Source organism: Halichoerus grypus, chromosome 5, assembly GCF_964656455.1.
Source record: "Halichoerus grypus chromosome 5, mHalGry1.hap1.1, whole genome shotgun sequence".
NCBI lineage: Eukaryota > Metazoa > Chordata > Mammalia > Carnivora > Phocidae > Halichoerus > Halichoerus grypus.
In genome coordinates this window covers 27552790-27624878 of record NC_135716.1, presented here as the reverse complement: position 1 = coordinate 27624878, position 72089 = coordinate 27552790, and positions in this window count along the sequence as shown.

Sequence of the window (72089 nt, the reverse complement as noted above, 5' to 3'; positions counted from 1 at the left end):
TATGTGAGGATCATTTCATTAAGTATTGAATCAAAAATATTTATAATAGACTTTCAAAACAGTTTAAATTATAATTGGATTACTACTTAAGATTCAATCAATATTGAACAAGTATTATTAAGCACAATGGCAATAAAACAAAAAATATAAAGTGTTATTCTAGACAGAAGCATAGTCTAAACTTGCATTTTTTTAAAAACTTGCATTTTTTTATGAAAAAAAGTTCATATAATTGAGTATTTGTGGTATGTATTCTTTTTGTGTATCTATTCTAATTTTAGAAGGCTTTTAATTTAGTTCTGAGATTACCACAAATTTTTTTTTCCTTTATTGTGTTATATACTTTTTATTCTCTACATTTTTTATGATTATAAATCTTATGGAAAAAACAATGTTTATCTTATTTTAAAGTGGGTTAGTATTGCATTTAGGGGAAATACAGTTGAGAAATTGCTATCAGCCATAGCTCGTTTGACAACAAAAGCTCTTCAACAACTGAAGGGATAATTAATTAATTTCTTCTTAAGCAGAAAGAAATATGAGGAATAGACTACAGTAACTAAAATTGAACACCCTATATCCTTATATTGTATTCAGCGCATCCTGACTGTTAAAATTAAGTCAATTCATCAGACAAGGCAAATAGGTAATACTAATCCTTAATCTTAGAGACACTTAACTGATTTTTTAAAAAATTACTTTTCCCTATTTGAAGCACATTTAGATTTTATGCCTTAAACTGTTATAAAGTAGAGAATACGATGCTAATTATGAGCTATGAGAGTTATCTCAGAAATGAATGATTTTCTTTCAATTAGTATTCTAACTTAGTAAGAAAATTATTTAGTTGAGGACTTGATTATGGATTCAATCATAGAACTTTTGAGAACTGTGAGAATGTGTCAGAAAACTTTCAATAACTGTGGAAGTTGTTAGATTTCACCTTACAGGCGAGCTAACAGGTAATCCTGCCACAGTTTCAGAGACGTTGACAGAAGACATGGGACTTTTGGGTCAGACAAAGGACTTTATCACTCACGTCACAGCAAGTAACGTGCACTTCATGTTTGTGCTTCCTTCTCTTCTCCTTCAAGATGGGTGGTGACACAGAGTGGCCCAGTTAAATGTTGTACACACAGTGGGTTTGTGTCCCAGATAAGGAAACTTAGTTTTTTATAACAGGTGTAAGCAAAATGACTCAAAGGGTGGCATTATTTTTATTAAACTGGAGAACGAACAAACATGTCTTCTGCTTTAGCAGGAGACACTATCTCTACCATCCAAAACGTTTCACTATATAAACAAATTTGAAAAGACAGTTCAGAAAAAAACCTGTCAGTCTCTCTGCTTGTAAGATATGCAGAAACACCAGAGACCTATAGAACATTGTTTCTCAACAAAACTGTGGTATCAAAGCATAAAAGATTCTTATCAATACTTCTGATAAACAAAAACAATAGTGTTCAATTTGAGCTATAGTATAAATCTGGCAGTATGCATTAATAAATTGAGATTAAGAATTTAGATATTTAATTGATTTTTATTGGCTCTTAGGTATTCATGACTAATTAACCCAAGCTCCCAATGTAACAGATAATAAGTTATATAATTTTTCTCTTTAATATCTAAAGATAGTTTTAACCTTAGCTACTTTCACAGGAATAAGTGTCAAGAACTTTAAATGTTCTGAGATTTTACCTCATTTACAAGTTAAAAATTTATACTGACTCCTATCCATGGATGCTGTTAGACAACACAGACTACTAGCTCAAAGATAAAGGGCAGTTTATTACTTACAGCAATAGCAGTAGGCAGAGTAACAATATTTTTTAATTGATTTCCCAAGTTTCAATCCCTACACAGTGATGTCAAAAGACCAAGTGATACCTGAACACATAATGGGTTACATAAGAGAGGAACCCTCAGCTTAGGAACCCCAATTATTTGGTAATGACTTGTAAGTATGCCTATCCTTTGCCTCTGAAGTAGATATTATCTCTCTTTGGAGGTTATCCAATATATAAACATTCTTGAAAAGCATCCAGAAGATAGGGCAATTAGATTCTTACTTAAAAGATATGCAAATATGTGAAAGACCCATAGAAATTGTCTTCCAACAATGAGTTGTTACAAATCATGAGGAGATTCAAAGAATAGAAGATATATATATATATTTTTTTAAAAAAAGATTTTAATTTATTTGAGAGAAAGAGAGTGGGTGAGAGAGAGAGTGAGAACACGTGGGGAGAGGGGCAGAGGAAGTGGGAGAAGCAGACTCCTTGCTAAGAAGGGAGCCCAAAGCAGGACTTGATCCTAGGCCCCTGGGATCATGACTTGAGCCAAAGGCAGACGCTTAACTGACTGAGCCACCCAGGCACCCCCAGAAGATATATTTTTACAGAAATAAATACAGGTGCTAACATGAAGACATGCAGTTATTTATAACTTCAACAGCAAAGTATTGTATTGAAAAACATTGTTTGTTTGGTTTTGCTTGGAATTCAAGAGGTTTGGAGGGACATGTCCTCCAAACCTTCGGTTGCACATCTGAAACAAGAATTTATCTATTACAAGCCAGTAACCTAGTAGAGAATGACACATTTTTCTGGCAGAATATTCTACCTCTTTTCTTCCTATTTACTCTGAATTTTATAATTCTATAGAGATAGTTAATAGAATTTGAAGCTTAGAGAGGATTTTCACTGATATATATAATATACAAATGTAATGTCTTATAATTGTTCTGGCAATTCCTATAATCTTCCTATAATCTTATATTATGAAAGATTACAAGGCAGAGAAACAGAAAGTTGCCTGCATATTAAAGTAAATAATTTCTTTCAGTACTAGAAAGAAACATATCATGTAAAGAGCATAGTCTTCAAATTAGTAACTTAAAACCCTAATGAGATGGTGCATTTCTGAAACTAGGATGTATCTAGGTTATGTAAGTAGCCACCCCCCAAATAAATAGGCCATATTATCGGAATCACAAAGTCCTCTCTAAGTAAACATTTGCCAGTAGGGATACAGGTTTCTACGCCTAAAAATGCTCACTCAGCTTTATGAGTGAGAAATAGTCCCTTTTTCTTGTTTTCATCTTGAGTGGACCTAACACAACTCTTTTCCTATAATGCTCACAATTTCTTTATAGTTTTCAAATGGCTGCTACTTTATACACTCTATTTGACTTTGGGATAGTACTGTAGGTATCATCTACTGCATATGGTAAGCCGACTGTCCTATAATTAAAAAGAAATACATCTCCTTGTTTTTTCCATTCTGTCACCACACTGCAAGTAGCAAGATACTCTAGGTTGGTTCTTTCTATCAGGCACTATTCCAGCCCTCTCTTTTTACTTCATCTTATTCAGTAAAATGGAAATAAATTAATCACTTGATTAGTTATTGTTTAATAACATTGAGGTCTGTGAGATAAGTGATTTTTTTCTCTACTCTGTCTAAAACACTTACAGCACAAGCAGACAATAAAGAAAAATAGTTCTGAATGGATGAATGAATCTTTGATACTCTACCTAAAGTCCTCCATTTATTTAAAGATTTACCTTCAAAGATTCCCTTCGGGACTCTATTCATGCCCAAGTTATTCATATTTGTTCCACTATATCATTGACTAGTTTCTTCTACTCCATCTTTCAATCTTCCTATTGCTCACAGGCAATTTTTATTGCTCTTCTTGTTCAGATGTTGTCTGAGTTAGCCCAGAAGACAAATTTCCCAAGATCTCCTTTCAGGGTCTTTTACTTAGCCATCTGCTTATATTATCTTTTCTCCCCTGAGGCCTAAAGCAGAGCTGTCTAAATTTACCCACCTTCAGGATTTTCTATGGCCTAAAAGGAGATACCTACAGGCTGGCATCAATCTTAGGTCAGTATCAATAGGTTAGTTTCATGAAAGTGAGCTATTCAAATTCAAGACCTTCCAAAGTGGTGAATACAAATGCAACACACTATATAATTACAAGAGTGTTTGTCCTTTTTCTTGAGTTTTCAGCAGTCATAGAATAATTGTTTACGTTTAGGAAAAATATCTCTACAATTTTTCTTTTTGATGTCCATCATATCTTTCCTAGTGATTCGACATATTAATTTCCTTTGCACAGATCCTGGAAAAACAGATGTATGTTATTCACCTTTCTAGATAAAATTTTTATCTGGTATGTGATGACATAAGAATAAATATAAATTATATTGATAGGTGAATTTATGCTAGTGCAAATAAATACATTCTTTAGCACTGAATGTATTCTTTTACTTGAGGATTTTCCCTAGGTGTTTATTTATTTATTTGTTTACACTAAGTCGTGGAATTTTTTTTCTCATCCTTTGGTTTTTTATCTTCCAAACGGCTATGAGACTCATTTCTTGTGAAACATTATATATATGGTTGATTATTCAGGCAGAAGCAACAGTCTATAAAATATCATGAACACGCAGTTTTATTAAGTGTCATCTTTATTGCTTTTCTAAGCTAGATGATAGCTTCCAAATCATCCAAAACTCTTCTCTTAAACCTGCCCATGGAATATGGACTTCTCAGATTCAATTTCTGGGAAATATATGGTTATTTGTTATCTCTTAGTTTCACATTGACTTTCAAGTTGTTTGTTATGGTAATAAAGAAAAAAAAAAAGAAACAGGTCTAATCCTTGATAACATGGACTTAAAAGATGAAAAAGTGCCAGATGATTACTCTACCATGTACATACTCGAATCTATCCATATTAGCTGAAAAAATAGAAATTAGCCTCAACTCTATAAAAATTAGAAATATATTGTGGATGTATTAATTGTTTTTATTGGAGCATTGCATGAAATTTAAACCTTCGACTTGTATTCATCCAGTTACCCCCTTTGTGTATGAAAGAAACCCATTGTAAGAAAAAAAATGAAAACATAAAAGACTAGTAAGTTCCAAAACAATAGTGCTTCAGAAGGTTTCTACTCTATATAAAAACAAGCAACTATATAATTATTTAAAATACTTAGTATTTTAATATAACCATTCTACTGATGTTTGTTACTTTTTGATCAGGCCAGTGCTAGGTCTGCCTCTCTCTACTCTTTAATGACATCCACATCTAAAAGCACCACAGCAAATCCAGTGACCACAAGTAATTCAAAGGTTTATTACTCACTCAGGCATAAGCAGAGTAAAGGAGTTCATCAGTGAGGGGTCCCACCAGGTCATGTGGACTCCTGGACTCTTTGATGTCCTGGAGGAGGGAGGAGAAAGGAGAGGGAGAGAGAGAGAGAGGGAAAATAGGAGGGAGCAGGATGGAGAAGGAGTAAGGAGTAAGGAGGGAGTGGGAGGGAGGAAGGGGGGAGAAATATCTATTCAATAAAATATTACAAGAACACAATCACGAGAAGAATCAAAAACACAAATCACAAGAAGACAGCAGGCAGGATTTTTGAATACTGTTAAACTTAATTTTGGGTAGCCAGTTGCATTTTGGGGAAAGGGAGAGGATGCTGGAAGAACAGAGGGGCAGGGCTGGCTGCCTCTCATACAACTTGTTCTCTGTCCAACATAGCAGAAGTTGAATAGGTGCTGGGAAGTCTGATGATGTCTGCCCCAGTACATATTAATGGTATAGCCAGATTTCATTTTGCTATGTGTGGTTGACTTACTGCTTCCAATTTACATATACATATGTGCACACATATATGAGCATACGCAATATTGTATTTCTGATTGCTACCTTCATTTTTATTAGTTAATTTTTAAACACCAAGGTTTTAATATGGTAGATTTGCGTGCTAATTTGTTTTTGTTTTTGTTTTTCCATCACAGAAGCAATTTTGAACTCATTATTTTTCTGCAGGGTATGGGTCATCAACAAAGTATTAAAGTGTTTAGATACATTTTCTGTTGGGCCTTAGAAATATCATTAACCAATTTCAAATTATATTTTGTGTTTTATCAGTTGTGATTTCTTTTGATAATTTCGTAAACGACTAGAGTTCGGAAGTATTGTACATAATTTTGGAATGTAGGATTGCCTTGAGCATCAAAACATTTGTATATTTATTCACACTTTCACCTGAAAGGCTGTGTTTCACTTGGATCAGTGTATGAGAATGAGAATAATGCAAGGGTATTGCTCATAAGTTATGAACTCTGGAGGCTGCTGATTCCATTACAATGAAAAATTTCATAAATATTGTTTGTCCTCCTTAATTAAGATACATATTTGACACATACATGTAGAATAATTCAATATTCTATTTTCAGTGTTCATCTTATATGATAATTTTTGTGCTGTTTGTGATTATTGACCATTTTTTCTTTATTCAAACTCTCCTCTCCATTGGCTTCTCTCCTTCCTGGCTCTCAGAACCTTTTCAATATGGGTTATCTTTCTCTGTCCCTTAAAAATTGATATTGACTAATGTTCTATTTTTGACTCTTTTCTTCCACTCGACATTCTTGCTAGGTTTATTCACATTCTCCCATGATCTCAAATAGTACATACATTCTCAAAACTTACAAAGCTATATCTCCATCTCTGTTTTTAACTAAACACTATAGTATATGTATGTATATTCTCTAGGCATCTAAATTCGAAATACTTGAGATCACATTAATTATTTCTCACCTAAAATACCTTTCTTTATTGTCTTTTATCATTTTATTGTTTCCTGCCTCTCCCAACAGTGGTGTCACTAATTAATCAGTAAATGTACATTTAAGAATGCAGAGTCTTCCCTGACTCTTCCCACTCCAATCCCTCTTCTCAAAAAAATTAGCAGGTCCTTTGACTGTTATGTCATAAATAACTTCCATATCTGGGCACTTTTTTCAATCCTACAACAACTCCTAAGAGTTCAGCCTTCTTCTTAATTTTCCAGACTGTCAGTATCTCCCTTTCTCTAATGTATAGTTTCCATGATACTTAGGTTTTTTTTTCCTGCAGTTTCGGTATGACTCTTTTCCTAAGATACAAACATGGACAAGTCATTTGACGGCTCTGAGGATTTGATATTTTCTCATCACCTAATTCCTTAGCATAGCACCCAGGGCCTTCAGATTCTAGCTCCAGGAACCTCTTCTGGGACATCTTTTGCACACAACCTTGCCCTTCCGGCCATGCAGGACACATTCCCATTTTCTATAAATACACATCCTTCTGCAATTCAATACTTGTTTAATCTGGAATGGCCTCCTTTTTTCTCCACCTTCCATTGCCCAGTTCATTCTTACTCATTCTTAAAGACTTAGCGTCGTACATGCCAGGAACATTTTACGTGCTCCTTTGATTTATACAGTCTATGTCACTGAATTCTCAAAATAACCTCTTGTGTTAGGAATTACTACTGTCCTTATTTCCAGGTGATGGGGCTTTGAGGGGTTAAATAATTTTGACACTTCCATTTGGCAAACAAATCTTTGACTATGTGATCTTAATCATTATGTAACATTGACTATCCTATGAGCTCCTCAAGAGAAACAGCCTTGAAAATTTTACTGCATCCTTGTTTAATTCCTAGCACAGAGAGCCTCACAAATTAAAGTTGTTTAGTGAAATTTTGATTTAATTAGCCAGGTTAAGCTATGTGAATACTCTACAGTGAAGGAGATCTTTCTCCAATGGAGTGATGCCTCTTAACTAAAGTCCCCAAACATGGTTTAGTCATGTGTAAGTTAATAATAACAATAATAGTAATAACATATTGTTACTGAAATACATAATACATTTCATAATGCATTTCATTTGAAAGAATCAAATACTATAATTTATATCAAGTTCTTAGAATTGATTTCTAGCATATAATGGGCACTCAAAATAATTATTATTTTTATATTTTAGTATTATTATACTTGTTGTGTCCAAGGATATCAGTGTATATGCCAATACAGTCTGACTGTAGATGACCTTTATCAATGTGGCATATTTAGCACTCTGGTTAATAAATTCCAAGATGGGTAAATACCAAGAGCACCCCTTATTTCAATCTGTTTTTAAACACTTGCTTATAAAGTGTTTTATGAGAGCCCACATAGCAGGTTCCCATATTGATAGCTTTGAGAACAAATTTCCAGTATTCCAAAGTCTTCAGAGGACATAATACATATTTCCAAAATATAATAAACATTAAATAAAGAAGACTCAAGATGCCAAATTTTACATGAAGTTTTTTAGTTTGTTTCTTTGCTTGCTTGGATTTTCTTTGTATAGGATAGAAGTGAAATTTAAGATAATCTATAAGGAAAGGTGAAAGACAATCAAATAGATGTAAAGACAAGTTGACAGATACAAGCACTAGTATCATGAAACCAAGGAGTATGTTTTATCACTTCTAATAAATAGACAAATTATGTGGAAAACAAAAATCTTATTTTGAGCATTCACAATTGTGATGAGGAATCTGAGGGAAAAGAGCATAAGAGTAAATTGATAATAGTCAGTAACACTTAAAAAGCATTGGCTAAATACCAGGTGTTTCTCTATGTACTTTAAAATTATTGACTCCTTACTGTTCATGGTAATTCTATTGGATAGGTATCAGTTAAAAAATTAATAAACAACCTAACTCTATACCTAAGGGAGCTAGAAAAAGGTGAACAACAACAGCAAAAAACAAAACAAAACAAAACAAACCAAAAAACACCAGTAGAAAGAAGGAAATAATAAAGATTAGAGCAGAAATGAAATAGAAACTAAAAAAAAACAATAGAAAATATCAATGAAACTAGGAGCTGGTTATTTGAAAAGATAATAAAAGATAAACCTTTAGCCAGACTCATCAAAAGAGAGAGAGAGAGAGGACTCAAATAAACAAAATCAGAAATGAAAGAGGAGAAATAACAACCAACAACACAGAAATACAAAGGATTATAAGAGGATATTATGAACAATTATATGCCAACAAATTGGACAACCTTGAAGAAATGGATAAATTCTCAGAAACATGTAATCTTCCAAAACTGAATCAGGAAGATACAGAAAATCTGAACAGATTGATTACCAGCAATGGAATTGAATCAGTAATCAAAAGCTCCCAAACAAACACAAATCCAGGACCAGACAGGTGAATTCTACCAGACATTTAAAGGAGAGTTAACACCTATTCTTCTCAAACTCTTCCCAAAAAATGAAGAGGAAGGAAAATATCCAAATTCATTATATGTTGCCAGCATTACCCTGATACCAAAATCAGATAAAGGCATTACAAAAAAAGAGACCCATAGTCAATATTTCTGATGAACATAGATGCAAAAATCCTCAATAAAATATTAGCAAACTGAATCCAACAATACATTAAAAAAATCATTCACCACAGTCAAGTGGGATTCATTCCTGGGATACAAGGGTGGTTCAATATTTGCAAATCAATCAACGTATCACATCAACAAGAAAAAGGATAGGGATGCCTGGGTTAAGCATCTGACTCTTGATTTCAGCTCAGGTCATGATCTCAGGGTCATGATCTCAAGGTCCTGTTATCAAACCCCATCTCAGATTCTGCACTTAGCATGGAGTCTGCTTGTCCCTCTCCCTCCTCCTCTACCCCTCCTCCTGCTCATGCTCTCTTTTTATCTCTCTGTAGCTCTCTCTCTAAAATAAATAAATAAATAAATAAATAAATAAATAAATAAATAAAATAATAAATAAATAAATAGAATAAAAACCATATTATCATTTCAATAGATGCAAAAAAGCATTCAACAAAGTACAACATCCATTCATGATAGAAACCCTCAATACAGTAGGTTTGAGCATACCTCAACATAATAAATGTTATATAGGGAAACCCACAGCTAACATCATACTGAATGGTGAAAAATTGAGAGCTTTTCCATTGAGATCAGGAACAAGACAAGGATGTCCACTCTCACCACTTTTATTCAACATGGTACTAGTCACAGGAATCAGACAAGAAATAGAAATAAAAGGCATCCAAATTGGTAAGGAAAAATAAAACTTTCACTATATGCAGATGACATGATACTCTCTATATAAAAACCTAAAGACTCCACCAAAAACTACTAGAAATGGTAAATGAATTCAGTAAGGTCATAGGATAAAAAATCAATATACAGAAATCCATTGCATCTCCATACACTAATAATGAAGTAGCAGAAAGAGAAATTAAGAAAAATTTCCCATTTACAATTGCTCCAGAATAATAAAATACCTAGGAATAAACTTAACCAAGGAGGTGAAAAACTGTACTCTGAAAACTATAAAACACTGCTGAAAGAAATTGAAGACAACACAAACAAATAGAAAGATACTCCATGCTCATGGATTGGAAGAACAAATATTGTTAAAATGTCCATACTATCCAAAGCAATCTACAGATGTAATGCAATCCTTATCAAAATACCAACAGTATTTTTTACAGAACTAGAACAAATAAACCTAAAATCTGTATGGAACCACAGAAGACTCTGAATAGCTAAAGCAATCTTGAAAAAGAAGAACAAAACTGAAGGTATCACAATCCTAGATTTCAAGATATACTACAAAGTTGTAGTAATCAAAACAGTATGGGACCAGACACATAGATCAATGGAACAGAATAGAGAGCCCAGAAATAAACCCTTTCACAAAGGAGGGAATAATATGCAATGGGAAAAAACATAGTCTCTTCAACAAATGGTGTTGAGAAAATGACAGTTATATGCAAAAGAATAAAACTGGACCACTTTCTTACACCACACACAAAAATAAACTCAAAATAGATAAATGGAGACCTGAAACCATAAAAATCCTAGAAGAGAGCACAGGCAGTAATTTCTCTGACATTGTCCATAGCAACATTTTTCTAGATATGTTTCCTGAGGCAAGGGAAACAAAAGCAAAAATGAACTATTGAGATTACATCAAAATACAAAGTTTCTACACAGCAAAGGAAACCATCAAAAAACTAAAAGACAACCTACTGAATGGGAGAAGACATTTATAAATGACATATCCAATAAAGAGTTAGTATCTGAAGTATATAAAAAGCTTATACAACTCAACACCAATAAATAAATAAATAAATAAATAAATAAAAAAAATAATAACAAATCGCAAATAATCCAACTAAAAACGGGCAGAAGACAGAAACAGACATTTCCTCAAAGAAGATTTACAGATGTCAAACAGACACATGAAAAAGATGCTCAAGGTCACTCATCATCAGGGAAATGCAAATCAAAACCACAATGAGATATCATCTTGCACCTTAGTCAGAATGGGTAAAACCAAGAAGATAAGAAAGAACAAGTGTTGGGGAGGATATGGAGGAAAAAGGAACTCTAGAGCACTGTTGGTGGGAACGCAAATCGGTACAGACAGTACGAGTTTCCTGAAAAAATTAAAAAAGAATTACACTGTGATCCACCACAAGATATTTATGCAAAGAATATTAAAACACTAATTTGAAAAGATATATGCATCCCTATGTCTATTGCAGCATTATTTACAATAACCAAATTATAGAAGCAGCCCAAGTATCCATAGATAGATGAATGGATAAAGATGTGGTATATATATACAACGGAATATTACTTACACATAAAAAAGAATGAAATCTTGCTATTTGCAACAACATAGATGAATCTAGAGACCATTATGCCAAGTGAAACAAGTCAGTGAAAGAAATACAAATACCGTATGATTTCACTCATATGTGCAATTTAAGAAATAAAACAAACAAAGGAAAAAGCCCCAACAAACTAAAAAACAGGCTCTTAATTATAGAGAAGAAACTGAAAGTTACCAGAGAAGAGGTGGGTGGGAAGAGGGACATAACAGGTGAGGGGGATTGAGAATATACTTATGAACACTGAAGAATCTACAGAATTGTTGAATCACTATATTGTACACTTGAAACTAATAATAACAATATATGTTAACTATACATTAAAAGTTAAAAAATAAAGTTCAACCTATAAAAAATAAAATTTAATTAAAAAATAAAAGTAAATATTATAATAAATTAAACAATAATAAAGCAGAGCCTGAGACAAGTTCTAACTATAAGTAGTTTGTGTTATCAAGCAGGCTACCCCTGTGGACAACAGGAACTTACTTTCACAGAGTGGCCAGTTCAACTAAGCAAAGAGAGTGGACCATTTTTACTTCAACTTCTATCATCTCCAGGGCTTATTAATTCCATGAACTTCTGGTAAATTAATAATTTGTCAGTGACCAGAGAAAGACCTTAAGCAAATGAGACCTCTCTGAAGTGATCAAGCCCAACGATATAGGTGAGGCATTGAAAGTCTCTGCTCAAATGATGTTATTATTATACATCATATAGCAATTCATTTATTTATTTGCATTTGTGTCTATACCAATAGATTACAATTTGTGGAGGGCATAAATTTTTTTTTATTTATCTCTGGATCTACTACTTCTTATTATGTTGCCATACTCAACAAGTGTCTACTGAATTAATTAAAATAAAATAATAAGAAAATAACATGCCATTGCAGTCCCTATTATTTTCCTAACATTGTAGAAGAGCCCATCAGCTAAAACTTTCTTTTTTTTCATGATAAGCACCTAGAATAAGAACCGTAATATAAGACACATTTGATTTTAGTTCCTCCTTTAAAGTTGGAGTGAGAAAAAGGATGTATGGTAAATTTGTAGATCTAGTTTTGAGTTGTGCTAAAACTATCGTGCTCTGCACTTTTCAGTGCTGCACTGAACAGATAGTGGGTCATCAGGCAGAGACTGAATTACCTGTCTACAGGTTCAATAGACACGTTAGTTCAATTACTTAAACTGGTAGTGACCACTCTGTGCTTTTTTGTGGCAGAAAATCACTAGCTGAGAGGGAATCTATGACCCAGGAGGCATTTTACTGAAGCTTTCATTTATAAATAAGAGTAACTTTAGGCCAGAGGGAAAATAATAGCAAAGGAAAGGAACTTACAAAAAATAAAAGTATGCTAGTTTCCCCTTTAAAAAATGGATGCTTAACTTTCTAACTTTCAACTAATCAGGTCCATATATAGTCTGAATGTTGTAAATCATAAAATGTACCCTTTCATAAATTGCTTCTGTTATATGTATATGGCTATGAGAAAAAAAACTACATGCAAAAACCAGTTAATAATTTAGGGAGTTTTGTTAGAGTATACACATGAAAAAGGAGGCGTCCTTTCTAATCACTTACGAAGTCAATTCTGTCCTCCCTTTCTCTCTCTGACATGTATTAATAATTCCTCAGATTGCATTTCTTTCCATCACTAGAGACTATCCCAACAAATTAAAAACATACAAGGGAGGGAGAAAGAAGCATACCCTAAACAATTTGGGGCTAAAGAAAATTAAGGTCTTACTGTGACATTAAGTGCCAATACAATTCTGCGACCTTGTCACATGAATGGTTTGAATCTCACAAGTAGACGCAAACCCATGGCAGCACCTGAGAAGCTTCAAGGCCTGATACTCAGATGTGGAAAAAAAATTATGAAGGAAGTAAAGGAGGATCCTAAATTAGATTATTTTACCTGAATACACAAATTGGTTTATTTTTATGTCTGTAATACTTAAATTTGATTTGGTCATCTTCTTTTTCAGAAAAGATTCAAAGATCGAAGATTCCTTTTAATCCTAGCAGCAACCCTTTTGGATAAATAAATCAGTAATGGTTTATGACCTTTAAAGAAAGCAGTGTATGGTTACATGATTTTTTTGTATTAACTCACAAACCTTTTGGTTTTGCATAAGCCTCACTAAAACCAGAATCTTTACTGACCTTTGGCAGTTTAAGAGCTAAAATTTATCATCCTTTCCCTCACACCTGTATCCAGTTGAAAGGCAGTGGGGCCGAGGAGGTAAAGATTGAAATACATGCTTTATGTGATAAAAGCTGGACTGAGGGTCTGACTTAGCCGTGCTGCCACCTTGCCTTGCTAAAACCGCAATCCTGAATTAGATTTACACATCCAGCCCATATTCTAACTGAATGACCACGGGCCTTTGCCATCTACAAGGCTCACTACTTGGAGAACACAGACTGTGTGCTGCATATGAGGTGGCTCCAAAATCAGCTGATATTTAAGCTGAACAAAGCTATTCCCTTTAGCAATTAGCACTTGGGGGAGAGGCCAGGATTATTACTCTAGTTCAGCATTTCGAAAAACAGGAGTGCTATTTAGCATTATGGGAAGAACAATTTCAGTATTGCTCAAGACTGGCTTAAACATTGCTGGAGAGTTTCTTCTTGGCCCCCCTCATATAAATGAAAATGGTGCCCCACCCTGTCATTGTGACACGACCACCACGCATGTGTGTGCTTGCGCACACACACAAAGCCACCAACATTTCTGAATATCTCCTGATTTAGTTGTAGTCAGGCTGAGGTGTATCCCAATGAAACATAAAATCAAGAAAATTTAAACCCCATCCCTAATAAGTATAATCATTCATCAATAACTAATCATATATTAATTTTGTGCAACTTTGTTGTCTTAAAGATAAATAAATAAGGGATCATATATTGCTTCTATTCTACTAACCTAACATTAGCTGTTTAATTCTTAATTAGAAATACATTTAAATTCAAGATATTTTAAGAAAAACTTTAATTCTAATACAGGTATGAATTAATTACTTTATGAAAATTTAATTTCATAGTAAGCACAAAGATCAATTTATTCTATTGTAGAAAACTATACAGATTTACAAATCTGACAAAGCAGGAATTGGTTTTAGATCGATAGATATAGACACAGTATGAACTAAGAATGAGATCAAGAATCGTTGAACACTACATCAAAAACTAATGATGTACTATATGTTGGCTACCTGAACATAATAAAAAAATTAAAAAAAAGAAAGAGATAAAAAAAGGAAAAACAGAAGAAAAATCATGATTATTCTCTCTGGTCAAAAAATCAAAGATAATGCCGAGTACCTGTTTCTACATATAGCATTCTGGTCAAAAGGCCATAAATCACTCCTTTGGGCCCAAACAACTCTAGCCAATACCGCTTCCAATCTGTGATCATCCACATCCAACTTTTCAGGTTCAGTTCCTCTAAAATCCTTCATCAATCGACAAAACAGTTTTGTCAGTCCCAACACCAAGTGGAAGTTTTGTACTAGCTGTTACATAAGGAGAAGTATTGGTGGCCAGGAATGAGTATCATTGTCAGTTACGGTACTCATAATAATGATGATGCTATTGATACTAATATTAATATTAATAATATTAATATCTAACATATATGTAAGTTCCAGATTTATTTTAAAGTGCTTTTCCAGTATATTTTACCTATTACTGTCATGTTGGCTTATAGCTTCTTTGGGGCTATAGCTTGATATTCATTGCCTGAGGTATAATTCCCTGTTGGGACTGGAAAACTGATCTTTACCCTCCCTAATAGTATGAGCTTTAAACATCTTGCCTTGTCCTTGAGCCCTGTGGCAAGGGAAAGGGCATTGCTCCCTATTTTCTCAGGCTGTTCTTCAGATTTCAGTTGTGAGAGGGAAAAAAATGCCCTGAACAAAATCATTTATAGCCACATGACTTTAAATGGTGTCCTTTACATTGACTTTATTTTTATTGCACTCATATATGTTATATGCACTATTCTTAGCTCTGAGTTTTCACATGTAACCCAGACCAACAAGAACATTTACATTATAAATTTCTGCCATTTTATGAGAATGTACCTGATAGTGATATTTGTTAAAACCAAGCATGTATGCTTTGGACTACATGCTTCAATTTTCCCAACTGCTTTTATTTTTTAAGATTTATTTATTTTAGATTTATTTATTTATTAATATTTTTAAATATTTATTTATTATTGGGCAGAGGGAGAGGGAGAGAGACAATATCCAGCAGACTCTGTGCTGAGCCCCAGTGACACAGGGCCCGATCTCACAGCACTGAGATCATGACTCCTTCTGAAACCGAGAGCTGGACACTCAACCAAGAGCCACCTAGATGCCCCCCAACTGCTTTTAAAGATCTAATAGATTAAATTTATTTATTTTTCCTCAGGTTCTTTTCTCCTCCTTATGCCTTCTTAGGTTATGAAATATATGTTAAGTGCAAATTACAAAGCAGTGTACCCTGGCGTATGCCTAGTGATACAAAAATATACTTTCCATTCAAAACCCTGAGGTACTAAAATACCTCTTACCCAAAAGAACGACTCCTCAATTAAGATACTTACCTCATTCCTCAAGCCTGTTAAACTACTGTCATTTCAGTGAGTAGTAGCCTTATTACCATGAATAAATATTGCATTTCTATATTTATAACTGTTCTTATAGGTTTCATTTTCAGGATTTCATAAAAATGATGTGAAAATTCTATTTATCTATCTATCTATCAATCTATCTATCTACTATCAATCACCATCTAAACTTTCCTTTGTGTCAATATAGTCTTCTTAATTAAAAGCTGCATAAAAATACTGATATTCAAAACTCTGACATTTATGTTTGAACAGAATTAGTAGATAACTTCTCTGTTTGTCATGTCTTATTTCAAGCTGTTAAACAATTCATTATTCATTGTAATTGAAACTTTAAATGTGATAGAAACCAGTTGTAATAGCAAATATGGCCAGCATTTTTGGTACATTTGATTCAGGAATGTTGACTTAAAGTGAAGGCAAATTGTATACCTTTTTATATTAGGTCTATTTCACATTCATTATAGAGTTATCCTGTAAGCTTGGGCATATTGGCCACTGAATGACTCTAACAGGTTTATTTAGCAATAGGAAGCTCAACTGCTTGCAGTTTTCTGATGATTTTATACACTTTCTGGCTCCAATCTTTGCAGTTTTCATTCTTGTATCTGGAATGACTGTCCAATGTTCTTCCCTTGGTTATCTTGTGCCATCTTTATGGCTAGGCTATAGTTTTTCTCCTCTGAAAAGCCTTCAGTGAACACCCCTACCATGCTCCTCTCCAAGTGATGAACACACATTCAGACGTACAATTAAAGTCAGAAATATGTCCCCTTCTTTATACTCCAGTAACACCTATATTTTGATGGCATCTTTCATAATTCATGAAAATTTCTTGTTTGTCTTTCTTTCATAGTCTTCAAATTCCTTGAGGACAATGATTATCCAATTTGTCTCCAGTGCCCATAGCAGGACTCAATTTGATGTATATGTTAAATGAATTGATAAGTTAATAACTGGATCTCACCCAGTCTCCAAAATAAACTATATTTTCATGGTTAATTATAATTTTATTGATGTCAGTTACATTCCAAAGACATTTCAAAGAATGCCTTTGCCTTGGCTTTTATTTTAAATTTCTTTGAAAAAATTATTTTATTTAAAACATTTACAAACTCCAATATTATTTATAGTTGAAGATCTTACTTATTTAGAGGCCCACAGGGATAGTGATGTGTGTGGCAGGGTACTCTCTTGCAGATTAATTGTAATTCTGAACATCCACTAAAAGTGGAAAACGTATTCTTTATAAATATATAAAAAATTACATACCCTTCAGGTTACACAGAAAATCATGTGCACCTTAAAGGGATTGCGAATTAGTGGATTTTTTTTTTAAAGATTTTATTTATTCATTTGAGACACAGAGATACGGAGAGAGAGAGAGCATGAGCAGGGGGGAGACAGAGGGAGAGGGAGAAGCAGGCTCCCTGCTGAGCAGAAAGCCCGATGCGGGGCTTGATCCCAGGACCCTGGAATCATGACCTGAGCTGAAGGCAGATGCCTAACCATCTGAGCCACCCAGGCGCCCCGAATTAGTGGATTTTATAGAAAGAAAATGTAATTAGGAGTTCAAAGGTCTATTTGTTCTATCTTTTCCACTATGAAATTCCATATTATTAAAAAAATCATTAGCAGTTTTATGACCTAGTTGTTTTTTAAAATCCCTTTGTAAAGAGTGTTAGAATATAGAATATAGTATTAGAATAACAATATAGTCTTAAATTTCTATGAGATAAATGACAAAACTCCCCTCCAATATACAGGTAACTATTCAAAACCAATCAATATAAACAGTTCTTGTATCTTACAATGTGAAAGGATGTGTATTAGCTTCTGTCAGAAAGAAAAAAATACTACATAGATGATTTTTTTTCACTCAAGTTACTTATTGTTTTGTTGCAAAAATTAGTTTAGAAATACATAAATAATTAGCACTTAATATAATTTGAGAGCAGATGCCACACATGATGCTAGCAATATAGAAAGTACTAAAAAATACATTTGAAATATGAAGGAAATGTTTTTAAGAATCCATAATACAAACAAAGTTGGGATGAGGGGCCTAAGTTATTTGAGTAAGTTACTCATTTACACTGTTTAATTTTGTAGTTGTAAACATAATCTACTTCTTTATAGAAGTGTTGATTTTTGTCAGAATAGGAAGCTCTGATCATTGAAAATATTCCCTAACTTGATGTGTCCAGAATATGTTTTTCAGTCATTCATAGGTTGCATGATGCCCAAGTCACACATGTTCAGTACATACAACCATTCCCAACTAAACAAGTTGGTTTAACTTCAAATCCAAATACTTATCACGAGTTCAGACATCTCTCCTGACTTAGAGATGTAAATACCCAACACCCTATTAGAAATCTTCACATGAGGGTCTAAAGTTCAGTTCTCAAAAACGAAACTATAATGAACTTGTCATCTTCCCAACCCAGCTCTCAAACAACCAACCAAAATAAGCAAAATAAAATAAAAACTATTTATTTCAAGTATTTCTATTTTAGTAAATACAACCAGACTTGGATCAATAACTCATTTCTACTTGAAATAAAAATCATCTAAAAATTACATATATTTAAAATTACATTTATGCTTTATATATAAAATAAAAATCATCTAAATATATATACTTATGTATATATACTTATACATATATTTAGTATATATAAGTTTATACATATAAAATATATATTTAGTATAAAATATATATATAGTATAAAATGCTATAAACATTTGTGAGTATGTTTTTGTGTGGCCGTAAGTTTTCAAATCAGTTGAGCTTATATCTAGGAACACAATTGCTGGATTATATGGTAATACCATATTTAGCTTTGTAGGAAACCACCGCAATGTCATCTAAGTGGTGTAGCATTTTGTACTGCCACCAGCAAAGAATAAGAATTCTTGCTGTTCCACACTCTTGCTAGCAATGGGTATTGTCTGTTCTTTTGTTTTAATTTTAACAATTCTAATAGGTTTGTAGTAGCATCTCATCATTGTTTAAATTTAAAATCCCTTAATAAGAAATTATGTTGAGCAACTTTTCATATATCTGTATATCTTCTTTGGTGAAATGTTTGTTCAGATATTTTGCACTTTTTAAACTGCATTGTTTGTTTGTTTGGTATTATTAATTTTTAAATTGGAATGTTTTGGATAAAGGTCCTTGATCAGATGTGTGTTTTTTTAAATTAACTTTTTAATTTTATTTTATTTTATTTATATCTTATTAAGACTTTGTTTTTCAGAGCAGTTTTAGGTTTATAGAAAAATAGAGGAAAGGTTAAGAGATGTCCCATTTACTTTCTGCCCCCACACATTCATGGCTTCCCCCACCAACATCCCCCACCAGAGTGGCACATTTGTCACAATTGATGAACCAACAATGACACATCATAATCACCCAAAGTCCATGGTTTACATTATGGTTCACTCTTGGTGTTGTACATTCTATAGCTTTGGACAAATGTTTAATGACATATGTCCATCATTATAGTATCACACAGAGTATTATCACTGCCCTAAAAATCTTCTCTGTTCAGCCTATTCATCCCTTTCCTACTATACTCCTGGCAATCTCTGATCTTTTAGCAGTCTCTATAATTTTGCTTTCTCCAGGATATCATATACTTGGTATCATACAGTATGTAGCCTTTTCAGATCTTTTCAGATTGGTTTCTTCTGGGCGCCTCAGTATTTTAGTGTGTTAAGCATCTGACTCTTGATTTCAGCTCAGGTCATGATCTCAGGGTCATGAGATCGAGCTTCCTGTTGGGCTCCATACTGGGTGTGGAGCCTGCTTAAGATTCTCTCTCTCTCTTTGCCCCTTCCCTACTCTCTCTCTCTAAAAAAAAAAAAAAAATGGTTTCTTTCACTTAGTAATATGCATTTATGGTTCCTCCATATCTTTTCATGGCTTGATAGCTCATTTCATCTTAGTGTTGAATAATATCCCATTGTCTAAATGTACCACAGTTTATTTATCCTTTCACCTACTGAAGGATATGTTGGTTGCAGGTTAAGTTTTAGCAGTTATAAAAAAAGCTCCTATAAACATCAAGAGCAAGTCTCTGTCAGGGCAGGTTTTCAAATATTTTTGGTAAATACTGAGGATCACGATTGCTGGATCCCATGGTAAGAGTATGTTTAGTTTTAAAAGAAACCACCAAACTGTCTTCTAAAGTGGCTGCCCATTTTGCATTCCAAGCAGCAATGAGTAAGAGTTCCTGATGCTCCACATCCCTGCCAGCACTTGGCATTGTTGGTGATTTGGATTTTGGACATTCTGATAGGTGTGTTGTGGCATTTCATTTTTGTTTTAGCTTGCATTTCTCTGATGACATATGATGTGAAGCATCTTTTCATATGCTTATTTTGTCATTTAGCTATCTTCTTTGGTGAGGTGTCAGTTAAGGTATTTAATGTGTGGTTCTTGGTTTCCCTATTGTTGAGTTTTAAGAGATTTTGTATATTTTGGACAAAAATCCTTTATCAGAACTGTCTTTTGCAAATATTTTCTTTGTCTGTGTCTTATTTTTTTCATTCTTTTGACATGGTCTTTCACATATCACAAGTTTTTTTATTTATTTTTAAGATTTTATTTATTTATTTGACAGAGAGAGACACAGCGAGAGAGGGACACAAGCAGGGGGAGTAGGAGAGGGAGAAGCAGGCTTCCCGCAGAGCAGGGAGCGGGATGCAAGGCTCGATCCCAGGACATCAGGATCATGACCTGAGCCAAAGGCAGACGCTTAATGACTGAGCCACCAAGACACCCCACAAGTTTTTTATTTTAATAAAGTCCCGCTTATCAATACTTTCTTTTATGGATTGTGCTTTTGGTGTCTTTTCTTCCAAAGGATATGGATAACGAGGAAAAATAGTGACTTTAGGTGTTGGGAAACGTGACAAATTTTATACCTCAAATGGAAGATCAAAGTTAACATCAGTGATTATAACTCTTGTTGATATTATGTGCCCTTGAAATAATGAGATGGAAATCACATTTTATATCTGTTTTCTTCTTACTCAAAACATATAAACCTATCTAATTATGAGAAAAACATCAGACAAATCCCAATTGAGGTATATTCTACAAAATACCTGGCAAGTTCTTTTCAAAACTGTGAAAAAGGAAAGCCTAAGAAACTGTCATAGCCAGGAGGCAGCTGAGGGGACATGACTACTAAGTGTAATGTGATATACTGGATGGGATCTTGGAACAGCAAAAGGATATTAAGTAAAAAATTATGGAAATCTGAATAAAGCACAGAATTTTATTGATAATAACATAGTAATAATTGCCATAAAGGTAGCTTATAAGATGTTAATAATAGGGTAACTGGGAATTCTTTATATCTTCTCAAATATTTTCCAAATCTAAATTGTTCTAAAATAAAAAGTTCACTTGAAAACCAGTAGAGTCCCATATGAATGATAAATTCTTTTTATAATGATGAACAACATGAAAATACTACATAACTTAGAAAACAAATTTATTAAAAAGATATGGCATTCCTTACAGAATTGCTGGAAATACTAGTTAATGTACCATCTATATTTGCATATTGTAAGATATATTTTATGGCCTAAAAATGATCAATTGCTCTAAGTCACGTATGGATGCTTGAGAATATCATGGGCTCACCAATAGTTGGATGCATATTAGATTAAAGTTGGTTATTTTATTTTCAAAACTTCTATGCCATCATTGATGTCTTTAAAGCCAGTTTGACCTAATAATAATTTATAGTGTCATGTTGAAACTTCCCAATATGATGGATTGATCTATTTTTTCTTGTAGTTTGTTTTTTTGCTTTATTTATCTTGATTTGACTTTATTAGGTGGATACGTGATATTTTATTATATCTTCCAGTTCACACATTTAAAAGTAGGACTAATCTGTCATTTACTCATTTCTAATTAGGCTTTTCATTTCACCATTTTTATAGTTAGGTTGTATTCTCTGTGTGACAATATAAACTTGTTGAACTATGACAAGGGCATTGATGCTAACCGATATGCTATTAGATTCCATACAACTCTTAGTATCTTTGAATTTATATGGGATCCTATGAATAGTTTTGGGTCAATGAAATATAAGCAGAAGTGTCATAAATTATGTCTGGACTGAGATACTGCAGATCCCATATACAATTTTTTTTTTAAGATTTTATTTGTTTATTGGACAGAGAGAGACACAGCGAGAGAGGGAACACAAGGAGGGGGAGCGGGAGAGGAAGAAGCAGGCTTCCCACGGAGCAGGGAGCCCGATGCGGGGCTCGATCCCAGGACCCCGAGATCATGACCTCAGCCGAAAGCAGATGCTTAACGACTGAGCCACCCAGGCGCCGCCCCCTCATATACAATTTTCAAGACTCCATCTTCTCCCGTTGCAACAACCTACAGGGCTACAACATAGGAAAAAAGATAACTCGGGTACCTATGTGGAACAGGGCTTTCTGATGATTTATGTATGACAGATGACAAGAACAGAGCAAATAATAAGTTGATGTTTAAACTGCAACTGTACCATAGCTTATCCTACTCTATAGGTCTTAACATTCCAGAACTGTGGTTTATTTTTCTTACCTGACTTTCAAAGAGCCTTGGTTTCTTTTATTTTTAGTAATATTTGCCATTGGGGTGAGGCTTGATTTTATTTTATTTTTTTTAAGATTTTATTTATTATTTGAGAGAGAGAGAGAGAGAGCAGGAGCAGGGGGAGCGGCAGGCAGTGGGAGAGGGAGAAGCAGGCTCCCCGCTGAGCAGGGAGCCCCATGCCGGGCTCGATTCCAGGACCCTGGGATCATGACCTGAGCCGAAGGCAGACGCCCAATGACTGAGCCACCTAGGCACCCTGAGGCTTGATTTTAGTCTGTGGAAATCCTGTAGGACGATGTTGAGAAATCTCCCATTCAAAGATGTTGTATTTCTGCTTTAGTTGAAAGATAGTTTGGTTGTTCCCATTCCAGGCTTCCTTAAGTTTTACCTCAAATAATATGTACTAAGATTTGGCTTTCTTTCCTCATTTCACTTCCAGTGAAAAATACCCCATAACTACTCTGAGGACTGCCCTATGTCTTATGATGATTGTGATCCATTTAGCTGATTCCTCATTGCTCGTGCCTGGCTCCCTTCCGCAGGCCTGGCCACTGACCTTTGTACTTCAGGCTCAAGTATGTGTTCTGGCCTCTTGGTACAGAGGTACTATTCCTGGCTATCCTAATGTCCATCTGCCTCCAGGGCCTGACTGAGCTGTTGTTTGGTTGTGTGCCCCCTTCTTTGTTTCTATATGTATTTTGCAAGGAGGAATTCATGAAAATACCTCCTATCTCTTTTGAATGAGCAATTAATCAAAGAATCTATAGTATTGAGCAACAAAAGGGTGTCCCATAACTCCTAGTTACTTGAGAGATTATGTCTAGTACTTTTTAAATGCTTCAGGTCCATTCCACCTTTGTTTCCAAATTTTCTGTGTCATATTTTAGCTCAATTTCTATTGAACAAGATATAGGTATATTTGGTTTTGGTTTTTGTTTTTTAATAACCCAGTCTCACAATCTTTGTTTTGTAATTGGAGAGTTTTAGTACATTTACATTGATTGAGATTGTTGATAGATTTTGATTCATTTCTGCTCTCTTGGTTGGCCTTATCTAAACCTACTTTTTCCATTTTTTTCTCCTTTCCATTAACTTTTTCGATTGATTAAAAAAAAAAGGTGTTTCATTTTTTTCTTTAAGAATATTCTCAAAATAAAACATTTGTCTCAAGCAATTTAGAGGAATATTCAAATTATCCATTTCAACATTAACTATTAGAATAATTTTGTTCAACCTCATTTTATTATCATAATAGTAAAAAATAGATGTATTGCTCACTTATTATGAATTATAGTACCATTACTTCCTTTTCTATCCTTTCTAATATTACACAGGCAATATAACTTTCAGTGTCCAGCATTTTGTTAAACCTTGTCTAAAAAAGCATGTGATTTATATCATCTGTACTCTTTGGATCATACCATTAAGTTAAAGGAGAGCAAGACATATGCACAGATAAAAGAATAATACTACATAGGGTATAGAGCAAGAGCTAATTTAGTCCACATTTAGTCAGCAATGAATGTTTCATATTAATAAATTTCTAAAATAAATTTACAGTATTAAGAGTACACAATTCTTCATATTTTTGACTAAACTCTATCTAAAATGTATTATTCACAATGTTTCTTTTTTAAACAGAAAGCCATCAAACATAATTTAACATTTTCTCAGTACCACAGAGTCATTAGTTTCATTAATTAAAGTACATTAGTTTTACTATGGCTTCCTAATGCTTTCAGTTTCAATTCTGCTTCTCAGGGTATCTGAACTTTCAATTTGCTGCTTATTCTCTGCTATGATTTGAGAAAGTCAGTAAGTTACTCTGAATGTACTGTGGCTAAATAAAAAAAGCATCAAGAATTGTAGGAGTCCAAGGACGATGCAGTGTGAATGAAAGACCAGAGTCCTCTCCCAATGTTTCATTGAAAAAAAAAAAAAAACTAAAATAACTGATATGGGGAATAATATTTAAGCAAATTTCTGATTTAAGCAGAAATTTCTGTAATCCTCCATTGGGCTAAGAAGCAGATGTAATCTTATGTCTTTCATTCAAGGTTTTACAGTTGGACAAATAGAGGAACACTACTCTTTGTATTCTTGTCTCAGTCTTAGCCTTGAACTTTTCTTGGAACAGAAGTAAAGAGAGACTGCATCTCTGACCTCATTTCTAGCCTGAAGCTTGAGACGACACAAGTGGTATGAGTCCTGGGAATTGCTTAATAAACTTACAAACACTCTACCCCAGGAACTGCCCAACAAAAAAGGGAGAAAGAGGTAAACCCGGCCTAACCAAGCTCCAATCTTTAATTCCATTAAGAAGCAGTCAAATATTGAGCTTTCAATACCACCACTGACATGTCTGAATCCAACTATAGAAATCCAGGGAACATCTGCTACTAAAAAATATAGAATTCAAATCAGCCATCTTGCTAAATACAGGGATTCCAAGAAACTACCAAACACATGTAATTCTAAGGGAAAGATAGTAACCTGAATTCAATAAGAAAGTTGTACAGTTCAGAGAAAAATTTAAAAAAGAAAAATAAGGCAGAATATGAATCCCATCTAAAATCAATTTCCCATAGAAAAAATTTAGGAGAAAAATGTTTTATATATCTTCCAAGGGGATGGACACATGTCATGAATGCTAAAGAACTATTCCAGTCTTTATCAAAATTTGTCTATACTGTAGAAAATTGTCCTTATGGAATAATTTTCAAATTAACAGAAAACACCTATTTTCTCAAGTTTTACCTTTTTCCAAATAGTTCATGAACATTGGTATTTATTCACATCAAAGTGATGAATTCTGGCTACTAAGTATCTGACAGGGTGATAAGTATAGTATCTCTTCCAACCATTAGTATTTTGTTGTGGTTGTAGCCATTGATACCATTGTTGTTAAAATATTATCTCCCAAGGATACTTATATTGTCTGCTTGAAATATCTCTCAGTTGTGTTCAATGTTTCAACTCTAGCTTACACTTATATCATCTAAAATTTTTCAGGATGAGTAGGTGAGCATGGGGAAGCAGGTGGGAGTGGCCTGCTTCCAGGTACACCTGTATGTTAGGTTAGAACCAATTATCATCCACGGTCATACAGGTCCTAGAGTTGAAATCAAGTTATCCAAATTTCGACTTTGATGTAATAGATAAGAGCTCAGACCCTGGGGGCAGGTTGCTTAAGCTACTGAGTCTTTCCCTTGCTAACTGTGTGATCTTGGGCAAGTTACTTAACCTCTTTCTGTCTCATTTTTCTTAGCTCTAAAATGAGGATGATGACAACCCTCACACTGTCATTATAAAGACGAAACAAGTTTATAAAATTAAAAAAAATAGAACAGTGCCTTGTACATAGGAGGTGCCATGTAAATATTAGAGTTTAACCACTGAGTTCTCCTTAGGGGGATCTTGGTGTGTTTCTCAATTTATTTAAAAAGTTCAGCATCTAAATTCCTTTCCTCCCAGGAAGATCCTTGTTCCTTATGATGCTCAACTTTCCTGAGCTCTGCATTCCAAGGTATTTTTGATGGTAACTTCTGTCTAGACACTGAGATCCAATTTCCTTTTTTCCAGACCAATTGGGAAGGTTCTGAGATCTGCCTTTAAATGAATCTTCTGAAAATAAAACTTGCTGACTCCAAGTTGACAATCTCAAAGGACTAGCATCTCAAGCAAATGTTCATCATAACAGGGCACACAGCTACCTGAGAAATTTTACAATATGACCACATTTCAATACATGTTCTTAGTCAATTATTTGCGAAGCTCAAGGTAAAACGTTAGTGAAAACACTGAGCTGTGAACAAAGACAGAGTTAAGCCATCTTTCAGTGGTGGATCCAAAAAATGCCAGAATTTCTATATAAAGCATTTCAACCCTGCTGAAGAACTTGGGCAAGTCCTCTGTTGAGACTGGAGAAAATGATATATTTATAATTACTGATCGCCAGAGCTATAAATGTCCAATGTTGAGGTTAGAAGAGTTAACACTAAACGCTGTCAATTTTTCTGTTAGAAGTGACTGTTTAGTACTGTTAATTTAATATTAGAACTATAAACCAGATGTAGCATATCTTACTGTTTTTTCTTTATTAAAAATGGCAAAAAAATTAGTGATTTCTTATACTAGATATTGTTATTAAAATTATATCAGCATGATACTTGTTTTCCTTTTTGCGAGTTAATTATTACATGCTTTACAATTAAATTTATGTCAAGAAAAATGGGTATTTATATATAATTCTTTGCCAAATGTATGTGACTTTTCTACCGCCTCCCAGCACACAGACTCTCCTACGCAGGTAATTTTACAGTATTTGTCCATTTAAACACAATCCATCTTTCCTTTCATATAAACATGTCACCAGTACCCATGGGCAGTTCTACAAAATTAGAGCTGTAAAAATTACTATGCAAAATTAAATAATGTATTTAAACATTATTCATGATCATTTATGTTCATTTTTATTTTCTTTAATGTTCCTCTTTAATAAAATGCTAACTTTTTCTAAAAGAACAAACTCAACATTCATGGACTGATAGTAGTTCAGCTATTTCATTTCATAGACTCCTAAAGCAAACAACCAAAAACTGGGACTTAAAGGGGACTGGAAGTGCAGGCATGTGAAAGAATGTACGCCAGATAACCACAATTAGAATCAGAATTGGGATTCATCTCCACATTTGTCTGACTTACATCTGTATAATTTTCTTAGCATTGCACAGCTCCCCTAAATGCATTTAAAATACCCAATGTCTTTAAATACCTGGATAAATGATGGGATCTTTCACTTTATATCTGGACAATTAGTCTTACGCAGACACAGTCTGATTTCTAACTTCTCTATTGATGATATAAAGGGGATAAATACATTTTCAATGTAGATAACATACGTATTATTTTAAAAAGTCACATCTCCTCTCAGTATGAAGAGCTGTTAAATAGCCGTGCCCAGAATGTCTTTGCCATCATCAACTATCAGTTACTGAGATCCATTGGCACTGTGCTAGACACAAACCAGGCATTTTAAATGCTTCCTGAGCTTCAGTTAATCTGCACAGATTTATTCCAGTGACATGTATACTAAAACACTTCTTTGGAAAAAAATGCAATGTACCATCTGTCAGTGCTTATTCCAACAAAGAAAATGTCTTTTTTTTTTTTTTTTCCAAATCATTCGTAATATTGAAGAGAGCTAGAAACACAATTGCATTCCCTAGTTCCTCCTTCATGCTTCTGTCACTTTCTAAATGAATTTGGCAGAACCAAATTAATAGCTGAGAAAGACTGGGAAGAGAAAACAATGGAGGAAAAAAACATTAATGTTTTCAAATATTTACATTCCACAGTGAATCCACCATCTTTTGTTCTTATTGCTAGATTGAAAATGGCCATTATCAAACCATGGAAATATTTTGACTTTCAGTAAATTAAGAATGAATTACGCCTAATCTTCTAAAGAATATACGAATATATGGAATTTAGATAAGTGAACTCACAAATCATTCTTAAGTTTTTTCAAAGTGTATCTTCTTGGTTAATATGAATTTTAATGTGTCCACTTTGCCCTACCAAGCAGTTTAGCAACAGATTTCAGGAAACACAGAAAAATCTTTTCAAGACCATGGCTTTGAACTATATTGCCATCACTTTGAAAAAATAATCAATTGGGTTGAATATTTAGAGATTTGTTATAAATCCCTTAGTCATAGGAAACCAAGAATAAAAGAACTACCTCAGTGATATTGAGTTGGTCATATCTACAGGTCACCACTATCTGTTCTCTGTTTCTAAGAAGACAAGAAACTTGAATTCCCTCACCCTCTTAAAGTTAGATATGGTCATTTGACCTCCACTGGACAGTGATATATAGTCAGAAGACATGTGTTTAATTTCCAGTTGGAAGCATTTAAGTATTGGTGCTCAGACTTCCAGCCTTGCTCCCTTCCTCCTGTAGTAATTGTGGAAGCATCTGGTGATACGGAAACACAATACTTAGCTGCCCTTGAGAAGTTGCTTAGACCTGCAGTGGACTTTGCTTGTTTTAAGCCACTGAGATTTTGAAGTTTGTCTATATGGCATAATTGAGCCATTCTGATGAATATGAGTACATGTAATCATTATAGATTAAAATGCATATATTAACATGAAATATATATAATTTATGGTTTGTTTTTGACTTCATAATGATAATGTAAATGTAGGATGTCAAAATTAATTGTTTTAATTTATAGTAATATTTCTGTGTTTACCTTATTTTCTTTGACAAAATTTTTAACAAAATCAGGCCTGAGTTGTACTCTGTTTGGCTTAGCAGAGAATGATACCTCCATATCTGTATATGTATCTATCTATGTATCTATCTGTCTAGATTATTATATATCTATTTGGTCTTATTTGCCTATTAGCATTGTTCTATCCTTTTTAAAGCCCAACTCAAATTACACCTCCCCCACTATTCTTCCACTCCACAAGTAATTTTATTTTATGCTTTACTCTCATAGCACATCATTACATCTTTAATTTTTTAGTTCTTAAAGATGTTTGAATTGGCTTGGTCATATTGATACCTCCAAATTTGCCTATGGGTTTTCAAAAAGATGAAAATTCCAGTCCTTCATATTTTTACTTTGTGAATCTCTCCTGTTCCATCTTCTCAATCTACATGTTTTGTCCTGAGCTTTTTAAATGCCTCCTTGGTTCTCATTTTTCTCTTGTGCTTACTGAAACTTGAAGTGAAGGTCTGTATCTTTTTGCCTAAGGACTTTCCTCGTGGAACTTGAAACTGAGTTCATTTTGTCTAGCAAGCTCTACAATATCATTATTATTATGATCTCTCTTCATTACTCCCTTGCACAACTCACAGTTTCAGTTTCTCTGTGTCTCTCTTGGTTTTGCTTTTTTTTTTTTTACCCACTTGGCAAAATAAAATCATTATTATATTAAACTATCTGCCTCCTGTATACCTTTACCAGCACAGCTAACATGGCTGAGAATAACGCGTAAGGCTGCTGACTTGTCTGAAGCTAAATCAGCATCATTTGGTCCATCTTGTTTCCTTTTATTATTCATGGGCCTTCCCTGGTCCTAGATAAGCCAACCCCTGTGCCGGTGTACTAGACCTGGTTTCCTAGTCTTACCTAACTGAAGAACAAGACTCTAACAATTGCCCTATCTCTCATTTATATGATCAAATATTCCCTTTACTGGATCATTCCGCAAAATACATGAACATGTTATTATTTCTCCCATTTTATTAAACAAACTTACAAACAAAAAGCTTTGTTGTTCTCAGTGCCCCTCCAACATTAACCAACTTATCTCCTTATCTTTAGAGCCAATCTTCCTGAAAGAGTTTTTTTTTTATTATGTTATGTTAGTTACCATACATTACATCAGTAGTTTTTGACGTAGTGTTCCATGATTCATTGTTTGCGCATAACACCCAGTGCTCCATGCAGTACATGCCCTCTTTAATACCCATCACCAGGCTAACCCATCTCCCCGCCCCCTCCCCTCCAGAACCCTCAGTTTGTTTCTCAGAGTCCATCGTCTCTCATGGTTCATCTCCCCCTCTGATTTCCCACCCTTCATTCTTCCCTTCCTGCTATCTTCTTCTTCTTCTTTTTTTAACATATAATGTATTACTTGTTTCAGAGGCACAGGTCTGTGATTCAACAGTCTTACACAATTCACAGCGCTCACCATAGCACATACCCTCCCCAATGTCTATCACCCAGCCACCCCATCCCTCCCACCCCCCCCACTCCAGCAACCCTCAGTTTGTTTCCTGAGATTTAGAATTCCTCATATCAGTGAGGTCATATGATACATGTCTTTCTCTGATTGACTTATTTCACTCAGCAAAATACCCTCTAGTTCCATCCACGTCATTGCAAATGGCAAGATGAAATAGTTTTCTGTACTTCTGTACTTACTCCAAATTCTGTCCCCCCACTTCTTTTTTTTTAAAGATTGATTGATTGATTGATTTTTGAGAGAGAGAGAGAGCACAAGGAGCAGAGAGGAGGGGCAGAGGGAGTGGGAGAAGCAGGTTCCCTGCTGAGCAGGGACACAATGACAGGCTGGATCCCAGGACCCTGAGATCATGACCTGAGCTGAAGGCAGCTGCTTAACTGCCTGAGCTACCCAGGTGTCCCTCCCCACTTCTGTCTTGAATCAACTCAAACCAGGTTTCAATTTCTCCCATCTACTAAAGTGCTCTTTAAAAGATCACAGAAGACCCACACTTTGTTACATGAAATGGTCATTTCTGAGTTCTTATCTTATTTGATGTGGCAGCATCATTTGAAGTATTTATTTTTCTCCTCAAAACAAGTTCTTCACTTAGCTTCCAAGACACCATTCTCTCATGGATTTCCTCCGTTCTTTCTGCCCATTTTTTTTTAGACTTTCTTATCATTTTACCAACCTGGAAATGGTGAAGAGCCCCAAGGTTCCATCCTTTAACTTGAATGGGTTTCTAATCTCCACTCTCTCCTTAGAGCTTCTCTAGTCTCATGGCTTTAAATATCATGTCCATGATGATGACTGCCAAATTTTTAACTCCTGCTTAGATCTTTTCTTTGGATACTCAAGTATGCAAGTGGTTTCTTGCCATATTCTCTTCACTGTCTAATAGGCATTTTATAATCAATATGCACTAAACAAACGTTTTGATATTTGTCCAATGCTATCCAACCTAATGTGCTCTTCTTGAAGTACTTCTATTGAAAATCAAAGATGATTCCATTCTTTTGGTTGCTTGGGGAAAAACAGCATCATCCTTTTACTCCTCTCCTTCTCTTATGCCACACATTGAGGCTGACAGCAAATATTTTTTGCCTGACCACTCTTTACCACACTCACTGCCACTACCCTAATCCACATCGTCCTCTCTCATCAGGGATTTTGTAATAGTTTCTATAATAGGCAGAATTTTAACATGACCACTGAATGACCCATGACTTTGTAAGGTATCTTCTTGTTTGGGGAACAACCTGTAATTTGCTTCTAAACAGTAGAACATCCTCAATAATGAAATAGCTCAGCTTGCTGATAAATCGTAAAATCTCCCTGTGCTTATGTTACATCATAAGGCAGAGGTGAAGGGACTTGGGAGATGTGATTAAAGTCCCAATTAATTGAACTATTCAAAAGGAGATCATCCTGGTGGGCCTGACTTAATCAGTCAAACCTATAAAAAGAGGTCCCAGAGGTCAGAAACAGAAATCAGATTCCCCCGCTGACCTTGAAGTAAGCTGCTGTGTTGTGAGAGGACCATGTAGCAAGGAACTCTGGGAGTCTTAACCCAGCAGACAGGCACCTCCATCCTATAATCAGAAGAAACTGGATTTTGCTAGTAACCTCCAAAGCTTAGAAGAGAATCATGAGCTTCAGATAAGAACAAAACCTGGCTAAAACTTTGATTGAAGCCTTGTGAGACCCTGAAGAGAAAGAAAATTAAGCCATGGTTGGATTTCTAACTCATGGAAACTGTGAGATAACAAATGTGACTTGTTTTTTTGTTAACTAGCTATATTTGGGTAATTTATTAGCAATAAAAATAATGCAAGTCCCTAACTGGTCTCATGAATCTAAAATTACAACTCTCTCAACATTTTACACTTCTCCACTCTTTTAATTTAACCTAAAGCTTTTTTAATCAATTAACCTATTTATATTTAATTATTCACTTTGTGCATTCTCTCCCCCAAAATAGAAGCTCTATAAAAGCGGGGACTTTTGTCGATTCTGTTCATTGACAGAAGATTCTAAATACTTTGTCAATTTTGTTCATTGACAGAAGATTCTTAATACTTACAAGCATACCTAGTCCATAGTATATGCTCAAAGAGCTTCACAGAATAAAAAACTACCCTTGTATCTGTAATACAACACTGCCTTAAAGTTCATGGATCCTAGAAAATTCCAATGCCCATGTTTCTTTGGCCATACTTTGCAGTATACTGGAGAGCAGATTGGGAAGAAAAATCATTTTCACTCATATCCATATATGGATATTTCACCATTTATTGTGTAATCTTAGAGATTGAGAGGTAAAGTTTATCTTTACACCTTAAATTAATAACTTCATAAATAGTGCAACATAAGCATGTGTTTGGCCATTTAATTTTAGCTCTTGCATCTGGAACATACATGAAAGTAATGATAAAAATGGAAAAATATACATTATAACCAGTCTTAAATCTTCTCAGATTTAACTACAAATATTGCTCCTATTTAAATAGATAATTGCATCATGTGATGCTTATACTTTTCTATGAAAAATTATATTAGATATAAATTATAAAAACTCCTAGAAAATAGTCTTATAAATCTAATTAACATCTAAAATAATCTTTTTATTTACTTCTTAATATGAGGAAAGTGACTGCTGACATTATAGAACTTCTTAGGGACATGAGTTGCTGGTCAGTACGAAGAAAAGAATAGTGTTAGACACAATGATTTTTGACAGATACAAATTCTGGCAGACAGCAACCAAGGAGAATAGAGAAGAGAGGACAAGCAAGGTTAAATGGAATCTTACAGAAAAGGAAACAGACTGGCCTAGGACAGAGTTTCTCAACCTCAGTTCCACTGAAATTTGGAGATGCTGTCCTTTGCATTATAAGATGTCTAGCAGCATCCTTGATCTCTACCCAGTAGATGCCAGCAGCATCCTCCTTCCAGTTAGAGCTACTAAAAATGTCTGCTGGTATGGCCGAATGTTTTGGAGAGTGGACTTGCTCCCCTCTTCTTCCTCATTGAAAATTATTGGTATATAAAAATAAGCAGGATATTAAAGTACTAGATCCGGGTTATCAGAAGTCATAAAATTCTAAATAGATAATTAGCAAGCAAAAATCATCTAATTTTTTCTTCTTTCTTTCTTTCTTTCTTTCTTTCTTCCTTTCTCTCAAAAAGAAATTTTAATTCTTATGAAAGATAACTCTCCCTGGGATGTGTTGATAGACAAGAACTCAACATGTGAACTTGCTTCTAGAGAAAGGGACACAGACATAGCCTCTTCCACAATGAAGCATGGGATGTGGAATTTGCAATTACTCTTTCATCTAGAACACACACCAGGAGCAATAACAAAATGATGAAAATAGAATTGTCCCTAGACTTTATTCTTAGAGTGTTCACTATAAATATTGTTCTTAATTTTGAATATGGAGAGGATGGGCATAGTTGTTGGCATAGAATATGAGCAAATGAAAAGGAAAAAGAACAGTAAACAAAACCCAAACCATCAATACAGCAACACCAAACCATATTTCTAAAGTGAAGGAAAAACTTGGTTCAGACATTAGGTACGGAATTAATAATAAGTTAAGTGCAATGTATTTGGGTGAACAGAAAGTAGAGATATAACAAAGATAAAAGATGAATGAGATAGAATAGTGAGATATAAAAAAATTACAGAAAATAAACCAACAAAAAAACCATTCAGGAAGAAACTATCTAAGGAAATAGAATAATTTATCTCTAACAAATTCTTCACACTTCAGTAACTGATAGACATAATGAAATGCATGGACAGAACAAAGGCAAGATAACAGGGCAAGATAAGGAAATGAAAAGGAACAATAAGTAAGGAATGAAATAGGAGAATGCATACAATTATATGCATAAGCAAAGGAATTAGTTACCAAATAGCACCATTAGAGAGATAATAAAATAATAATAATAATGAACAACTGAAAAGATGGATGCATGAGGGTTCAGAGTAGATATATCTAAAAACTAAATTATTGACATGATGAAAATAATGGAAAGAAAATTTTTTACAATGGTAAAAGTAATTTTAAAGACATAAAGATGCTGACCAAGAATCAAAATCAAACATAGATAATTGGCATCCTGAGTAAAAACAAACAAACAAATTGAAAATTAAAAGCTATTTTGGGGGGTATCTGTGTGGCTCATGCAGTTAAGCGTCCAACTCTTTTTTTTAAAAGATTTTATTTATGTATTTGAGAAAGAGAGAGAGAGACAGAGATAGAGAGAGCACGAGTAGGGAGGAGAGGGAGAAGCAGGCTCCCTCATCCAGTAAGGACCCGATGTGGGGCTTGATCCCAGGACCCCGGGATCATGACCTGAGCCAAAGGCAGACACTTAACCGACTGAGCCACCCAGGTACCCCAATCATCTAACTCTTGATTTCAGCTCAGATCATGATTTCAAGAGTCCTGAGATTGAGCTCTGCATTGGGTTCTGCACTGGGCATGGAGCTGGTTTAAGATTCTCTCTCTTCCTCTGCCCTCCCCAACTCTTGCATGTATTCCCTCTCTCTCCCTCTCTCTCTCTCAAAAAAAAAAAAAAAAAAAGAAAAAAAAGCTATTTTGGGAGTAAATGGTAAATGAAGATTAAAAAGTATTCATTTTTACATTAAATGTCATAATCTAAAGAAAATGATGCAAGAGATTACTACTGTATGTTATATAATGCACACATAATTGCTTAAAACTGCATTAGATTATATACATGCAATTGCATTAGAATACATATATTTATACATTTATAATACATTGTTATTAAAATAGCTATTGTATATTATATCTAATTAGATATAAATATGTATTTATATATATGTTGAATAGAATGTAATATATACCATATGAGACCTATGTATTATATATACTGTTAAAATCAAGGACAGAGACAGAGATCAGCTGTGAGTGTCCCTGAGCACACAGAACTAGTTTTGTCATGCAGGCAAAACTTAATTTAGCTTATTTTGCAAGGCTAACTTGACCTGGATCATTTTTTGCTTGTGCTTCAGCGAATGATAAGCAAAACTTCAACTGTTTGCCAAGACTGATATGAGATAACCACTGAAAATTATAATATTGTAACCCATCACTGTGAAGAATCAACAGTCACTGCTTTATCACTATGTAGCTGCTTTATAACAATATACCCTAGAACCTCATTCCATGTTCTGGTTTGAATGCTTCTGGTTTGCAAACTGTCTTTTTGGTGTATGCACGGTAAATGTTTGCTACTTACTACTTCAGTGATTTATTGGTTTTACTTTGGCTACTTTGAGCCTTTGACACTATCTATATCAAATATATGTATATACTAATATATAATATATAATCTCCAGAGTGAGTTACTTAAATTTAATGATACAATGGAATCCTAGTGTATCCAGGTAAAAAAATAAATTTCTAAATCAATGAAAAATTAGTCTCACATTCCTTCAATCCAGATTAAGAAAAAAAAAGAAAAAAAATTCCAAATTCATTTTAGGATTTATTATGACATTCCAAAAACTTGGAAAATAGAAAGAATATAAATTTCTAACTAAATTCAACTGCAATTTTTTATTTAAAAATGGAAAGATTCTGCAATAAAAAAGGAATGAATTATGACTAACCCTGTCAGGTACTGAATATATTATTAACAGTCAACTAAGTAGTAAATGAAACATTACTATATTCCTACAGTAGTAGCTTAGAGATAGATTGATTTAAAAAGAGCAGTCAGAAGTATATAACAAACAGCATAGAGGATCATAGGGGAAGGGAGGGAAAACTGAATGGGAAGTCATCAGAAAGGGAGACAAACCATAAGAGACTCTTCACTGTAGGAAACAAACTGAGGGTTGCTGGAGGGGAAATGGGTGGGGGGGGATGGGGTAATGGGTGATGGGCATTAAGGAGGGCACCTGATATGATGAGCACTGGGTGTTATAGGCAACTGACGAATTACTGAACACTACATCTGAAACTAATGGTGTACTCTATGTTGGCTAATTGAATTTAAAAAATAAAAAAAAATGTATATCTAAGAAAAAATATACTTTTAATACATGATATTGTTGGAATTTTACAAACTTTTTTAGAAGATAACTTAAATAGTCTTGGGACAATTGATTACTGTTATATATATACTACTACTACTTTTAAGCATATTAGAAAACAACAACAACAGCACTGTATTACTATTTCATTCTCTGACATGTTCTTTACTTCTTTTGTCCTTGACCCTGGAAAGTCTATTCTTGACAGAGCAGGCCATGTGATCATTTAAAATCATATAATAGATCAATTTCATCTCAAGTCCTTCACTTGTTTTTCCATCTAATTCCATTCATTAAACATAAAAGACAGATCTGTAAATGGCTCACAAGACTCTAAAATTAATCCAGGTTTTCTGCCACCTCTCTGATCCCCTTGCTACACTCTTCCCCATTGCTTCCTTCGGTCCACTCACTCTGGGCTCGTTGCTGCCCTCCCCGCCCCATGTCTCCTGTGCTCCCGTCTCAGTGCTTACAGTTCTCTCCCCTCAGAGAGTCCTGTTGGCTTATTCTCACCTCCTTCATGTATGTGAGTTAAGTCCGCCTTCTCAGAGAAGAAGAGTATCAGCTTCCCCTTTTGCTTGAACGAGGGTATCAGCTCACGAAGGCCAAGACCTTTCTAGTTTATTCACGGCTGTATCTCCAGTATTTATTTCAGAGCCTGGCACAGAAGAGAGTCTGACAAAGCCATCTCTTGAATATGTACACGGATAAATGACTGACTGAATGAATGAATAAACTTTATGTTTTGATGTCTTCAGCTTTCATATTTTTGAAACCAAAATCACTCAGCTTGTATAAATAAAAAGTATGGTTTAAAAATGTTATTATTGTTGTAATACTGTAATTTCAAGGAATTTAAAATAAAAAAAGCTATTAGGCCAATGAGGTAAAGATATAACTAAGATGAAAGATGAAAAGTGGCGCTTTTCTTCCTATTCACACTTCTATTGGAAAACCTTAACTCTGAAGAAATGGAATAATCTGACCTAATGGAGAGTATTACAGTGAGTCTAAACCAATTGTGGGTGGAAAATTACCGAAAAAGAGAAAAGGTTAATGAACAAATTATCATCCCCAAACATTCATGTTCCCAGTAAAACTTTGTGTCCTGAAAGAGGTATTCTTCCTCAAAAGGTTACACAGTTTGCTTTGGTTCACATTTTTTTTTTTTCCTCTAGAATAGAAATCCCATACAGAAAGCAGTCCAGGGCTTGCATAGATAATACTTTCTCTAGGCTCAACAAGTATTCAATGAGTAAACTAAAGATGTTTTTCCAAATACCTTGCCATCCTAGTCTGGGTGTTAAGTAGATATTTCTCAGGCCCATGCCTGTGACAGTGGTCCTTTTCCCTGTTGCTTGGGGACACAACATATCTTATTTTAAATTTAGTTCTGGATAATTTCTATCTCCAGGATTTAGACAGGGATTGAGATCCTGAGCCAAGGGCGAGTATTGCCTTCTTCATTTATGAGCTTTGATTCACTGCTTACTGTCTTTTTTTTCAATCCTTGATGTGTTAAAAGTATGTGCTCTCAGGGTCTGAGTGGCTAACTACTTCACTCTTTGTTCAAACTACTACTTTTTATCCTAGCAGATTGTTTGAACTGACTACTAGTGATTGCACTAACTCCCCACCTATGTTCTCTTGATGATAGTTTATTTCTGGGAATTGCTTTGTTTGCCTTGCTCCGTTGTTTTCCCACCTTTCTAGCTTAATAGATGCACCTGCACCTCTCCTTCTTAAGATAGAAAGTAAACTGGGTTCTGTAATCTTTAATTCCTTGGCAGAAATTTTTCCCCATTTTGCAATTTTTGAAACTTCACTCTAGCAGAGTGACTCTTCTGTTCTGTGTTCCCTCAAGATGTCTGTAAATTGAGCTAAGATGAATTGCATACTGAGCAAGGCTCTCCAATATTTCACCCTTGTTGTACACTGCAAAACAGAAATAGATAGTTCTCTTGGGTTCTTTCCTTGTAAAAGAAATGAAGATAATAGCCAGTGGCAAAATTCCTGTCAAACAGGAATCCTGTTGGGGAAATATAATTAAAAAAAAAAATCTTCTCCTAACCCAGAAAACTTCTCTGCAAAGGTAATAGAGAAAGGAAATAGTTTTATTATTGAATAAGCATCAAACCAGAATGGGATGTACATTACGGGCAATCTAAAAACATCTCGTGCCCTTATAAATCTGTCTCAGTCTGGTTTGGCTACTGTAACAACACACCACAGAGGTGGCTAACTTCCAGTGGGCACCTTGCTCCAAGTTGCAAAACTACCTTCTGTAATAAAAATATAAGAATTTTGCTTTGCCTCTGGATAAAGTTTACTAGCAAACACAGGTAGTCAACCCAATTATCAGGAAAAGTTGGAATGAACAATGTGTGACAAATGGTACCGTCAAACTCTCTTACTCAAGGACTAGTGACTGCTTGTCTTAAGAACATGCATGTAAAGGGTTGTATCTGCTTGGCTATTGTTATGGACCAAATGTTTGTGTGCCTGCAAAATTCATATGTTGAAATCCTACCCCCCAATATGATGGTATTAGGGAATGGGGTCTTAGGCTAATCATTAGGATGAGATGAGGTTATAAAGGTGGAGCCCTCATGAATAGGGTTAGTGGCATTAAAAAAGTCATGAGAGAGCTTGCTTCCCCTCTTTGCTCTCTGTCATATGAAGATACGATGAGAAATCAGCAGTCTGCAACCCAGAAGAGGGCTCTCACCAGAATCCGACCATGCTAGTATTCTGATTTCAGACCTCTAGGCTCCAGAACTGAGAAACAAATTTCTGTGGTTTATAATCCACCCAGACTGTGGTTTTATAGCAGTCCAAATGGACTAGGACAACTTTATGAGGGGATGAGATTCCTTTCTGTCTTTTCAATCTCTTATTGGATTGCTCGTGATGTGCATCACATCCTGGTTTAATGTTTATTCAGTAATAAAATTGTTTTTTTCCTCTACTACCTTTCTGGGAAAGTTTTGTGGGTTGGGAGAAGATCGCTTTAAATTACATTTCTCCAAAAGGATGCAATGTCAGCAAAATGTTAATAAAAAATTAACGGCAAATATTCCATGACAGAGTTTCTTAACATCACTAATCATTAAGGAAATGCAAATCAAAACCACAATGAGATATCACTTCATACCTGTTAGAATAGCTATTGTCAAAAATACAAGAGACAGCAAGTGTTGGCGAGGATGTGGAGAAAGGGAACACTTGCGCACTGTTGGTGAAAATGTAAATTGGTGCAGCCACTATGCAGCTGCATATAAGTTCCTCAAAAAATTAAAAATAGAAAGGTTATTATTCTTAAACCAGACAGGCTCAATACCTCTATTGTCTTCAGAATTCTGCACACTAAAAGAAGAAAAAAAATTGCTAAATCTTAGGAAATCCAAAAAGATCTTTTCATACCAATTCCTCAGGGCAAGGATTGCTTCTACTTACACATTTACATAACTAAGAAGGTTTCCTTTTTCTCTCCCAGAATAGAGAATATCCTTAAGATGATTTGACATTTCCATCTCTAGGCAGAAACCAGGTTGGTGCAATTGTTTCTAAATTCCAAAGCACCAGAACTTTTAATAAGTGTTACACTCAAAACTTTTAATAAGTGGCCTGCATTTATTGCAATGCCTAAATTCTTAACTTGTAAAATGACCCTTTTATTCATGCTTGTTTTGTTCCCTTGGACCTCCAGGATTGAATTCATTAGTTCATTCTTAAACGAAGACTGTGCCTGTTTGTTTCAATATCAATGGTGACCTTGATATCATACCCCAGACGTGATAACTTTGTGAAGGAAAATATACAACTGGATGTTGAAGGGTCCAAAGCAATTGTAGTGGACAACAGCCATTTCTATCAGTCCAGAATATCTTCTCTATTCTTTTGGCAAAGCAGGATATATCATTTCTTTATGGGAACTAATTTTCCCCACACCTGTGGTTCAGGTACAATTACTAATTTCTAGGCTAATAACACCACCCTTCACTCCTGGAAATAAGGGTGGGTACACGTAATCTGAAGAGGCTAAACAGAATTTGGCTTGCATATTTATATCATGTTAGAATACCACATTTACAGAAGTCAGCAAGAGGTCAGCCAGTTTGTAGGTAGTGTGTTGTCTAAATGGGATTGTACATGAATTTTAAATTGAGACTCTTCTTGTTATTCTTTTTGTCCTTCCTAGAATTTGGTATATATTTTTCTTAGGTTTTAGTTTACAAGAATGGTAGATTGAACTGCAGGCCCCAAAGCTTCATCTCTGTCATCATCTGTACTCATGCCATGGACTCATCTCAAATCATATATTTCTTCTCACCTTGTATTTTCCCATGCCTCAACCTTGGTTTGGGCCATATGAATTGCTTTGATGAAACAAGACTCCTTCTGAGCCTTGGACTTAAGAAGCTTCCAGTGGTTCTGCTAGATAATAATATACTTGGGAGAAAATAATATACTTGGAAAACCTATTGCTCCTAAGAGGATAGAGCTGAGCCATCATCAAAGACAAAGACAGTTAAGTGCAGCCTAGATCAGCTACCTGTGAACTGGCATGCAGATAAATGAATAATAACAATAAAAAATGAATGTTGTTTTAAGTTACTGCATGTTGGAGTGGTTTGTTACATGGTAACATCAGATTGATATACTTAGATCCTTTCACATATATTCCTGTTTTACTCCCTCAAAATATCCAGGTTTCATTTCAGTAACTGGAACACATTGAACACTAATACTGATTTAAGAACCGACGAAATCATTATGTTAGTTTCCATCCTATTAAGATCTAAGAGTTGCTAGGAAATCCTGAGCCGGATTAAAAATTCCTTGATTATGACATTCTGATTCCAGAAGCAGACTTTTATTCTAAGAGATTCTCACTACTCTTTGGAAAACTTGGTCTGGTTTCTTGAACTTTCAATCATTTCAACAAATCCTTCTGGAGTCCACTGCTACTTATGCCAATAACCGTCTATCTTTACCTGGAAATCAACTGATTATTACAGAAAGCAAGTCATGGGAATAAAAATTCTACTCCTGTCAAAGCAAAACTTAAGATCTCTGAATATATGGTACAAGAAACAGTTGCATAGTTACTTGTTGAGTCTAAACTTCCGCAAACCCATTCTGGGGCTCAGGAATCATCATGCTGTCTAGTATGTAGTATAGTAGGCATTGATGTGAGTTGTCTAGAAATGGATTCTGCAAAGAACAGGCCCTATTTAATCAGAACCAGATGTTTACCCATCCTTTCATACTTTTTTTTTTTTTTTAAGATTTTATATATTTATTTGACAGAAAGAGAGACAGCGAGAGAGGGAACACAAGCAGGGGGAGTGGGAGAGGGAGAGACAGACTCCCCGTGGAGCAAGGAGCCCGATGCGGGACTCGATCCCAGGACCCTGAGATCATGACCTGAGCCGAAGGCGGAGGCTTAACGACTGAGCCACCCAGGCGCCCCTCATACTTCTTTCTTAACATTGCTTGCCCTATTAAGATACCCTTTATCCTAAGGGTAGATAAACTCTCAGAACATAGTGAGGCATTGGTGCTACTTGCCCAAATAAGTGAGTAGAGGCAATGAAGGGGATGTTCATTTACTGCAAATTATGACTGTCAGTAGCCACCCACGAAGAGACCTTATTTATTAAAGAGAATGCAATGATTCTAGCATTTTTCCTCAACCTACTTGTACAGGCTACTGCTGAGGAAAGTTTGCTAAACAGTGCAACCAAGTTAAAAGGGATAGTGAGTACTACTAGACTGACAGAAGAAAAAAGAACAAGTTAAGACTAATTTGGTGATACAACAGGATGGTTAAGAGCCCAGACTCCAGAGTCATGTGACTTGGGTGTGAATCCCAGTCTGTTACATACTAGCTTTGTGAATTTGGGCTATTTATTTACTCTTTCTAATTCACTGATATGTAAATGGAATTATTATAGGATCTACTGCATTTAAAATGTTCATATCTATAGTGTGCTTACAAGACTTGGCACAGGGCCGATGCTTTCTAACTTTTAGCCATTGCTGTCATTACCGCGGCTGCTCCTGTTGCTATTGTTACTACTAATAAATACTTCTAGATCATAAAAAGCAAAGTTTTAAGCTATTTAAAATCATTTTCACTAAAAAATTTTGAAAAAACAAGGATAAGCCCAGAACTTTTTATTTAATATGTACCAAGCAAGTGATAGATATTTTACATGCTTTAAACCTCCCTGGAGAAAAACTGAACCAAATGGGATGATCCTCCCATGCGTTTAAATCCATAGCTGTGCTCTGCAAAATGGTAACCAGTAGCCACTCTTGATCATTTCAGGCGGCTAGTGCAATGTAGCTACTGAATTTTTACTTTTATTTAATGTTAAAGTATTATCTGAATGATTCAATTATTTGGAAAAAAAGCATGTTTGAAAGAACATGAGTGTGTTTTTTTCACTGTAAATTTTATGAAATATAATAAATCAGTATTTCCAATAAAATGTAGTGTCTGGATTGAAATGGCTGTAAGGGCAAAATGAATACTGGTATTTAAAGATAGCGCAAAAAATGAAAAGTTTCTTATTAACAATCTTGTCAGATGGACTATATTTTGAATATGCACTATAATATATAATATTACAATCTATGCATTTGTATAATATATATAACATGCATATACAATATATAGCATATATTGTATATATACTATATAACACAATATAATATATTGTATATTATATCAATATATAGTACAATATATAATATATATTATATATTACATTAATATATAATATATTATATTGTATAATATATTATATTAGTTATATAAGAATTATATAATTATTATATAATATGTAATTATATTCTCAAATTTCACCTCCTGTCACTTCTCATTCTGTCTCTGCTAATGACCTTATCTGCATTTCTTCACACAAAGAAAGAGGTCACTAGGCACTCAGAACTGCATGGTTATTATCCTTTTGTCCTTTTTACCTCCACTCACATCAGAGGAAGATTCTTGCTCTTGTCCATATCTAGCCCAACATCTTTCTTTTTGTTTTTTTTAACTTCTCTCATCCAGCAGTCAATCTCCTTAAACACTGAATCTTTCTCTCTCCAATACTTTCAATGTCTCCATATTTAGTGGTTTATTACATTTATGATTAGGATTCAAAACACACCAACTCTCAATTTCCTCTCTAGTTATCCATCCACTTCTCTTTTTCCTTTTATTGTCACAGAGCTTCAGACAACCGGACTTCTCTATCAATTCCTTTCTCTCTAGTTTGTGACAAGGTGAATTTGCCTTTTGACTTTATAAAGTATCTACTTACCAAAGTAACCAAGTATTTCCATGGCTATTTCTCATTTCTTATCTTGACTTCCAAGAAAAAACTTGGGATCATTGACTACCACATTTTTCTTGGCTTCTGGAATATCATACTCTTCCTGTCTGCCTCTGACTTACACTTCTGTGATTTTTCACATAAACGTTGCCGTTCTTCAGAGTTTTGCTTTGGTTACTTTTAACTTTATATCCTCTTTCTGAGTAATATCACCACTCTCCTGGCTATAATAAGAATCTATACACTGTTGATTCTGAAATAAATATCTTCAGCTCAGATCATAATCCTGTACATAACATTCATGCATCCAACTTATCGCTAGTTTTACTTTCAGCAGAACATAAAAGATATGGTGGCAGGTAGAATAATGCCCCCCCACTAAATGTATAAGCCCTGATCCCTAGAAACTGTAAATACATTATCTTATAAGGTAAAGGGACTTTGCAAATCTAATCAAGGTTATAAACCTTGAGATGGGGATAGTAGCCTAGATTATCCAGGTGGGCCCAATCTAATCAGTGAGTCCTCCACAACAGATAACATTTCCCAGCTGTAATCAGAAAGTGATATGATGATGGAAATAGGATCACATAAAGACTATTACTGCTTTGAAAATGGGGCAGGAGACCAGATCAGGAAATGCAGGTGGTTTCTAGCACCTGAAAAGGCAAAGAAAGAGTATCTCTTCTTGAGTCTTTAGAAAAAAACACAGCGCTACTGATACCTCAATTTTAGCCCAGCGAAACCTATATTGGACTTCTGACCTATAAAACTGTAAGATGATACATTTTTCCTTATAAGCCACTAAGTCTATGATAATTTGTTACCTCAGCAAAAGAAAACTAATATAGATTCCACATTCAAAAGGAAATTCACCAATTTCATCCTCTATGAAACAAAAAAATAAAAAATTTAGAAACAACTATTTTTTCTAGATTTATTATCTTGGAGAATAGCATTATCATTTCCCTGATGTCCACATTAAAAAATTGGGTTTAAATTTGCCTCCTCCTTCATCATCCCTCACATTCAAACATTTACTAAGATCTGTACATGTATGAATATGTACACACACACACACACACACACACAAATTTACATGTTCTCCTCCCTTTCCATTTGCCACTTCCAGATTAGGCAGCTCCACCATCTATAATATGAATTAAGACCATAGCCCTTGGGGTGCCTGGGTGGCTCAGTTGGTTAAGCATGTCTGCCTTCGGCTCAGGTCATGATCCCAGGGTCCTGGGATCAAGTGCCAAGTTGGGCTCCCTGCTCATTGGGATCCTGCTTCTCCTTCTCCCTCTTCTGCTCCTCCTGCTTGTGTGCTCTCTCTCTTTCTCTCTCTCTCGTCAAATAAATAAATAAAATAAAATAAAAAAGACCATAGCCCTTCAACTGGTCTGCCTTTTTTTTATCTTACTCCCTTATATTTCACCTTTTACAATCTCCTACTTAGTGTCTTTCCAGGCTATTTTCATCTTGAGCAACACCATTCCTTATACTCAATTCCAATAATTCTGAACTTTTCTCAGTTTCTCAATACACTGGAGTCTCCATCTTGTCTTATTTTTTTTTAGCAGTTATCATTTCCATTTTTCTCTTCTTTTTTTAAAAAAGATTTATTTATTCATTTGAGAGAGAGAGAGCGCATGCATGCGTGAGTGGGAGGGGGGCAAAGGCAGAGAGGCAGAAAAGCAGACTCCCCACTAAGTGTGGAGCCCCATGCAGGGCTCGATCCAGGACCCTGAGATCATGACCTGAGCCGAAATCAAGAGTCAGATGCTTAATTGACTGAACCACCCAGGCCCCCCTCCATTTTTCTTTTAGACTGTCTATTTTAGATTGATGAATGAATAGGAGGGTTTTTAAAATATATATTCTAAATGTGAACCATTTATTAATCAAATATCATACAAACATCTTCTTCCACTGTGATTCCCTTTTTTTTTTTAACTTAGTGTCTTTTGATGAACATAAAGTGGTCCAACTTACCGTTTTTTATGATTTGTGCTATTTTCCCAATTTAACAAATATTTTTCTACTTGTATGTCATAAAGAACAGTTCCTGTATGTTATCTGTAGTTATATAATTCTTAGAACTCTATTTATTCCTCCAGCACCATGACCTTAACAAAAGCATTCTATGGTACTACTTTTGTAATCACTAAATCCTTCCTGGTTAGTGATTCACAAACGTTAGTATACATCAGGATCACCTAGGGTGCTCATTAAAACACAGATCAAGAGACTAAACGACCAGAGTCTCTGATTCTTTAGGTCTGGGAGGTAGCCTGAGAATCTCCATTGCTAACAAATAGGTGTGTGATGCTGATGTTGCTTAACTGGGGCCACAATTCGAGGAAAAGTGTGGAAAGAGCAGCACCAAATTTCAAGCTCACCTCTATGAATTTTATTCCTGTCTTATACTTTGATCCTCCAATTCATCACTGACATTTTATTTTCTTAAAGTTTCAGAGGGGTGTGTGTTTGGGTGTGTGAGGGGGTTGGGGTGGGTGTATTCTGTTTTCCGGAGATCCTAGCTCTTCTTGGTAAATGGGTTGTTTGCTCCAAAGGACCTGGAGGTCTTTTCCTGTGTTGTATCCCTCTAATACTAATGTTGTATGTGCTAATTTCCTACCTACAGCTTCAGCTGTGACCCTTATTTTTGAATCCGTTCTCTTTTTCTTTGTGAATTAGGACAGCCCTATTACTGAGACATACCAATTTACCATCGATACTTTTATTTTTCATCATTTTAACTTAGCAATCATTTCTCAGAGACTGTGTGTTCTGCAAGTTCTCCCAGGTGATTATGCAATTGAAAATCTGATATTTTCTCCATGACCTTGTCCTACCTGCTTGTCACATTTGGAGATCAGTCAATCTCCCATCGATTACTTCTTTTTGTCTTAGACTTCATTTAGATTCTGGACAAGGATATATATCTACTTCCTGTCTTTTTACTTTTGGATTTGATATGGTTACGAAAGCCTTTTCTGAGTACATTCTTGCGTATCAGATCTTAGTCCCTTCCACGTTTAGGTAGCTAGTAATGCTTAACTCTTCTCTGCCTGCAAGCCAGGTTAGAGCCTCCCTAGCCCTCACAAAATGCCAATGCCAAGGCCAGTACATTTTTATGATGAAGAATATTTACCTTTGATTCCAGATGTTGATATTTTTGTTTGTTTGTTTTGAAGCTTATAATCAAGACGCAATAATGATCCAGGATTTTCTTGTTTTTAAAATTCTAAAATTCTTTCTATGAAGTAATTAGTACTTAAACAGACTTGAAGTATTCCTGTTGTGAATATAGCTGAGAGTGTAAATTCTATATCATCCTAATTGGAAAAGGATCTCATTATCAGTACTTTCTACACAATTACATAGATATTTTTAAAAAATAAGGACAATGGTATTATGAATTACTTTTATGGCTAATACTCTCAGTTTCTCATAATAGTTGAAAAATATAAAAAGGACTGTCTGAGAAAAAATGTATCTAATACAAATTTAAATAGCATGATGACTTACATGGAGCAAATGAGCAATATCTTTCTGGATAAACTATTTTTAGAATAAAAAATAATCTATTAATAGTTAATACATAGGATTTTTTTAATACATAGGACTTTTAAGAATATGAATGTCTAGGTTACTACTCTCATAAATGCACACTTTATAAACTAAAGAGTAATTAAACAATAAACTTGTAATCAAATTCTCTGATCTTATAAATCTGATTTACATCACTTTCAATCATTTATTCTAAAAGATAGTAGTTAAACTTCTAGTTTAGGAAGACATTTTATGAGGTGCTATGGAGGATCTAAGATGAACGACAGCTTTTCTTTTATTCTAGAAGTTTAAATTCTAGTAAGTGAGACAGTTATGCAGGAAAACAAATATCAATAAAATTCTTATTACAGACCTAATATGTATTATGTCCTCAAAATACAAATGTATACAAATACAAAATCCAAATAAAGTCTAACTCCAAAGAAGTGACTAACTAATCTCCAACTGTAGCCTGAATACGAAAACATCATGAAATGAGAAAAGTTAGATACAATTTAGAATTGAAGGAATCTGAGAAATGGAGAGATAACTGTTCTTTGGGCATCAGAAACATTTCATTGCTGGTATGAAATTTTCTCTAAACCTTGAAGCATTGACAATGTTCAGACTTCTCAAGGAGAGAGGCAAATAGTGAGGAAACATGAAAATAAAGATTTCCTGGAATTAACAAGTTCTTCAGTTTAGGTAAAAGTGGGTTAACTTAAGTGGCACAGTAATAGTTGAAGCTTGAAAGGTACATCGAAGTTACACTGAAGATGATATTGTGTACTCAGTTTTATTTAGAAGGAAACACACCATGATGGAAACTTGTGAGACAGGAGAGATATGATATTCGATATTTGATGTACTAACAAAGCTTTGAGTTTACAGATCTAATGAAGATTTGGAAATGCACTAGTGGATTTGAGAATGTGGCTGAATCCCAATGATCACATTGGGTGATTATTTATAATTAGCATAAATATTAAAAAACAATATATTAAAAGAGAAAAGACTTCCAGGAATGCTGCATTAAGAGAAGCTGGGAGGATGATAAATATGAATTACAGTCAGATACCTATAAGTAGAGGCAAAAGAAATAGGAAGAGCCTTAGAAAGATGCAAGAATGAAATATCATGGAATATAATAAATGATAAATATTTCAAGAGGAAGGATAAAATTAAGCTTATGAAATGTTGCACAGAACTTCACATTTTGTAAACAATAAGATTTGAAAGATACCATGGGGTTTTTAAAATAATAGATTATTGATTACTTTTGAGAAAGCTCTTGTACAATTATGTCTGTATCTATTGATTTGTATTTTAACATTTATAAACTCAGATGAATATTATATAGATTAAAATTAAATTATTTATACTTATTTTAATTCAAAATACAAGAACTCTCTTAACTGTCTCTGTTTTACCTACTTACTAAAATACCTGAAACTTTATTTTCCTTTGTAAAACATACTGACTACCCATAACACATTGGTGCTTCTCACTTACATTCTCATGCACTTTCCTTTCGCCCACAGATGCTCACTAAATGTCAGTTGTTTGTTCACAAAATTGCATGTGCTACTAGACCTTGTCATGATTAATTTACACTTTATTAAACATTATAGAAACTGGTAAAATGAGTATATGAAAGAAAAGAAGTTGCTCTCTCAATTAAAGCCAAGTTATATATAAGAAAAAAACAATGGAATTTAGTTACTAAAAATGCTATTACTTGATGCCTGATAAGACTATCTTAAGCAGTAAAAAAAAATAAAATTCAGCAGTCACATCACAAGTGTCTTTAAGGTCTTTTTTTTTCTTAAAAAAAAAAAAGTGGAAATCTTGCAAGTTGTGTTAGACCTGCGGCAATATGTAAAACATAAAAAGTTCAATAAATGAATATTCATTTGAACATTTCAGATTAAATATAATATTTAATATAAAATGACTTTGGATGTTAACTTTTTATTTTCTTCTGATTTTGTGCCAAATAACTACCTTTTGGGCTACCCCTGGATATGCAAGAATTATGGGTAAATCCCATAATGTCACATATCATGGGTCATAAATATTATTGGGAAAATGGTAAACTAACAAGACCAATACCACACACACATATATATATCTATATAGATATATATAGATATAGATAAACACACACATATATATATGGAAATGCATGATAGGGCCATGGTGTTTGCTGAACATGGAAATGAGTTTCCTTTCCAGAAGAAGGATCCTTTCCCATTGTGGATTCTTCTTTTGGGGCAAGCAGGCAAAAAAGAAAATCTGTCATTTGTGGGATAAACAGATTTTTTTCTTAGCTCCAAGAAGTACATCTGTTTATTGGAGATGTTTGAGGAAACTTGGGGGTTTGGGGGAATTACAGAACAGATGCAAGTTTCTGAGAAAGTTGAGCTAAAACATTAATCTCTTTAGGTGGGAGGAGGGGGAATCTCTGGAATCTCAGAGGGCAACTAGGTCAGGAAACTCCATGTCAGATATGAACATATCTACTTTAACACATCATTTTACCTATAGATGGTAATTCTTTACTTCTAAAAAGCTCCCATTCTTTATCATTTATTTATTTATTTTTATTTTTCTGAATGCAAGAGAGTATTATTTGCTGAAAATAGGTCTGTATCTGTCTGGGACAGGACAAACAACCTACAGTCAACCATTTTATTTTACTGGATTGTATTTAAAGCTGTCTTTAAAATAATCTCTGACACACTTTCATAAACTTCTCCATTGGTTTGCTAACATATGTTCAACTGACATTCTAATTATATTCACTTTTTCAAACCAAACCAACTATATAGCTTACACTGAGCATGCTGCAGATACCTGTATGCTGAATAACCTCAATTTTTGCCATTTGGGCAAGAGACTCTTAGAGCACATTTATAATCTACACATTTTTTTAAAGATTTTATTTATTTATTTGACGGAGAGGGCAAGACGGCACAAGCAGGGCGAGCAGCAAAGGGAGAGGAAGAAGCAGGCCCCCTGCTGAGCAGGGAGCGGGATGCAGGGCTCCATCTCAGGACCCTGGGACCATGACCCTAGCCAAAGGCAGACGCTTAACCGAATGAGCCTCCCAGGCGCCCCATGTAATCTACACTTATTAAAAAGATAAGTACAATCAAACAAATGAACTATTTAAATATATGTTTTGTAGTAGTTGCATTTGTGGCTGAGAATTTATCTGATGGTTTGACTAATAAAGTTTTTGTTTTAAATTCTATTTGCTTAATATCATTTTCAAAGATAAACAGTGGCTATGTTACATTACTTAACTAATACACTCACTCACATTCTATCAACAGAAAGCAAAGAGCTCAGCAAATGCAAAACTTCCCATCTGTGAAGGAAAATTGTGAAAGAAATTACAAAATGTATCCCCCCAATCAAAACTGATATTAACCGATCTATGGTCCTTGGAGGTATTCAGGATATTTAAATTAGAGGAGGATTATTGTTTCAAGGGAAAAATCAATAGATATTTACTACCAATTCCAATGAGAATAAAAGTAACCCCCAGCAAATACAATTTTTTTTAATTACCTTAACAGTGCACTGTCAATATGTTCCTAAATTTTATTTTGACAGTACCCTGGATATCTCAGCAGATGAAGCTTCTTTGATTTTCATTGGTTTTATGCAATTTGTCCTTTGGTTGCTGTTGAATACATACTACAATCACCGCTTGTTATAAATACGATGCAGTGAGCATAGATCTCCCCAGGACACCGATCATTCTTCCCACCATCCAAACTTCTTGTCTTTCTTCTTCATGTCAGTGTTCCTTCACTTTTCAATGCTGTCCTCTCTGTCATCATTGTTATACGTTGAAGAAATCATTTCTAATTAGTCAAGTAACTCAGACTCTCTAAACTTTTTTCAGGGCTTATAGGCTTCTTGCTTAAAAAAAAAACCCACATATTGGGCATGTATTGAATGGAGCACTGGGTGTCATACGCAAACAATGAATCATGGAACACTACATCAAAAACTAATGATGTAATGTATGGTGACTAACATAACATAATAAAATAAAATTTAAAAAAATCCCTCATATATTCTTTCAAAAAACTCCATAATATAATATTTAACATACGATATTTGTACAAATGCAAAGGATACATTTTATAAATACCCCCAAAGGAATAGAGAGAATACATATGGAACAAAAGTAAGTAATAAAAAAATAAAAAGTATTGTAGTCTAGCCGTTCCTTCTCTAAACCCTAAATTCTTTCACTCCTCATCTGAAGATTTTTAGTTTCTCTGTTGCCACATCTTTAGATAATTCAGATTACGATATTTATATCTTTTATTGTGATTTTTAACCACGTATGTGTATCAGAAACTATAAAGTGTAATTCACTGAAATGACTGGTATGTTTATACTGTATAGCTGCCTAAAATATAGGATCCAAACACACAATTATTAGAGTTTACAAAAAAGCTGTATAATTACAGGTTAGAAAATAAAAATACAGATAAATATAGTTTTTTCATACTTTTTTCATGTTTGTTTTCCATGTGAAAGTACACTTACAGCTTATAAAACACATACACTTTAATCCAGCAATTTCAGTCACTGATATATGATAGAAAAAACAAATACAGCCAGGTTTACTGAGATGTATAAGGACATTTGTTATAGAGTTATTTTGTGTAGCATCAAAACTGGAAATAAGAAGAACACCCATAAATAGAAGAATGTTTAAAAAGTAGGATATATTTCAATTTTAAAAAATAGTGCAAGAATAAAATGAATTAAGTTAATGTGCATAGATTTCCACAAGCTAGAGTTAAATGGAAAAAAAATAGAACGATGCAAGTATATAAAGAATAATGACAAAAAAATTACTTATGTAAGCATTTACACGTATTTGTGTGGTGTAACGTAGGATTATACTAGCATAGAGAAAACCGTGGAAACAAACACACAGAACTGTTAATGTGGGTTGTTTGATGGTGGCTCAACTGAAGGAGTTTGAAAGCAAAGGAAATATAAGCCAAATAGAAAGGAAAAAAAAAAAAGATGATTGCTTCTGTAAATAAATATAAGTAATAAAATAAACTCCTGTGTTCCCAGTTAGGATGGTAATAATCTGCACAGGAAAACTCATTGAGGTAATAGCTTAAGAAAGAAAAAGAAATGCAGTGTGCTACCTTAAATTCCAAAGATGGAAATTTGAAGTCTCCATTTCACTTTCTGTATTCATTTTTTTAAAGATTTTATTTATTTATTTACTTATTTACTTACTTATTTATTTGACACAGAGAGAGAGCGCGCAAGCTGGGGGTGGGAGAGGGACAACCTTAAGAGGAGGAGTAATGGATCTTCTTGGAGGTTTCCACTATTCCTTCTGTCCCTCCCAGTTGCTGATAATGACTCTATTAATGTTATTAGCATGCACTAACACGCATTATGCCATTTAATTCTTTAAAAATCCTTATCAAGAAGCATTACCAGTGTCCTCATATTATATCAGTGGTATTAAAGAATTTGTTCAAGGTTTTTATCATTTGTAAATGAAGAGTGGTGCTCCAAACCCTGTCTGTTCATCTGAAATACCCTGGCTGCCCGGTGATGGGTATTAAGGAGGGCATGTACTGCATGGAGCACTAGGTGTTATACGAAAACAATGGGTCATGGATCACCACATCAAAAACCAATGATGTATTGTATGGTGACTAACATAACATAATAAAATTAAAAAAAATAAAAATAAAAAATAAACATAAAAACAAAGGGACAAAGCAGAGGAAAAGTAATTCACTTCCTTCCTGCCTTGTTCTTCTTTTCTTTGAAACTCACAAGTATGTTTTGGATCAACACTCAAGACTTGATTTAGGGCTTGGGGAAAATAAATAGTCTTTTTTTTTTATTAACACATAATGTATTATTTGTTTCAGGGGTACAGGTCTGTGATTCATCATTCTTACACAATTCACAGCGCTCACCATAGCACATACCCTCCCCAGTAAATAGTCTTTTCAGTTTGCCAGGGGCTGAGCATTCACAGCCTACCTGCAGAGTAATGTAACTATTCTACACTATCCACCTGGCCACTGGAGTTCCATACTGGGGTTTGAGGCCAAGACCTCAGATACAAATATAATTCCCCACCTTGTTTTTCTCACTGATATTCCCACTCCAAGAATTTCACAGATTATGGGTGACTTTAGGAGCATTATTTGGGTATTTTAGTGTCTGCTGGGCAAAATAATCTTAATATAACTCCTATAAACACTTTCTTATTAAGCTGAAATTCACGTAACATAAAATTAGTCATTTTCCAGTGAACAATTCAGAGGCATTTTGTACTTTCACAATGTTATACAACTGCCACCCGTATCTAATTCCTAAACGTTTTCATCACTCCAAGAGGAAACCTCTTACTTATTAGGCAGTTATTCCCCATTTTTCCCTCCTTCCAGATTGTAACCAACGCTGGTGTTTAATCTTTCCTGAATTGACAAATCTCATGAACAAAGATCATTAAAATCTCTAGGCCTATTTCTCGATCTATATAATTGAGATTGTATTCTCATATAACAATTCAGTGGTGAAGAATACATGAAATAATGTATGGAGGGCATCTGGCACAACAGCCAGAGCATAGCAGACCCTGAGTTAAGATCTTATTTCTCCCATCAGATTCCTTCACACTCATTAATATTCTATATTGAACAGAAAGAGCTACTCTTTGCAATACACTGATATATCACACTTTGGCTAAGAAAATCTCTGCTTATACAAAGTTTTTTGTACAGTGTGTCAGGGAACAATAGTTCCTGTCCCTTTCAAGGGTCCTAGATGGACTAAGAATAAAATGAACGCGAGACAGATTAGCAGGAAAAAATCAAATTTAGTAGTGTATGTACAGGGAATTCACACAGACATGGACATTCTGAGGGCAGTCAGGCAAAATGAAGTCTGCACGTCATCCTGAACAGTAGGGGCTTGGGACTTCAGAGGAAAGGAATGTACTTCACAGGGTATAAGAGGAACAGATGTTTGGTAATTAGATGTTTGTCCCGCCATACAGATACGTCACTTAGATAAAATTTATCTCTGCTAATAACCATTATTCCGGGAAAGACCCCCAATTTAGATTCTTGGATGTAGTTAAGTGAGAGGTAAAGTTTCTCCTGAGTCCATCGGGTCTTGACTGCCTTCAGCTCAGAATAATCTTCATGTCAAACTGGCCCATCTTGGGGTGGTCTGCCTTTAGCTCCTACATGTAATTTATCCTTTAAACCTTTTTGAAAGGCAACAAGGAAGAAATACAGAGAGGATAAGGGTGGGTGGAAAGAAGGGGTGGAAAGCAAAGGAGATTTTAGTTCTCTAATACACACAGGAAAGAACAGACCGTAGAGCGAGGGAAGATGCTGAGCAGGAAGCAGTACAAAAGCTCATTTCCTAACTTTCAGCTCAACCCCTTTCCAGTTGGCTACACTGCTCTAAATGAGCTCCCAGACAAAAGCATCTCTAAAATATGAAAGAATGCTAAAGAAGGTGATTCATGGGGGGGGCAGGGAATTGAAATTTCCTAAAGGACAGTCTCTCCGTCATTAGAAAGTCACTTTCCAAAGTTAGCACTGCACAGCAGGAAGGCTTTTAAGGCCTCCCATTTACTTAGAAATGAAAGCCAGAAAAGCAGAAGGAGTAGAAAAAAGCTGGAAAGTTTGAATGCACTGTAAACAATGAAGCAGTGAAAACCAGATTTCTAAGAAAAGGAAATCATTGGAAGGATGCCAGGGAACTGAATAATAACTAAAGTGGAAACTGGAAAAAAAACTTGTAACTCCAGCTGAAAATTAATTAGAAATTAATTTCTAATGTGTGTGTGTCTGTGTGTCTGTGTGCATGTGTGCGCATGCGAAGGGCCAGAAAAAATTTTTTTTCCCTTCTAGGTTCTTTGGCTGGTCTAATAATTAAATTGATATAAGACAGATTAACAGGAGACAAATTTCATATGTATAGGAGCCCCACAAGAATAGGAGACCCAAAGGACAGCCAGGTGGTTGAAGCTTACAACCTCCAGAGCTAAAGGAGGAGCAGGGGTCTGGGGAAACAATGGGAAGAAAGACCACTCCTATGCAGGCAAGTGGTGTGGAAAACGAAAGTTGTCCTGTTATGCAGACAAGCTCCTTAGGTAAAAAGATACCTCTGTATTAGCTCTCTTCCTGGTACAAGCCCCCTTTAGTTGTAAATTTAGGCAGTTAAGGGGGAGGTAAAGAAATTTCCTGAATCTGCTGGGTTTTGATTGCCTTTAACTCAAATCCTTATGCCAGAGACATACTATGGGGTGGCAAAATCCACTCCCCTCCATGTGTGATCTTAGTCATCCTTTGTATTTATACCTTCACTGAGAGAACAAACTGGGAAGATGGTACCTCTGTCTCTTCTCTCTCTCTCTCTTCTGTCTCTCACTCACAGTTCTAGCCATTCGAGAATACATTATTTGTAAGAGTATAGAGGGAAAACCTCTCTTAAGAATTTATATATTTTCTAAAAAAAAAAACCAAACAAACAAATAAGCATGAACTGTAAACTAAAGGCACCCAGGCGCCCCTTAACTTTGGATTTTAAAGCAAAACTCTTCTGGAAATTGTTTATCCTGAAACATTAATGTTACTATTCCTTCATTTTTATTTTGCAAAATATTTTTTCCATTATTCATTAAATTTGTTTTTCTCCTGTCAATCTGTCTTATGTTAATTTAATTATTAGGCCAGTCAAATAACCTAAAAGAGAAAAAGGGAAAAGTTTTCCTTCTCTACAGTATTCACTAGTACCTGGAAATGGAGGAAGAGCACTGGGTCCAGTTACGGACAGATAAATAGGTTGCCATGATGAATAATGTCATGCAAAAATAAATACTTAGCTCCTTCGAGATGAAAATTCTTATTTATGGGGTGCCTGGGTGGCTCAGTCAGTTAAGCGTCTGCCTTTGGATCAGGTCATGATTCTTGGGTCCTGGGATCCAGCCCCATGTCAGGCTCCCTGCTCAGCAGAGAGTCTGCTTCTCCCACTTCCCTTGACCCTCCCTCTTGCTGATGCTATTGCTGGTGTGTTCTCTCTCTCTCAAATGAATAAATAAAAAATCTTTAAAAAAATAGTCTTATTTTTAAGATGTATTTTAAATTAAAACTAAATTAAATTAATTGAGAAGGACAGGAGTTTTAGACACATCTAAAATTTTTGAAGTGCATTTTTTTATTATCATGTTATGTTAATCACCATACATTACATCATTAGTTTTTGATGTAGTGTTCCATGATTCATTGTTTGCATATAACACCCAGTGCTCCATGCAGTAAGCAACTGTAAGAAAGCTAAATCCTTTAAAAATATAAGAAGTAAAGAGCACCGTTATGTATTATACATGTTGATAATTCTGGCCGCATAGTCTTCAAAAGCACTGGTCTCTTAAAATGTCAAATTTTTTTAAGGGAGGGGGCTAAGAGGAAGACATTCCTTTTATCAACACCCACTCCTGATTGTCAGTCTCTGAAAATCACTTTTCTTGCTAAGAAATGAGTAGGAATCTTCCTGTTTTGTTCGATTAGACTATTCCCTGGAGTTTCAAAGCAAGATAACATTTGATATTAGGTATAAAAAAACACAATCAAGGAACTGAAAAGACTTACATTATGAAATATATTTAAACAACATATAGATATTCTTGAAATAACTTTTCTTTTGCTTTGATAGGGAAGATTCAACAAAATTGTTGAAAGAGGCATTCATATAGATCTCATGAAATATAGTATAGATTTACCTTTCTCTTCAGTATAATTTTTTTTTTATTTCAGCAAGAAGGGAATATAGGCTTTTCCTGGCTTTGCACAAAATACCATGAAGAATTAATGTCACTTTATATAAATTGAACTAAAAGGCTCATTTGCTTGAGATAGCTAGGTAACTCAAGAAAATTACTTTTTAAGCTTAAATTGTCCTTATAGCTGCCTCAATTTTTTATTTTTTATCAGAGGTTTCACATGTGCAAATGGGTTTTATCCTAACTTACTGTATTTGTTCTTAATTTATTTTTAAATCTCAGAAAGGATAATAAAATGAATGAATATTCACTTTTCTGGGACTTTTGTTTAGGGACATTTTTAGTGGGTTTCTCATTCACATTAATAATAAGTAGGCTACTTTCGTTATTTTTATATTCTAGACAAGTTTTTCTATAACTACTATATTTATAGCTATTGGGTAACTGAAAGAGAATCATAAAACCATTGGGAAAATTCTGAGTCTTTGTTAGGTGTTTCTAACACTTTTGTTCCTCATAAATAATGCAAATAACTTGCATATACTACACAGGAAAGAAAATATTCCTTCCTAAAAAAGAAAAGCTGGGAGATATTAAAACATGAATCTAATGTTCACTTAGGAAATCAAAGAAGGAATTTGAGTAAACAGATCAGTGGCATCTGGATGGAACAAAATACTATTTTATTAAAAATTAAAGTTAGATTTAGCTCAAGAAGCAATTGCTGAACTAAATCAGAATGTTATTATCAGAGATTTGCCAAATGCTGGAGAGTGTGTATTATGAAGAATTATGTTACTACTTTAGAAAAGATACATAGTAACTGGTATTTGAAGATCATTGATGGGAGTACAAAAATGGCATCAAAATTTTGAATCACGTAACCTCAACCTATTTACCAATCCTATATTCGGTTACTTCCATAATATTCTTTTTTTTTCTCATACTTTTATCTTCTAACTTGAGATATACTTCACATACCATAAAATTCACCTTTTTAAAGTGCACAATTCAGATATTTGTTTTACTATATTCACAGGTTGTTAAACTAGCACCACTATCCTATTTCAAAATATTTTCATCACCCCAAGAAGAAATCTCATATCTTTTAGCAATGATTCCCCATCTTCCCACCACCCCAGCCCTAAGCAACCACTAATCTACTTTCTGTATCTATGGATTTGCATATCTGAATATTCTCTTTGATAATGTCATATCCAATGTGTTGTTGTTTCTATATGCCCAGTTTTCTCACATCTGTGTTTGTGTTCACTATTCTATCATGAGTCATACACTGAAATGTTTAACAATCACCCAGCTATAATTTCTCCCTTCTCTGAATTCCATAAGAAAAGGAATTGTATTTAAATTATCTATTTGAGTTTACATGGCAATGAATAATGCCTGACATAGAGTGGATGCATTATATATGCTTGACAGAAACTCTACTAACCCAACTATTACATATTATAAATTTATTATGCCTAAGACATAGTTACGGGCATATCCATATACTTGGTCTGGTTTAATTCTTTCAGGTGAGCTATGAGGAAGGTAAAATTACTCTACTTTATAAATGAGGTGAATTCATCTCTGGAAGTTTTACCTAACTGGACTTAAGCCAAGTTATTCTAAGATCAAGTTGTGTGCTTTTTACTAAACCCAATCATGACTACCTCTTAGAGTTGCATGCTCTACCAACTAAGCCAGCCAGGCTCCCCAACATGTTATATTTTTTTAGTGGCTTTGGAATCTCCTATATCACACTGAAGCTAATATAGACAGCGATGGTCTTCGTATCTCTACTTTTTTTTAAAGTCATGTATTAGAAAGAGATATTTCTGTTTATGTAGAAGAGAACTTTTACTCACCTTGCTACCTGACAGGGATTTGCTTAGGGCTTTACAGTATTTATCCTCACCATATTGCAATGTATACTGTTTTTAGTGGTATTTTCTTTCAGGTGAAATAAACCTGAAAATTAGTTGTATAGGTTCTTACAGCTAATATGTCAAAGATTCAAATCTAAGTACTCCTAACACCACCACCTGTCCTACTTGATTAAATTGAATGAGATTGGCTTTTGTGAATCAATTATTTTGATAGGCAAATCATGAGTTCATGAAAAAGGAAAGAGTATATCTCACAACAAGAAGGAAGAGTAGGACAGAAAATTTTACAAAACTGTCTAAGAGTTTTTATCTGAAAAGCAAATTAAAGCAATACTAAATTACCATCATTTAGCCCAAAAGTGACAAAGTATTTGAAAACACACAACATCTAAAACAATATTTAAGTAAATAATATGGTAAAAATAACATAGAATATTATACAGCTATGGGAATTAGTATAATTGACATTAGCCATTGACATAGAAGGAAGAACAGATTCGTTGTTAAAAGAAAAATGTAGATTAACATATATGGTGTGAAAATTAAGTATAAGAGCAGAAACAACAAAATAGCCTTGTGATACATATATGATATGCATAACATTTCTATCCACATGGAGGAAATGGTGGAAGGTACCCACAATCTTTTCAACATTGCTTTCTTCAGGCAATGAATAGTGGGTCAGGGAAGAGATAAGTGATAATGATTATTTTTTCTTTATATATTTTGCACTGTTTCTTTTGTTATGGTGATTGTTATTTTAGTTTTGTAATTTTACAGTAGAATTCAATAAAATAAAACAAACTAAATGACCATGAGATAGAAAAATTTCCCGAAAAGAGTACTTTTAATCAAGAAAATTTAAGAACACTGGGTATAACAGGTAAATAAAGATATTCAGGAATGATGCAGAAATATAAAAATAAATAAGTAAAACTTCCTGATTTCAAAATACATCTGAAAGATGAGGTAAACTAGGTCTGATTCTAGACAGTATTGGCTACAAGGAAATTCAACCATTTGAACATATCAAAGATTTTTATGGGACTAAAAATATCTGAATTTATAAGCTAATTTTATATGTTTTCTTTGTTAAAATGTTAAAATTTATTTAACATTAAAAATAGCTAACAATGAAAAGACAAATTCAGTGAATCAGTAGAGCATCCCTCAAATATGTGAAGAAATTTTCATTTGGAAGTTGAAGTCTATGTGCTGTAGTTTGCCACAAAGTAAACTTCAGGCCAATCAGTAAAAGGAACAAAAATTTCATTTTGTCCTTGAGCTATTGCAAAATTTAAATTTCATTTTGATTTAAGATAAAATTCTCACTTTAGAGATGTGAGGTTTTCAAGCTGAGTTTTGATAAACATTTATTGGAAGTGTTGTATAGAATATTTAAGAAACAAAGAAGTATCCAAACAAAACAGACTTTCAAATCCCTCCCAAAATTAAGGTGATACATTTCCTTGGTTTTAAGAATGAAATAGGGACTGGGGAAATGTTTTCAGAAGACCATGACCTTCCCCCAAAAAACAAAAACCCACAGCAATATGGGAGCGGAATTAATACCCAAAAAAGTTAATTGGAAGGAAAAGAAAAGACAAGGTATATCGTGTGTGTGGTGTGTGTGTGTGTGTGTGTGTGTGTGTGTGTGTATGTGTTCATGTTTCACCATACTGGGAAAGATTTGAGTTTTATTAATGTAGATGGCAAAATTGAAACAGAAGTGACATATATAAGAGAAAGGGGGCTTACATTTCCTTTGGAGCTTTTATTCTGCTAAAAACTGAGCATCTCATAAAATTTTGACTTGACTGACAGTTTCTGCTTTCCCTAGGATGAAGAGTCAAGAGGGAAACTTACTCTCAACTTCTCCTTATCAACGAGGAAGAACTAGATGATGAATTGGAAGTAAGAGGAAAGTTGTATAAAAAGTTACCTGGCTCATTTTAAATTCACCATAGGAAAGTTGAACAACTTACCTAGTCTAAAGGAAAGTGTATTTCAAAAAATAATTTTCAGTGATATGGGTATGATGACATATCCAGAAATTCTAAAAGAAAAGTCAACTCTAAAAGTGAGAATCTCATTTAAAAATTCTAAAGAAAAGAAAATTGACAGTATTTCAAAACAAATTAACAAATAAGAAATATAATCATTTTGATTTTATGCTCAAGATTAATTTATAAAATTCTAGTGAATCTATAAATGCTCTGATACTATTTCATTTGTTAATTTAATTAAAAATTTAAAGAAATAAGCTCCAATAGGAGCTGGAGTTATAAAAATGGTATGACATAGTCCCCTGCCAACAAATATATCACAGTATTGACATGGATACTTATAAAAATGTATCAAAAGTTAAAACACAGTACCAAAAAAAATTTTACTAACATAATATATAAGTTACAACAAAACCACAGGTTTTACATTGGCTTCTCAGGATTTACAGGTGCTCATTAGGAGAAGAGGTGAAAGGAATTTCTTACAGAGGAAGAAATATGGATAGTATAGTATTTCAGAAAAGTATAAATAATTTGATCAGACTGTACCAAAGACTGTGATATAGGGACATGTTACAAAGTATGTTTAGACTGATCATGGAAAACCTTGCATCCCATGATAAGAAGTCAGCATACTTTATCTTAGAAGCTTTGGGGGAATGAATGTTCTGGTGAGAAGAATCACAAATTCAACATCACTGAGACAAAATAATGTCTGGTGAGTTAGAGGAATAAGAAAGAAACAGTGTGGCTAAAGTAAAGTGAACAAGAGGGAGGTTTGTAGGAGATTAAATCACACAGATATTGGGGGATTGGACCATGTAAGACCTATAGGCACTCCTAAGGACTATGCCTTTTCTTCTGAGTAAAATATGAAGCCTTTTGTAAGATTCTGATGACTCACATGACCAGATTTATGTAAACTGAGAATAAATTGTTGAGAGCAAGGTGACAGTTTGAAAGGTCACAGCAGGGGCACCTAGGTGGCTTAGTTGGTTGAGCATCCCAGTCTTGATTTCGGCTTGGGTCATGATCTCAGGGTCGTGAGATAGATCTGTGCTCAGTGCTGAGCACAGTCTGCTTGTCCACTCCCTCCACGCCTGTTCTCTCTCCCTCTCTCAAATAAATAAAATCTTAAAAAAAAGAATCATAGCAATTATTCAGGTAAGAGAAGATGTTATATTGTATTTGGTTAGGAGCAGTGGGGGTGCTAGAAAAATTATATTTCCTAAACCAATTTCTTTAAAACGATCTTTTCTTTGGATGATAACAAATACAGAATTATTTGAACACCCCTTCCCTTAATCGATCTATAATGGTACCAAGATAAAATAGTTTCATGGTTCTGTTATTTACCTATGGAGTAGATATGATTTGGAGATGGACTTTGGTTCATGGAAAATGATGTAGTTGCATTGGGCACCTCATAAACATCATGGTCTTTTTTTTTAGATTTTATTTATTAGAGAGAGAGAGCATGAAAGAGAGAGAGCTCACAAGCAGGGGGGAGGGGTAGAGGAAGAAGGAGACTCCCTGCTGAGTAGCGAGCCGGGGAACTCAATCCCAGGACCCTGGGATCATTACCTGAGCGGAAGGCAGACGCTTAACTGTCTGAGTCAGCCAGGCTCCCATAAACATCATGGTCTTAACTGCATACCAGAGAACATCTTTGCTGTGATAGGACCACTTTATGGGCATGGCTAAGTCATTTTACATGGTTGAACTCTAACTATAGCTATTAAAAACTGGGTTTGTGGGTGCCTGGGTGGCTCAGTCGTTAAGTGTCTGCCTTCGGCTCAGGTCATGATCTCAGGGTCCTGGGATCGAGTCCCACATCAGGCTCCCTGCTCCACAGGAAGCCTGCTTCTCCCTCTCCCACTCCGCCTGCTTGTGTTCCTTCTCTCGCTGTCTCTCTCTCTATCAAATAAATAAATTCTTTAAAAAAAAAACTGGACTTGTTCCATCTCTACAAGGTTGTTAATCAGAATTGGGGAGTTACTGGGGTGTGTGGGTGGCTCAGTTGGTTAAGCGTCTGACTCTTGATTTTGGCTCAGGTCAGGATCTCAGGGTTGTGAGATAAGCCCCTGGTCAGCTCTCTGGGTGTGGAGCCTTCCTAAGATTCTCTCTCCCTCTGCCCCTCCCCGCTCATTTGCTCTCTTTCTCTCTCTCTAAAATAAATAAATAAATTTAAAAAAAAAAAAAAGAATTAGGGAGTTATTTGTCATAGGTCTGTTTTCTCCTAAGCGTCAGCTCATTAGATATATCTGGCCTAATTATTATTAGATTAGTTATTTTATCATAAGGATAATTTAGTTTACTAGGAATGAAACATTTATGTCACCAGGTGAACAATAATGAAGATACTTGAAGTTCTTAAATCAGTTTCAAATTTACTATTCTTCATCTTACAAATTGTGATAATCAACATGAAGTATTTTTAGAAAATTCCAATAAAGTGTTCCACTTGACAATGCTTAATTAGAGTTTAATGTTAATTTATCTTTTTTATTATTATCATAGACTTAAGATTATTTTGTAGATTCCTTTTATTTCTCACGGCAGTGTCTATTCCCTATTCTCACCCATGCTATTATTGCTTTGCCGAATTTTTGGGTATATATCCTATTCACTTTCTGGTATAACCCATCTCAGCACTAGCTTACAGAAATCCTTGAAATCATCCTTATGTCCCCACATTATGCTCCGAGTCCATTTTGTTTTATGGCTGCTTTCCAAGAAGCCCTGGACACTAGTCCTACATTTCTATCAGGCTACATTATTATTATCAGTATGTGTGGTAAAACACAATAAAGTTTATTTCAGAATTCATGCATGTATATTGAATTTAGATCTAGTATTCTTAAACTATTTTTCTTTTTTATTATAATACCAGATATTCTCAATTTGCATTCACTTTTTTATTAGAGCTATCAGTGTTATTTTTCCTGATGGTGCTCAAATTTCCACAACCTGACCAATAGGAAGGTCCCTTAAATGGACTTAAAGAGTTCTTCAGACTTTTTTGAGACTGTTTACTTTCTGATACAACAATATATTCTCAGATCATCTTAATTCTTGCCTGAGATACGGAAGCTGAAATTACATCAAAGAGGCCTGGTTCCTTTACCAGGAAGTGGTTTTTGGAAACGGTAATGTGGGCAACAGAGTGTACATTTCTACCGTTTTGGTCATTTTTTTCTAAACCTTTTTATTGTTGGAACAAGGAAGTGTGTGTGCGTATGCGTGTGTGTGTGTGTGTGTGTGTGTGTACAATGTTCTCAATGACAAACATTAAAACTCATTATCTTCATCACACAATGCATACACAGTGGTTTCAGAATAAAAATGCAAACACTATCAGCAGCAATGTGAACAGCAAATACAATTCACATCCAAACTTTCTTTTTGTCCTTAGGGCATATCCCACTAGACTTGCAGAAATCACTACATCTAGGTTTGCTTGAAATAATTCCTCCTGTATGAGCATTCCAATCTCAAAAGATAGTTCTATTTGTTTTACTTCATTTTTGATATTTTAGAAATTTTTTTTAAAAATTTCATTTTGTTTTATATTTATGTAATATATTTATATGTTTCTAAATTAAAATCTTCCAACAAGGTGTATTTTTCAAAAAGCCTTCACCAGCTACAGGCTTCCTTAATATTTGGATGTACTACAGTTTATAAAGTTTCTAATTTGGGCTTTTCTAATTTAATCAATTATTCATAACAATTAAATATCAGTAAATTCAGGATACTAGTATGTTTTTATTTTGCCACAAATAGTTTATTAGTCTTCCTTTCATTGATTTATATCTTATTCATAAACACTGAATAAAAATACTCATGTGTCCATAAAGACTCCTTGGAATATGGACCACTGGCCATGTTCTCCTCTTACTACATCAGATTAACCTCTTTTCAACTATTGTAAAAGTTCAGACTTTTTCACAGTTAGTAAAACTAAACTATATGAGGGGCACCTGGGTAGCTTGGCTGGTTAAACATCCAACTCTTGATTTCTGCTCAGGTCATGATCTCAGGGTCATGGGATCGTGACCTGATGACCTCGGGTTCCATGCTAAGTGCAGAGTCTGCTTCTCCTTCTCCCTCTGCTCCTCCCCTGTTCTCTCTCTCTTTCTCTCTCTAAAATAAATACATAAATCTTTTAAAACTAAGCTATATGAGTGCAAATAATCATTAGTCTATTTGTCTTGATTTTTTCTTAATTTATATATTCTTTCTTCATTTTTCTATGTTCTGTTTAAACTAGCTGATATATTGTAAACATGCTATTCATTTAATTGATAAATTTTGTTTAAATGATTACACAACCAAGAAACTTTCATGCTCAATTTAGAATTTAAAATAGGCCTTGATTATGCAGTTCTGGAATATTTATTACTGTATTTGTCAACCTTTTTTTTCCCCTACAAATATTTTTGGATAGCCTATGATGAATTAATGTAGCATAAGATAAAGATTTTACATTTTTAAAATATTTTTGAATTATATATTTTAAAATGTTTATATGTATATATTTTAAAATATTTATAGTTTGAGTAATGATTACAAAGTGAATATACTCATGTAAATATCACCCAAGTCAAGAAATAACAGCATCCTCATGCTTTCTTTCTTCCTTAAAGTTTACCTCAAATTTAACACCATAAATCAAGTTTGTCTGTTTCTGAACATCTTATAAATTGAATTATAAATATGAATTCTTTGTTTATGGCTTTTGTTTAAAATGATGTTCATGAAAGTCTTTCATATAGTTGTTTGTACTTACAATTTTTTTTATCTTTACTGTATTTTATTACCCCATTTCATGAATTGTTTTTTAGGAAATCTACTTCACTGTGGATAGACTATTGTTTGTGTCCAGTTAGACCTATTATGAACAGTGCTGTTGCATATACACTTATTCAGTCTCTTGGTAAATACCTTTTTGATACACATATTCCTAGGCGTAACATGGCTTTTTATGTTCAACTTTCGTAGATAATGCCAAACATGCTTCAGAATAAGTTGTAACAATTACACTCTCATTAACAATGTATGAGAGTGCCATTTTTTTTCACGGTATGCCAACCTTTTGTATTGTCTTTTTTCTTTTACTTTTTTTTCTTTTCATTTTTTAATTTTGCCTCTTTGGAGGGTGTGTAGTGCTACCTACTTGTGTATTTATGTTTTATTTCCTTGGACTATTTTTAAGTGTATTTTCATATATATGGTAATAATGTTGACAATCTTACGGTGAAGTTCCTGTTTATTTCTCTGTTTCTCTGTTGTATTTTCTTTATCGCATGGATTTTAAGAAGTATTTTACATATTTTAAATGAGTTACTTCTTAGATTTTTGTTAGGAAGTAGTTTTCCTATTTTACCTGGTTTGGTTCGCATTTGCACACTCTTGAGGAAAATGTTTTTTTTGTGTGTGAAAAAAATTCATAATTTTAATATATCACATTTTTAAAAATTTTAATGTTATCTACATCCTTCTTCTTAAAGCACTTATTTGTGTTTATACTGTGTAAGGTATTGCCCGACTATATCACTTTCTGAAAAGTTCAATATTTGCCTTTCATTTTTGTATCTGCAGTCCATCTGGAATTGATTATTATGTATTGTGTAAGGTATGAGTCAAAGTTGTATTTCTCCTTATCAATATTCAGTAACCCAGCACCACTTATTGAAAAGACTATTCATTTCTCCATTGGAATGTAGTGCCACCTTTGTCCTAAATCAAATATTTGTTCTGAATTCTCTATTCTTTTCCATTGTTCTACTTGTCTATTCTTGTGCTAATGCCACACTATTTCAATTATTGTGGTTTTTTTACTTAATTTTGATATCTAGTATAGAATGTTTCTCCCCTGCTCGTTGAGGGCAAGCCTAATTTAATTTTGCTTCTACCAGGTAGCTTGGGAATATTATCAATCCAATTTCATTTATTTTAACCTAGAATGAGATCATTCAGAGCTGAGATTTATCCCTTATGCCTAAAACCTAAAGACTTTACAATCATTTTCCTACGTTAGGAGGTCCTGAAATTAAATTTTGGATCTTCTTGGCCACTTGAATTGATCTAAAATGTATCTCAACTTCTCATCCTTCTGCCACTTCTCAAATAAGCATGAGCTCTCAGGGAGGAAACAAAACAATGTAAATGTCTGAACAGTTCTCTGGGTAAAGAATTAAGTGGGTGCAGCTTGTATAGAGTTTCATTTTAATAGTATTACTGCTGTTTTGAGAACAGACCGATGTGCTTCAAGAATGCAACTAGTGATAGTAGTTGAAACATTGCTGCAATTATCTAAGTACACCATGGTGCTATGAGCTGTGGCAGTGAAAGAGGAAAAGAAGTGTTCAAAATCTTTATGTATTTGAAGATAGAGCTGCCAGAGTTTGAGAGATTAAATAAAGAATAGAAGAAAATTAAATGATTCTAAATTGCAGGGACAAACAAACAACAAATATGACAGTGGGAGAAGCAGATGTAGCAGACTTGAAACTGGGCATCAGGAGCTCAATTTTAGACATGTGAAATTTGAGGATTTTGTGAAATTTCCAATTGGAAATGTTGAATGGGCATATAGCAGTCTTCAGTCTGGGAAGCTATTTAGGCTAGAGATTTAAATCTGAGAGTGACCCTATTTCTAGCCATAAGGCTTGATGATATTGCTAAGGGAGTAATGATTGACTGAAAAGAGAGATGTCCAAGGAAAGAGTCGTGAGCATTCCAAAAGGAGTATGGGGACCTGAGAAAGAATTTAGGAAAGGAAATTTAAAAAGGAGTAGCCAGTGAGATAGGAGGCAAATCAGATGTGCATGGCACCTTGAAATTAAAAAAAAAAAAAAAAAAAGGGAAACATTTTAAGATGCTGAATTTTCTCAAATACTATGGGCAGGTCCAGTGAAAAATGACCATTAAGATGATCACTAGCTAATAAATGTGTAAGTAACTGGAGCCCTTGATAAGAAAAGTCATGGTGGGGGCGCCTGGGTGGCTCAGTCGTTAAGCGTCTGCCTTCAGCTCAGGTCATGATTCCAGGTCCTGGGATCGAGCCCCGCATTGGGCTCCCTGCTTGGCAGGAGCCTGCTTCTCCCTCTCCCACTCCCCCTGCTTGTGATCCTGCTCTCGCTGTGTCTCTCTCTGTCAAATAAATAAATAAAATCTTTTTTTTTTTTTTTTAAAAGAAAAGTCATGGTGGGGTGGGAGGGAAGAAAGTCTGATTTAGGGGGCCCAGAAGAGAATGGGAGAATTGGAAACCTGAGTCCAGGCAACTGTTTCTGAGTTATTTTGTCTTCTCTTTCTTTTTATGCCTGCTTCTTGTGGTCTGCTAGAAGCAAGATTCAGTATCTTTTTAAGTCTCATTCCCATTCTCTTTGAGAAAGTAAATAATCATAAATTAAACTTTATTAAAAAGAAAAAAAAACTGCAAAACACTGAAGATATTTTAATGTTCCAGTAAGTGATTTTTCCTATTATTTCTTTATCTTCAGTTTAAAAATGTGTCATTGGAGAATAACTTGAAAGGTCAAAATTTGCACATATTGTGGCCCCCAGGTGACACAGTCTAAAAAGGTTTTAAATCATTCACTGTGAATGTACTCAAGAATTTCTGGGAAAAGACCAAGATATGGCATTATAAACTGATATATAGCAATGGCAAAAATCCAAGTCAATAGTGTCTTACATCATAGGAAAGGTTGTAAATCAATAGTGCAGTAATGCAAAATGTGCTGTCATGTCTGGAGACAAATAGTTTTGATATGCATTTAATATGATAATGATTCATATAATAGTTACTGGTTTTTAAACTCTTGCAGTTAAGCATTGTGTCAAAAAAGAAATATAATTATAAATGTCTTGTAAAATATGAGATGGTGGGCATATTCTTTGCTAATTTTGTGGTTTGGTTTTCAACTTATTGAAATTATTTAATGACCTTTACCAATAGAAAATTAATTATAGAAGCAGAAGTGTGTGATTATATTTTAGATTACATAAGTTTGGGAAATATAATTTTACGTAAACTTGCTTAGCGCTCTTAAAAATTAAATTACCTTAATTTTTTAAAAAATTGAAGCATATGAAAGCATAATGAGAAAATGTCTCTTGGCCAGTAATATTCCATTACCCTATTACCCATCATTGTATAAAGTGTAATCATTGTATCACCCCAATGTGAAAATGATTTTGTGTTGTTCTCATTACATTACACTGTGAGTTCCCAAGGTCATTGTGTTTTTAATCTTCAATATTGGGAAGAGGAGTTAACAAAACAAGCATGACACTGAAAATATCCTCTTGAGAATGTCCACTGACAGAACTTAGAGACAAATAAGGGTTTTATAAGTACCTATCTTGAGTAGTGATCTAGAAATGATTTTGCAGGGTTTATTTTTATGTCCTCAATGTTTATTGTAAATAAATATGCAATTTAAGGGCTGATGCTGGTGTCTGCCAAGTTCAGGGTTTCTGAAATATTGTGGCTGCATATGCTAGAGATCTTGCTTTGTATATTTGCTGAACATTAGTAAAGGTTGGTGCAGGGTAACAATTATGATGTCTGATTATTTGGACTTGGTGACAACACAAAAACAATGCAAGAAAATATGATTCTTGCTCTGTGTGTACTCTCTGCTCTCTTGGTCAGATTTCAGCCCTTTATCCTAGCTACCACTGTAGTATACTTCTGGCCTTCAAATACATTTTTTCCAACTTTCCAGGATGTCCATTTTTCCACATATTGTTTGGACACTGTTTATTAGTCTATTAATTAATCAAATCCCATTACAACTCTAACATGGTTGATAAATTGACAAATACAGATAATCAGTTTGCATTCTGCACTAATTGAAATGATGAATATTTTAGATTTTATCAAAAGAAAGACTGACTTAATTTTTTAAAAAAAGATTTTATTTTTTATTTTATTTATTTGAGAGAGGTTGAGAGTAGGAGCAGGGGGAGGAGCAAAGGGAGAGGGATAAGCAGATTCCCCACTGAGCAGGGAGCCCTACACGGGGCTCAATCCTAGGACCCCGTGATCACGATCTGAGCCGAAGGCAGATGCTTAACCAACTGAACCACGCAGGAATTCCCTGGATTAATATTTTTAAAAACCTCGACAATATGTTTTAGAACTCTTCAGCCTGGAACTCTGGTCCAACTTGCTTTTCTCTAAATCACGTTCAAAGGCAAGATCCATATTTCCCATTTACTTATCATTGAAGCTGAATGTCTTCTGGTCTCTTACAATGGCATCATTTTATAGCCATTTCCGGGTCTCAAAGATACTAATTTTAAGGTGTATGACAACCATAGGAGTACCATACATTATAAGCAAGGGATATTTTCTTTAGTTCACAGATTCTAGAAAGTCTATGACATCCTCTTTAATAATATATGGAAGCAGAGACAAATGCCATTAAGATATAAGATTCATATTTGCATAGCTAAACATTTTAGTTTTTCATTTTAGTCTTCTTAGGAGTATAAACTGTTGTTTGCCACTCTATTCCTAGTGTCTAAAAGAATCTCATAGAGAAGATCCAATAAACAACTGAATGAAAAAATGAATATTGAAGGAAATATTCAAACCTCTTGACAAGCAATGAGACATCTATTACCTAAGTGTCAAAACTGCCATGTTAAATTTCTCAGCTGGGCTAGTGATCATGAGCTAGGGAATGTTGAAAAGTAGGAAAAGTTAGAGAAGTATTACCTAAGTCACTTATCTCTGAAAAATGGTACCTGGTATCTCTCATATACTTATAACAGGACAAAGCATTGCCCACGATTTTTCTGTATATACTGGAAATTCATGATTAACCACCCAGTCTTCCTGGATTAAGACATACCAAACAGTTCCCCAAAACTAAAAACACATATTGCTTTCAATAACCACATCCTACAAAAGTTTTTGAGAATTCCCTTCTCTGCCCACTTACTTTTTATTCTCCCACTTTCACTAATTGCAACAACAATTTATACAGTCTTTTCTTCCCATAACTACCTCTCTTACCCACATCTACTTGCAAAATAATAGGCCGTTGTTGAACTGAAATACATTTCATAGATAGCATCAGAGCAAGTTTTTCTACTAAATTTTCTCACTGGTATATCAAGTATGATTATTTCCAATGTGGTCTGAAAATTCTTTTTTTCTCTTCTCTTTTATGATGTAGCAGTCTCATCTTGTGGTCATATAAATGATACACTTTTAAAGAGCTTTATGATTTGAGTATGAAAAGATGATATAGCAGTAAGTTTTAGTTCCATATTTTCCCATTCTACTCATTGTTTCTTTCATGCATCTGAATAACACATATGCATATGAATTCAAAGCTTTCATGGAAGTTACAGTCCTTGCATTAGGGCCTACTACTTGCTGAAGTTTTATAGTTTTGTTAAGAGCAAAGAGGCAGAACCATTTTTATGGCAACTAAATGCCTCTATGATACAGAAATGATTTGAGTCATTTCCAATTTTGTCAGCTCTGTTTCCAACATTTAGAATAACTCCCAGAAGCATGAAACTACTATAACTTTCAATGCATCTCAGTGGAGAAAGCAATATTACAAAGATCCCTTGTTGTTGTTGTTTATGGGCAAAATGAACTATTTTTACCTATTTTATTACCTATTTTATTAAGCCATCACCAATATTCTACTGAATAATTCTACTGGAGTCATATAAGTATTTTAGTTCTCTCTCTTCTCCTTTTTTCTTCTTTTCTTCCTGTCTTGTTCTTTTATGTGGAAAGGAAAATGGAGTCTTCAAAACAAAAACCTTAGCTAGGAATTATATAAATTACTACATAGAGACTA